The 63215-nt window shown below is 45.1% G+C and overlaps 1 protein-coding gene and 1 long non-coding RNA gene across 6 annotated transcripts in view; both read left to right on the top strand.

Annotated features, from left to right (window-relative positions):
• The first annotated feature begins 6660 nt into the window (after positions 1–6660).
• LOC142486594 (uncharacterized) lies at positions 6661–38950 on the top strand. Of its 5 annotated transcripts, XM_075585185.1 has the most exons (4): positions 6661–6761; positions 13446–14272; positions 29717–29926; positions 38130–38950. In XM_075585185.1, exons 3-4 carry the CDS (start codon positions 29920–29922, stop codon positions 38924–38926), a joined length of 804 nt encoding a protein of 267 aa, XP_075441300.1. In that variant the 5' UTR covers positions 6661–6761; positions 13446–14272; positions 29717–29919; the 3' UTR covers positions 38927–38950. The 5 variants fall into 5 exon arrangements, with proteins under 5 accessions (XP_075441300.1, XP_075441299.1, XP_075441298.1 ...); XM_075585184.1 differs by lacking the exon at positions 29717–29926; XM_075585183.1 differs by lacking the exon at positions 38130–38950 and having other exon boundaries at positions 6667–6761; positions 29717–29924.
• A 1979-nt stretch (positions 38951–40929) lies between these two features.
• Positions 40930–63215, top strand: part of LOC142486595 (uncharacterized) — a 30076-nt gene continuing 7790 nt past the window's right edge. Inside the window, exons 1-3 of the long non-coding RNA XR_012799050.1 lie at positions 40930–41105; positions 59035–59085; positions 59558–59671. This is a non-coding gene — a long non-coding RNA (uncharacterized LOC142486595). The remainder of the gene's footprint in view (positions 41106–59034; positions 59086–59557; positions 59672–63215) is intronic.

Genomic DNA, 63215 nt, shown 5'->3' with positions numbered 1-63215 from the left:
CTCCCACCCACCCAGTCACTATCTACCACCCACCCAGTCACTGTCTCCCACCCACCCAGTCACTGTCACCCACCCACCCAGTCACTGTGTCCCACCCACCCAGTCACTGTGTCCCACCCAGTCACTATGTCCCACCCAGTCACTGTCACCCACCCAAGGGGGGAGAGTGATGTGAGGTGCAAGGGGGGGAGAGTGATGTGAGGTGCAAGGGGGGGAGAGGGATGTGAGGTGCAAGGGGGGAGAGGGTGTGAGGTGCAAGGGGGGAGAGGGATGTGAGGTGCAAGGGGGGAGAGGGATGTGAGGTGCAAGGGGGGAGAGGGATGTGAGGTGCAAGGGGGAGAAGGATGTGAGGTGCAAGGGGAGAGGGATGTGAGGTGCAAGGGGGAGAGGGATGTGAGGTGCAAGGGGGGAGAGGGATGTGAGGTGCAAGGGGGGAGAGGGATGTGAGGTGCAAGGGGGAGAGGGATGTGAGGTGCAAAGGGGAGAGGGATGTGAGGTGCAAGGGGGAGAGGGATGTGAGGTGCAAGGGGGGAGAGGGATGTGAGGTGCAAGGGGGAGAGGGATGTGAGGTGCAAGGGGGGAGAGGGATGTGAGGTGCAAGGGGGGAGAGGGATGTGAGGTGCAAGGGGGGAGAGGGATGTGAGGTGCAAGGGGGGAGAGGGATGTGAGGTGCAAGGGGGAGAGGGATGTGAGGTGCAAGGGGGGGAGAGGGATGTGAGGTGCAAGGGGGAGAGGGATGTGAGGTGCAAGGGGGAGAGGGATGTGAGGTGCAAGGGGGAGAGGGATGTGAGGTGCAAGGGGGAGAGGGATGTGAGGTGCAAGGGGGAGAGGGATGTGAGGTGCAAGGGGGGAGAGGGATGTGAGGTGCAAGGGGGGAGAGGGATGTGAGGTGCAAGGGGGGAGAGGGATGTGAGGTGCAAGGGGGGAGAGGGATGTGAGGTGCAAGGGGGAGAGGGATGTGAGGTGCAAGGGGGAGAGGGATGTGAGGTGCAAGGGGGGAGAGGGATGTGAGGTGCAAGGGGGAGAGGGATGTGAGGTGCAAAGGGGAGAGGGATGTGAGGTGCAAGGGGGAGAGGGATGTGAGGCGCAAGGGGGGAGAGGGATGTGAGGTGCAAGGGGGAGAGGGATGTGAGGTGCAAGGGGGGAGAGGGATGTGAGGTGCAAGGGGGGAGAGGGATGTGAGGTGCAAGGGGGGAGAGGGATGTGAGGTGCAAGGGGGGAGAGGGATGTGAGGTGCAAGGGGGGAGAGGGATGTGAGGTGCAAGGGGGGGAGAGGGATGTGAGGTGCAAGGGGGGGAGAGGGATGTGAGGTGCAAGGGGGGAGAGGGATGTGAGGTGCAAGGGGGAGAGGGATGTGAGGTGCAAGGGGGGGAGAGGGATGTGAGGTGCAAGGGGGAGAGGGATGTGAGGTGCAAGGGGGAGAGGGATGTGAGGTGCAAGGGGGAGAGGGATGTGAGGTGCAAGGGGGAGAGGGATGTGAGGTGCAAGGGGGAGAGGGATGTGAGGTGCAAGGGGGAGAGGGATGTGAGGTGCAAGGGGGGAGAGGGATGTGAGGTGCAAGGGGGGAGAGGGATGTGAGGTGCAAGGGGGGAGAGGGATGTGAGGTGCAAGGGGGGAGAGGGATGTGAGGTGCAAGGGGGGACAGGGATGTGAGGTGCAAGGGGGGAGAGGGATGTGAGGTGCAAGGGGGGAGAGGGATGTGAGGTGCAAGGGGGAGAGGGATGTGAGGTGCAAGGGGGGAGAGGGATGTGAGGTGCAAGGGGGAGAGGGATGTGAGGTGCAAGGGGGGAGAGGGATGTGAGGTGCAAGGGGGGAGAGGGATGTGAGGTGCAAGGGGGGAGAGGGATGTGAGGTGCAAGGGGGAGAGGGATGTGAGGTGCAAGGGGGGAGAGGGATGTGAAGTGCAAGGGGGGAGAGGGATGTGAGGTGCAAGGGGGGAGAGGGATGTGAGGTGCAAGGGGGGAGAGGGATGTGAGGTGCAAGGGGGGAGAGGGATGTGAGGTGCAAGGGGGGAGAGTGATGTGAGGTGCAAGGGGGAGAGGGATGTGAGGTGCAAGGGGGAGAGGGATGTGAGGTGCAAGGGGGAGAGGGATGTGAGGTGCAAGGGGGAGAGGGATGTGATGTGCAAGGGGGGAGAGGGATGTGAGGTGCAAGGGGGAGAGGGATGTGAGGTGCAAGGGGCGAGAGGGATGTGAGGTGCAAGGGGGGAGAGGGATGTGAGGTGCAACGGGGGAGAGGGATGTGAGGTGCAAGGGGGAGAGGGATGTGAGGTGCAAGGGGGAGAGGGATGTGAGGTGCAAGGGGGAGAGGGATGTGAGGTGCAGGGGGGGAGAGGGATGTGAGGTGCAGGGGGGGAGAAAGATGCGAGCTGCAGGGAGGAGAGGGATGTGAGCTGCAGGGGGGGTGGGTTGTGAGCTGCAGGGGGATGGGATGTGGCTGCAGGGGGGGTGGGATGTGTGTGGTGTGCAGGGGGGTATTGTGTGTTTGATGTGGAGGGGGGTATTGTGTGTGGGTGAGGGGAAGAGATGGGGGTATGAGAGATAGATGGGGAGTATCGCAAAGGTTGATAGTGTTGGGTTCTGGGGGAGATATGAGGATGATGATGATAGGTGCTGGAGGAGAGATGATGATGATGATGATGATGATGATGATGATGATGATGATGATGATGATGATGATGATGATGATGATGATGATGATGATTTTACCCGTGCGGCCCAATTTTTTTTTCCTTGGAGCAGTTTGGCCCTTCGCACTTTACGAGTTGTGCAGGCCTGCTCTACGTGTGTGTGTGTGTGTGTGTGTGTGTGTGTGTGTGTGTGTGTGTGTGTGTGTGTGTGTGTGTGTGTGTGTGTGTGTGTGTGTGTGTGTGTGTGTGTGTGTGTGTGTGTGTGTGTGTGTGTGTGTGTGTGTGTGTGTGTGTGTGTGTGTGTGTGTGTGTGTGTGTGTGCAAATATAGCTGTATGCTCATCTGCATGTCTTAGGCAGGTCTGCAACCCCGCCTTTCCCCATTATCACCCAGCATACAGCACTTCCACTGCAGCAAGGGATTCTGGGAAATGACATGCAAATGAGCACACAGTGTCACTTTTTGCCTCAATAACCATTTTTAACATGGTTCCCTATAGGCTTAAGCTTGCTGCATGGTCACAGCTTTGAGCACAGCCAGGGTTAAGGTGCATACCCAGAAAACCACCCACAGACAGCTGTTTCGACCTTGATGGGTCTCATCAGTGTGGGGTTGATTTTACTGGGATGCAAGAGAGGCTTATGCCATAAGCCTCTCTTGCATCCCAGTAAAATCAACCCCACACTGATGAGACCCATCAAGGTCGAAACAGCTGTCTGTGGGTGGTTTTCTGGGTATGCACCTTAACCCTGGCTGTGCTCAAAGCTGTGACCATGCAGCAAGCTTAAGCCTATAGGGAACCATGTTAAAAATGGTTATTGAGGCAAAAAGTGACACTGTGTGCTCATTTGCATGTCATTTCCCAGAATCCCTTGCTGCAGTGGAAGTGCTGTATGCTGGGTGATAATGGGGAAAGGCGGGGTTGCAGACCTGCCTAAGACATGCAGATGAGCATACAGCTATATTTGCATATTTGCTTTCCTGTGGAGGGTTTTTGTCACTTTTTTTACTCACCATAACTTAACTCAGTATTATGGTTTGGCCTATCCCATAAGCCTCTCTTGCATCCCAGTAAAATCAACCCCACACTGATGAGACCCATCAAGGTCGAAACAGCTGTCTGTGGGTGGTTTTCTGGGTATGCACCTTAACCCTGGCTGTGCTCAAAGCTGTGACCATGCAGCAAGCTTAAGCCTATAGGGAACCATGTTAAAAATGGTTATTGAGGCAAAAAGTGACACTGTGTGCTCATTTGCATGTCATTTCCCAGAATCCCTTGCTGCAGTGGAAGTGCTGTATGCTGGGTGATAATGGGGAAAGGCGGGGTTGCAGACCTGCCTAAGACATGCAGATGAGCATACAGCTATATTTGCATATTTGCTTTCCTGTGGAGGGTTTTTGTCACTTTTTTTACTCACCATAACTTAACTCAGTATTATGGTTTATATATATATATATATATATATATATATATATATGTGTATATGTGTGTGTATATTTGTATGTGTTTTGTCGCTATATAGAGACAATTAAAATTTTATTATTTTCTGATTTTAATTTTGGATTGTCTTGAGTCCGTTACGTAGTGGTTTTGGACCCTTTTCCTTTGAGAATAGCACCTTACCTTACAGCAGTGGTGCGCAAACTGGGGGGCGCGCCCCCTTGGGGGGGCGCAAGATTATGTAGGGGGGGCGCAGGCTGCTTGCGGGGAAACCTGGGGGCGGGCAGAGCTGTGCCAGAAGCTCCGTGCAGAGGCTGCTTCCAGTTCTCTGCTGTCTTGCAGAGGGGGCGGGGCCTTGTAGAGGGGGCGGGGCCTTCCCTGCACACAGACAAGCCCTTCTCCTCCTCCTGTCTTTTACCCGCCCGTTTTCAGCAGCACATGGGGGGACCGGAGCAGGTTTAGTTACTCCCTCCACCCAGTGTGTGTGTGTGTGTGTGTGTGTGTGTGTGTGTGTGTGTGTGTGTGTGTGTGTGTGTGTGTGTGTGTGTGTGTGTGTGTGTGTGTGTGTGTGTGTGTGTGTGTGTGTGTGAATGTGTGTGTGTGGAAATGTGTGTGTATATGTATGTGTGTGTGTATATGTATATGTGTGTGTATGTGTTTTGTATGTATATGTGTTTTGTATGTATATGTGTGTGTGTATATGTATGTGTGTGTGTATATATGTGTGTGTGTGGGTATATCTATATATGTATGTGTATGTGTGTGTGTGTGTGTGTGTGTGTGTATATATAAAGTATGTGAATGTGTGTGTGTGTGTGTGTGTGTGTGTGTGTGTGTGTGTGTGCATATCTATATATATATATATATGTGTGTGTGTGTGTGTGTGTTTGTGTGTATATATATATGGATTGTTGTGTGGATGTGTGTGTGTGTGTGTATATGTGTATATGTGTGTGTGTGTGTGTGTGTGTGTGTGCGCGCTGTGCGCGCTGTGCCTGTTGGTTGTCTGTGGGTGTGGGTGTTGGGATTGAGTGTTGTGTGTGTTGGTGGTGATTATGTGAGTGTTGGTTGTGACTGTGTGTGTGTAGTGATTGAGTGTGTGCTGTGTTGGTTGTGATTTGAGTGTGTGTTGTGTGTGTGTGTGTTGTGATTGAGTGTGTGTGTTGGTTGTGGGTGTTGTGATTGAATGCAGCGTTGCACAAACTGAGGGGGGGACGCCCCAGGCGCAAGATTATTTCGGCGGGGCGCGTGCAGAAAAAAAACCTGGTTGTGCAGGCGAAAAAGATGTGCGCGCGCGGGCGGCCAAATAGAATAGTGCAGGTGGGGCCACGTGATTCGGAGGTACGCGGAGGAGCACGCCCCAGCGCTGTGATGTCAAACGCCCCTCCCTCCGGTGTCTGCCTACAATAGCGCTGTGGTCCTGCTCTCCTCCGCTGGCAACCTGCTTAGCTGCGATCCTCTTCATGTGAGAGGGTAGGCTGCCACTATATCAATCATACTATGAATGTACAGAAATAATAAAAAAAAAGTGTAAACACTTCCCCGCTCGTGCTTGCAAAATTATGCAGGACCCCCTGTGCTCATGCTTGGAGAGTTGGTGATGTCACCGCTCTCAGCGGCAGCGTGGACGCAGCCTAATTTTGCAAGAGCGAGCTGTTGAAGTATGTAAGTATTTAGGCTGCGCTTATAGTGCCGGCGACGCGACGTCGCCCGAAAACAAATGCATTGTCGCCGCCGCCTCGTGCACTTATAGTAAGCGTGCCGTGGCAACGTGATTTTTTGAAGCCGGCAATATTTGATTTTTAAGGGGCTGTCGCCTCATGTGACAGCCCCTGAACCAATCAATGGCCTGGTCGCCCACGCCGCCGCCGCAAAGCGAAATACAACTTTCGCTAGCGGCGACGGGTGACGTCGCGGGCACTATACGCGCGGCCTTAGACATATTTGTATTTACATTGTATACCGTTTAATAAAGGGTTTTTTTTCATGGGATTTTGATTACATCAGGCAGGGGGGCCCGAGAAATTTCATGGATAAAAAGGGGGGCTCGGCATAAAAAGTTTGCTCACCCCTGCCTTACAGTACCTATATCTGGGTGCTGAAACTTCTGAGTGCAATTATAGGGCTTTTAGTGACCCCTGGTGGTCATTTGTTCAATTGTCAGTTGTTATATTTTGTATACCACATGCTGCAGAGTATTTTTTTATTTGAGCGCGTTAGTTTCATTCATATATGTGTGTGAACTAAATGCCATAAGAATTGTGAATACATTTTAGTAGCATTAAGGTGTTTTATTTTAGTGTTACTCGACCATTACCTTTCTAATTGATTGTTAATTATTTTTTTAAATTTAAATATACTTGCATAAATAATCCAACAAGGAGCCCTGAAAAATTGGTAATGTGACTTACGGGCTCTTTTGTGTCATCAAAGACTGTAGCTGCAGTTTCTATCATGAAGGATGAATCACTTATTTGGTATTGCCCAATGGGATTCTGGGAATTGTGGTGCTGCTGTGTTTGAAAGAGCAGCTTTTTCTGAGTAGGATAACTACAACTCCCAGAACCCCCTGCTTCAGAGGGAGGGCAATCACGTGATGTAAGTGATTGGCTGCAGCCGCTAGCAATCAGCACACAGATGATCCTCTGCCCTTCCTGGCTCTTTGTGCTGTATTCATGTAACAAGACAAAGGTAATGTTATACTTCTCTTACACAGCTCATATGGGCAAATAACGCCCCTTATTACCGGCCCCTTGTTTTTAACACTGTTATCCTGTCACAGCTCATTTAAAAGAAGCATCTGGTGTGTTAGGCTGCGCTTATAGTGCCGGCAACGTCGCATCAAAACGGATGCATTGCCGCCGGTACGTGCGCTTATAGTAAGCGCGACGTGACGGAGGGACGACTTGGTCGCGATCGCTGGAAGTCATCTCAATTTGATTTTTCTGGCGACCGTCGCCTGACGTCGCTGTCGCTGGCACTATAAGCGCAGCCTTAGGGTACTAAAACAAGGGAGTACAGTACTTTCAATACTATAGATTACTATACAGTACTTCCTTACTAGTCCCTTGTCTATATACACGATTCCTTCATATTACTTGCAGCATCTGGGACTTGGGCTTATAAAAGCCATTTTACTAGCCCTTCCTGCAGTATGTTTGGTATTATACTGGTTTATTGGGGTAATAATGTGAGAACCGGGTTTCTGCATAATCACCGTAATATTGGGGTAATAATGTGAGTACTGTTTTTCTGCGTGAGTACTGTTTTTCTGCATAATCACCGTAATATTGGGGTAATAATGTGAGTACTGTTTTTCTGCATGATCACCGTAATATTTGGGTAATAATGTGAGTACTGTTTTTCTGCATGATCACCGTAATATTTGGGTAATAATGTGAGTACTGTTTTTCTGCATGATCACCGTAATATTGGGGTAATAATGTGAGTACTGTTTTTCTGCATGATCACCGTAATATTGGGGTAATAATGTGAGTACTGTTTTTCTGCATGATCACCGTAATATTGGGGTAATAATGTGAGAACTGTTTTTTTACATAATCACTGTAATATTGGGGTAATAATGTGAGTACTGTTTTTCTGCATAATCACCGTAATATTGGGGTAATAATGTGAGAACTGTTTTTCTGCATAATCACCGTAATATTGGGGTAATGTGAGTACTGTTTTTCTGCATAATCACCGTAATATTGGTGTAATAATGTGAGAACTGTTTTTCTGCATAATCATCGTAATATTGGGGTAATAATGTGAGAACTGTTTTTCTGCATAATCATCGTAATATTGGGGTAATAATGTGAGTACTGTTTTTCTGCATAATCACTGCAATTGCACTGCTTCAATGTACAGCACTCCCTGATCGAAAGTCGGGATGTGAGAACTTGTCTCGTTTCAATTAAAACGACGCTTTATATCTGTAGCGCGCGCGTACTAGACTGGTTGGTGTATGTTTGGTTTTGTGTGACCTGCTCTCTAATCACCTTGCTATCTCTTTGACATGTATCTGTACTTCTCCCCATTTTGTGCTAAATGTCCCTGCATTAGGTGTATTTTGTGGTCCATGTAATGTCCTGCGTACCTGCTGAGCGGCGGGAAACGCGGCCGGGGGTTTATTTTGTGATGTTTCAATTGTTTGGCTCTTATGCCCCAATAAAGTCATTTATTTTACCTACGACCAGACTCATTTTCCACCATCTGCAGTGCCCAATTTTTTCTTCATATATATTTAAAAATTAGCACTGTTTCAGCAGAGCCATGCCCCCACGTTTCACTTTTTTAACAGACAAAACCCAGAGAATGAGGTTCTTGGTCAGACTGTCGCATTAACTGGAGACAGTCAATATAGTTACATAGTACAGTAGATGAGGTTGAAAAAAGACATACGTCCATCAAGTTCAACCTATGCTAAATACTTGACAGATACTTAATCCTATATTTGTACTTGCAGTTTATTAATCCAGAGGAAGACGAACATAAAACCCCTGTGTAATTTCATCCAATGATATCTCATAAGGGGAAAAATTAATTCCTTCCTGGCTCCAAATTTGGCAATCAGATTACTCTCTGGATTAGTATCCTTCCCATGTTTACTTATTTGGTATATCCCTGTATAGCTTTCCTTTCTAAAAAGATGTCCAATTTTTTTTTTTAACACATCTATTGTATCTGCCATCACAGTTTCCATGGGTAATGAGTCCCGCACTGTAACTGCCCTTACTGTAAAGAACCCTTTCCTTTGTTGCTGGTGAAATCTCCTTTCCTCCAACCTAAAGGGATGACCCAAAGTCCTTTGTACTGCCCTTGGTATGAATATTTCATTTGAAAGCTCCTTGTATTGTCCCCGAATATATTTGTATATAGTTATTATATCCCCTCTTAGACACCTCTTTTCTAATGTAAATAAATCTAATTTAGCTAGCCTCTCCTCATAAATTATATTATCCATCCCCTTTATTAATTTTGTGTCTCTTCTCTGCACTTTCTCTAGTTGTTCCCGGACTTTAATATTTGTTATTACATCTCAACCCCGTTATAGCGCGATCCGCTTTAACGCGGTTTGAGCGTGGACCCCGAAAACAAAATTTCAATGTTTTTTTTTATTTTTTTACACTGCACACTGCACACTGCACACACCACATAGGCAGGCACACTGCACACAGGCAGGCACACTGCACACAGGCAGGCACACTGAACACAGGCAGGCACACTGAACACAGGCAGGCACACAGGCAGGCACAGCGCACACTGAACACAGGCAGACACACACCCCACTCCCCCTACCCCCCTACCTCTGGTAGTTGCTGCGGCTGGGGGGATTGTGTGCTGCTGCTGGAGGAAGTGCGGGAGGGAGTGCAGGGCCTGCTGGGTGAAGTGCGGGACTGCTGAGGGAAGTGCGGTTGGGAGTGCGGTGGTTGCTAGGGAATCGTGTAGGGCTGCCAGCACCTCACTCCACCTCCTCCCCCCTCCGATCGGGCGCGCGGCGGCCATTTAAAAAAAAAATTAGTGCAACCCCGGTTACAGCGCGGTCAGCCCGCGTTATAACGGGGTTGAGCTGTACTTCTCTATTATTTGATATTCCCAAATCAGAACTGCCCCTCTCCTGGCTGGTTCCACAATAATTTGGGTCATGTAATTGTTTTTTAGAGCCTCCAAAAGCCTGCTTCCATTCGTTGTAATGCTAATCTCACTGCCCCAGTCTATGTCTGGATAATTAAAATGATCAATTATGCAAACATGACCTAGTTTTGATGCCTTCTCCATTTGCAAAAATATTTTGGCTTCCTCAATCTCACAGATATTTGGTGGTTTATAGCATATTCCCACAAACATTTTCTTTGTACTTTTACCTTCACTGCTAATTTCTATCCACGAAGTCTCTACATTTTCATCATTCCCTTCATAATCATCTTCCCCTTTAATAGGTTTTAGATCAGGTTTAACATATAAACATTCTCCATCTCTTCTATTTGTTCGATCCTTCCGAAAAAGAGAAGAACCCTCTAAATTAACTGCCCAGTTATGAGTTTCATCCCACCATGTTTCAATAATGCCTGTTATGTCATACTGTTTCCTTTTAAATATTAATTCATGCTCCCCCATTTTGTGTCAGGCTTCTTGCATTATCAAGCATGCATTTAAGGTTTTTTTTTCAGTCTGTACTGTTATCTTTTCAGCTCCTGCCTTTCTACACCAATTATATTCAGCCTTTAAACGTTTTCTAGTATTATCTGCATTTAATATGGGTGTCTTCCTGTTTGCCAAACTCCCTCTTGCCCCAATTCTACCTCCATGACCCCTTGCTATTTGCCCAACCCCATCTATTTTATTTAGTTAGATATCTGTTTATTTTCCCTCCCCTCTCCATCCTAGTTTAAACTATCCAATCTTTTTAACATTCTCCCCCATAGCACAGAATATTCCTCTTCATTGAGATGCAATCCGTCCCTAGAATAACGATAGCATCTCTCAGAAAAGTAGTCCCAGTGCTCTAAAATGCCAAAACCCTCCTTCCTACACCAGTTTTTTAGCCATGCATTAACTACCCTAATTACATACTGTCTCCCTGGGGTAGCGCATGGCACTGGTAGTATTTCCGAAAATACTACCTTGGAGGTCCTTGCCTTAAGCTTGCGTCCTAGATCCCTGAAATCTTTTTTTTTTTATTTTTTTTTTTTTTAAAGAAACATCTATCTTTCTCTAACTTTGTTATTGGTGCCATCGTGTATCAAGACTTCTGGGTCAGTCCCAGCCCCTCCCAACAATCTGTCTTCCTGATCGTAATGTGCTGAACTCGAGCCCCCGGTATACAAAAAACTGTTCAGTTCATGGGGTAATGGCAACAGATTATTCTATCTACCTTCCTAATAATGGAGTCCCCTACCACCACAATCTTTCTTTGTATCTGAGTATCCTGAGTCCCCTCTGTGCTGGAGGAACTATTCCCCTCGCTGCTAGAGGAACCTGTCTCCCGCAGCCTTGCCATTCCTGCCTTCTCTCTATCTTCACTCATTCTGGAAAATCTATTGGGACGGGTCAGCTCAGAACTGGCCTGCCTCTTCCTCTTCCCCCTGCTTCCCCTTCTGTTACCCAGCTATCTACCTGTTCTCCAGCTCCACCATCTGCACCCCTACTACCAGCCAAGGCCTGCTCGGGAGTACTAAACTCCTTTCAAGATTGTCAATGTTCCTCAATATTGCAAGTTTCTTCTTCAGATCAGCAATCTGAGACTCCAAAAAGACCACACTTCTCACAGCTTCTCACTTCTCACAGCGGTATGCTCCATGGAACAGCTGCTCTAAGTGTATACAGGCATACCCCGCTTTAAGTACACTCACTTTAAGTACACTCGCGAGTAAGTACATATCGCCCAATAGGAAAATGGCAGCTCACGCATGCGCCTGTCATCACGTCCTGAACAGCAATACCGGCTCCCTACCTGTACCGAAGCTGTGCGCAAGTAGGGAGACTATAGAGCCTGTACAAATGCGTTATTTACATCAGTTATGCACGTGTATAACGATTGCAGTACAGTACATGCATCGATAAGTAGGAAAAGGTAGTGCTTCACTTTAAGTACATTTTCGCTTTACATACATGCTCTGGTCCCATTGCGTACGTTAATGCGGGGTATGCCTGTATACATGTGGCAGATGGGCATTGAGTGGCATCTTCAATCCTGCTCTGTGTTGCAACTATGGGGTTATTTAAGTACTATGCTTGAAAAAACATTCATGAAACAAAGTAGGGGCACATAAAATTAGTGCATACTGCTGCGGCCAAGTTTATTCGAGCATTTGCCCGTTCTTGGCCGCAGCAGTATCCAGGCGCGCGCCGCAGGGTGACGGGCGCGCGCCGAAGCAGCGGAAGAGCGCCCTCCGATCGGGGCGCTCTCCCTACCGCTGCCGGGTCCGCCGGGTCCCCCGGAACCCCCTGCCGCCGTCCCGCGATCGCGGGACACCAGGGCTCCCTCGGGGAGCCCTGGATGCGCGTGCAGGGGGCGCTGGCACCCGATGATGCGTGACCGCGCATCGGTGATGCGCGGCACGCTGAGGGAGTGCGGCTCGCAAGCCGGGACATTTCCCGGCTTGCGGAATGAGCCGCACTCGGATAAACTGTGTCGGCAGTGTATACAAATTTACACACAATCCCTGAAAGCTCTGAACCAAACACCCACCACATCATATACATTTCTGTCAAAAGGAGTGCAATTGGGTGTAACTTAATGTACTGTATATAACAAAAACAAAAAGCCGCAATGCTACATCCAAATGACAAAGTATGTGGTTTGATACTTATCTGTTTGTCTTCTCATAAGTATGGGTCCTTTATTTAAACTCTTTGGCTAAAGCGTTATAAAAAAGAAGATAAGGGGTGCAAACAAAACCAACCAAGGTGAATATAGTGTTAAGGATAATGGCTTACACAATAGGTAAATGTCTGGATAGTGGAATATGATCACTACACCGTAGCTGAAAAACTGGATATTGGAATGAAACCCTTGTATGGAGGGAAAGAAAGGAAAAAACAATATTGCAATACAGTATAGAGAATTGTGTGTTGAATAAACAGGTTTGCACTCACAAACATTAGTTGATTCAAGGTAGTATGAAGATTTAGGATATCCTGGCTCTTGGACTCTCTTGGTCCCAGGTACAGTTTTGAAATGTGTGCAGACATGAGGGAGTTGTAGTCTGTTTGGTTCTTCTGTCTCTGTATCGCTATCCTACTTCCATGTTCCTCCTCAGAGCTGGATTGCAGGAACCCGGATGTACAGTAAAACAGCCTGAGCTGACAGGCAGTGAAGACAGGAGCCGTGCAGGCTCTCTAAAGGATAGGCAGACTCTAACTCCTGGAACACTCCAAATCCTACGCATTTCGTTCTGATAGAACTTCCTCAGGGCTATCATAGAACGAAACGCGTAGGATTTGGAGTGTGCCATGAGTTTGAGAGTCTGCTTACATTTTGTTTAATAGCACAGCACGCCATTAGGATAAATAGTAAAGTGCAGCATCAGTGTGATAAGAGAACACACACAGGTCTAGGAATCTCTTCTAAACCACTAGTGCTTTATATATGCATCATATGTCTTCTTGAGAAATAATCTTGTTTCTTTGTTGTACTTATTGATTAAAAAAAGCTAGTATAACGTTGTCTTTCACGACGAAGAATGGTGGTTTCTCTCGTATCAATGTCAAAAGATCAAATTGAAGATGGAAATAATGTAAGTTCAATTTTTGTTACCTATCGCTTATCAGTAATTGATCTTAAACTATTCCAATCCTTTTATGATTTTTACTTTTATTAATTAAAATGAAATGATTTATTTTAACTATAATTTCATAATTTTGTTTTAGATGCATTCTGCTGAGCATGGACAATCTGCAAACAGCGAGGGTATGAATAATCAACAAAATCATGATAGATGTTTCTCATCAGTTGAACAAAGCCTTACACCTTTTTGCGAAAGGGAGATTAATTTCTATGACGATTCCAATGCTGATCCTACTTGTAGGCCAACCAATGATCCAACAACTTCTTATGAAGATGAGCACAATGGAACTGGAAAAAAAATAAGTACTTGGAAACAAGCAAATCCTTCACTTTGGAAGGTGAATTTGACCAAAGACAAACGTTCTAAATGTTTGCCGTATAAAACCAAGTCTGGTTTAAAGGCAGCTAAACAGCCTAAAAGCATCGATTGCCGAAAATGCCGCTTTAAATGTCAGAGAAATTTTACGGAAGACGAACGAAAGAAAATTTGTGAATTGTATTGGGGTATTAAAGATTATCAACGGCAGAAAGAGTTTATTTTAAAGTACGTAAAAGCTTCAGAACCTAAACGGAAGACTATTGCAGAAGGAATAAAGTCCCGTCACGAATCAAGAGCGTACTATTTGCAAAATGCTAAAGGAGAAATCTGGAGGGTGTGTGGGAAGTTTTTTGAAAAAACATTATGCATTTCAAATGGACCAGTGAACCTAGCCATGGCAAAAAAGAACTTGCTGGGTTGTTTTGATGGAATTGACCACCGTGGGAAAAAGCCCCCCGGCAACAAAACAAAAGATCGTGACTTGAGCTTAGTCCAGCAACATATAGAAAGTTTTCCGACGGTACCGGGCCGTTACGTGCAGCAGTCTTCGAGTAAGATGTTTCTGGATGGCAAGCTGTCGATTCGTAAAATGTATGAATTGTATTGTGATTTTTGTGCTTCAATTAACGAGACCCCAGTGACTTGTAATGTTTATAGAAAAGTGTTTGGTACTCATAATTTCTCTTTCTTTCGACCAAAAAAGGACCAATGTACAATTTGTACCCAATTTGATTTGTCTGATCCATTGAAGAAACGAGAATCAAAAGAGTATGACGTAGACATCCAACGCAAAGATGATAGTAAAAAAAGCGAAGAGTCAGGTTAAGGAAAAGTCACTCAATTACTCTGCACATCAAATGTAACAGACTGAAATGTACTGCGTCCTGCAGATACCTTCTTCTAATGCAATGTAAATGTATTCTAGTCTCTAATAAAGATCACGGGGGATATCAAATATTTCAATCAATCAATCAATCTGCTACTTTAGGGGTTAACATTGGTTAGAAATCATGTTAAAAATACAACAATTGTTTTTATTGCAGGCAAGACCCTTCCTGTGTCGGTGTTAATCTAGAAAGGGGGCTTAGCCTGGGGACTATCACCGATGGCCCACTAGAAGTGAAATATGTATAGTTTAGAAGTCTATGGATGATAGCCAGATAATGGGCTGTCAGCCTAATAGAAAACCTTAGCATTCTTTAAATATCTCCTGTGCATCACAGAGAGAGGTGACAAACAGGTCACCACTTGGTCTGAGGGCGATATTCAATATAGGATATCATGTAATGACATCTATTTTGAAGAATAACATACTGTAGATATTCAAAACCAATGCAATAAGGCCAAAACATTCACGTTTAGTCTGTGGCAAGGGACAGATATCCATTTGTCGCTCAAATTTAGGAGCAAGCCGGTCAAAACTAGTATTGTTACTTACAGCAAACTCACCTGAACCTATTGATATGACTTGCGTCTCTCTAAATATTAGAGAAATTAAGATATGAGGTCTTTTATATATTTAGTCAGACTTTTAAAATCCAAGGAAAGGAGTTTTTTTCCCCCCTTAAGTAATAAAACTGTCAGCCAGAGCTGATTAACGAGAGGGGTGGGCTTTTGTTGTTTCAATGAGGAAAGATAGTACATAAGTTTCACCAAGGTCATATGAAAATCAGACAGTCACACAGAGGTGTATTTGGGATGAAACGTGTGAATTTTCATATTTCCTACGCCAGTGACCTCTGTGTGGATAAACCTATGACATGGTAAAGTATTGGAATTTCTACCTATGTTTGCTCTTTTATTTTAAGAAACTTGGCTGCTTTAATTGTAACTGTATGTTCCTGTAATAATATTTCTGCAACCTAAGCGTTTTTGTATATTAAATTCAAAACTTTTAATAAGTAATGCTTTGGGCTCTGAATTAACTGTTTGCACGCTCTGTAGATTTTTGGACACATTTTGCTACAACAGATTTGCGTGTGTTAAGTACATAACTTTTCTTTAATAAACAGGGGCCATTAGACGCTACAAATTTCATATTTGATATTTCTTAAGTGGCAGCAGATGGATTTAGATGTTAATCGAGTAATGGGTAAATATTGACTTCTTTTGAAGTACCTTGTGGAGGCGAAATGTGAGTTGGTTAGTTTAGCCGTGTGAAACAGACAGAGGAGATACCCGCTCAACCTAAATTAAGTGTAGAACGAGCAGGTGCACTAGGGTTTTTAAATATATAGATCAAAAGACTGTTGTCAGAGAACCCACCAAGGGGTGGAGACAGCAGGAGATCCGAGTAGCATGCACTCGTTGCTCTTCGAAGTATTACATGTGGGAAATGTGATCCCGTATGGGACCGTGGCACAACCTATTATGAACTAAATACTGGTCCACAGTGAATCGGACTGAATACGTCCCAAATGGTTGAAATTATATATATATATTAAAAACAATTTATTATTAATAAAATAGTAGGGACCACATATATACAAAAGACAAACACAACTCACAGGCTTAAAATATGGCTTAGACCGGCAATGTGACCCAGAATCAATGTAAGTGGGACCATTGTGCGAATGTCCGGTGAGTGGTGAATTGGTATTCAGAAAACTGGCCCTAAATACATACCGCTACAAACAAAGGGATGAACAGAATCAGCTTAATGGGGGAAGGGAAGGTACCCCAAAATCTAGACCTCCACTGGCCCTATGTCTGATTCCCAATGCAACAGACGTAGTGGAACCTATACACAAGAGTAAGGTGACCATTGTCACCAGAGGCAGAGGGAACTCTATATACCAGATGTGCTTGTGTTACATTTAACATTAATGATCCTTAGTAGTAAGCACTAGAGTGCTGCTGTGGGTATAGCTGGTGATAGCATCAATGGAGCACTGTATGGTTATACGGCGCTATACAACTAAAAGGCCGATATACACAAAGGATAGGTAATAATGCACAGTGTGTATAGACCCTAGAAAAATAGTAGCTGGGACCAATTTGTAAACCTACAGTGGCCGCACACAGTATATGTGTGGTCCCTAATAATATATTAATGTATTATTAATAAAATATCATTACTGTGCATTTCAACCATTTAGGACGTATTCAGTCCGATTCACTGTTTACCTGTATTTAGTTCATCATTGGTTGTGCCACTGTCCCATACGGGATCACATTTCCCACGTGTATTACTTCAATGAGCAACGAGCGCATGCTACTGGGATCCTCCTGCTGTCTCCCCACCTTGGTAGGTTTTCTTTGACAATAGTCTTTTTTGTTCTAGTTTAGCTGTGTGTAATAACCCTAGTTGCATAGATGTCACATGCTCACAAGTGTGCTGTCCGTGACAAATGGTATATTTGGATGAATTGAGGGGAGATCGTGTTCATTTGAGGAACCTTTTGTGGAAGGTTAAAAGTGGTTCAGCTTGATAGCTGTATTTTAACCATTGTCCCATATGCAGGTTATAATTTAACCGTGTACGAAAGCGGTCATGATAAAAAAAAAGCTTTTGTTATGCTTGGAAATAAATTAATGGCAAATATGGCAGCACAGCAATTGTCTCAATTTATTGATGTGTATATAAGTCCCTGGCTCTAACAAAGTTATCGCTCTTCTCAGATACATGTGGAGGGCAAAACTAAAATTAAAATGAAGCTGCTATTTTGCTACATGCTGGTTCTGCTACACGTCTTCAGGTAATTGAACACAAATTTTAAAAACCGGCCACTCATACATGGAGTGCAATTCAATGCACTATGCAAACGAACACTGTAAAAAGTACCGGTCAGTGTTCATTATGAATGAATGGTTGCATATTTTCAGGGAAGCTAGGCCTAACAGAGGGAAGAATAAAGAGAAGGCTCCTTATGAGGTTAAGAGAATTTAAGCATTCAGATTATTATGATTTGTATGCAGTCAATACTGCAGCTTTTATAAAAAATAAAACTATTGATGACATTTCATGGTTTAAAGCAGGCCTGCACAACATATGGCCAGCGCGCAGCCCGCCTGGCCTCTCTGTGCGGCCCGCCTGGCCTCTCTGTGCGGCCCGCGATGACTCCGGCCGGGCGCCAGTTAATTAATTAAATTAAAAAAAATTAAAAGTTTAAAAAAATGGCAACGATTCATCTCCTTCCCCCCTCCACCCCCCCCCCCCCCCCCTCCCACCCCCGGGTTTTGCGGTGTGCGGGGGCAGCAGCAGCATGAGGAGGATGCGGTAAAAGAGGTGTGTGTGTGTGTGTGTGTGTGTGTGTGTGTGTGTGTGTGTGTGTGTGTGTGTGTGTGTGTGTGTGTGTGTGTGTGTGTAAAAAACGGGCTGGTGGGGGGTGGGTGTGAAAAACGGGCTGGTGGGGGGTGGGTGTGAAAAACAGGCTGGTGCAGAGGTGGGGGGTAGGCTGTTGACATGTGAGGGGGGGTGGGCTGATGACATGTGAGGGGGATTGGGCTGCTGACATGTGATGGGGGTTGGGCTGCTGACATGTGAGGGGGGTTGGGCTGCTGACATGTGAGGGGGGTTGGGCTGCTGACATGTGAGGGGGGGTGGGCTGCTGACATGTGAGGGGGGGTGGGCTGCTGACATGTGAGGGGGTGGGCTGCTGGCGTGTGAGGGGGGGTGGGCTGCTGACGTGTGAGGGGGGGGGGGCTGCTGGCATGAGGGGGGGTGGGCTGCTGGCATGTGAGGGGGGGCTGCTGACAGGTGAGGTGCAGGGGGGGAAGTGATGTGAGGTGCAGGGGGAGGGTATGATGATGTGTTGCAGTGGGGGGAGAGTGTCATATTGAGGGGAGGGGGAGAGTGTCATATTGAGAGGAGGGGGAGAGTGTCATATTGAGAGGAGGGGGAGAGAGTATCATATTGAGGGGAGGGGGAGAGTGTCATTTAGGGGAGGGGGAGAGAGTCATATTGAGGAGAGGGAGAAAGAGAGTGTCATATTGAGGAGAGGGAGAGAGAGAGTGTCATATTGAGGAGAGGGAGAGAGAGAGTGTCATATTGAGGAGAGGGAGAGAGAGAGTGTCATATTGAGGGGAGGGGGAGAGCGTGTCATATTGAGGGGAGGGGGAGAGTGTGTCATATTGAGGGGAGGGGGAGAGTGTGTCATATTGAGGGGAGGAGGAGAGTGTCATATTGAGGGGAGGGGGAGAGTGTGTCATATTGAAGGGAGGGGGAGAGTGTGTCATATTGAGGGGAGGGGGAGAGTGTCATATTGAGGGGAGGAGGAGCGTGTGTCATATTGAGGGGAGGAGGAGAGTGTCATATTGAGGGGAGGAGGAGAGTGTGTCATATTGAGGGGAGGGGGAGAGTGTGTCATATTGAGGGGAGGAGGAGAGTGTCATGTTGAGGGGAGGGGGAGAGTGTGTCATATTGAAGGGAGGGGGAGAGTGTGTCATATTGAGGGGAGGGGGAGAGTGTGTCATATTGAGGGGAGGAGGAGAGTGTGTCATATTGAGGGGAGGAGGAGAGTGTGTCATATTGAGGGGAGGAGGAGAGTGTGTCATATTGAGGGGAGGGGGAGAGTGTCATATTGAGGGGAGGGGGAGAGTGTGTCAATGATGGGAGGGGGACAGTGTCATATTGAGGGGAGGGGGAGAGTGTTATATTGAGGGGAGGGGGAGAGTGTGTCATATTGAGGGGAGGGGGAGAGTGTGTCATATTGAGGGGAGGGGGAGAGTGTGTCAATGATGGGAGGGGGACAGTGTCATTGAGGGGAGGGGGAGAGTGTCATATTGAGGGGAGGGGGAGAGTGTGTCCTATTGAGGGGAGGGGGAGAGTGTGTCATATTGAGGGGAGGGGGAGAGTGTGTCATATTGAGGGGAGGGGAAGAGTGTGTCATATTGAGGGGAGGGGAAGAGTGTGTCATATTGAGGGGAGGGGGAGAGTGTGTCATATTGAGGGGAGGGGGAGAGTGTGTCATATTGAGGGGAGGGGGAGAGTGTCATATTGAGGGGAGTGGGAGAGTGTGTCATATTGAGGGGAGGGGGAGAGTGTGTCATATTGAGGGGAGGGGGAGAGTGTCATAATGATGGGAGGGGGAGAGTGTCATATTGAGGGGAGGGAGAGTCATATTGAGGGGAGGGAGAGTGTCATTGAGGGGAGGGAGAGTGTGTCATATTGAGGGGAGGGGGAGAGTGTGTCATATTGAGGGGAGGGGGAGAGTGTGTCATATTGAGGGGAGGGGGAGAGTGTCATATTGAGGGGAGGGGGAGAGTGTGTCATATTGAGGGGAGGGGGAGAGTGTCATTTGGGGGGAGGGGAGAGTGTCATATTGAGGGGATTGGGAGAGAGTGTCATATTGAGGGGAGGGGGAAAGAGTGTCATATTGAGAGGAGGGGGAGAGAGTGTCATATTGAGAGGAGGGGGAGAGAGTGTCATATTGAGAGGAGGGGGAGAGAGTGTCATTGAGGGGAGGGGGAGAGAGAGTGTCATATTGAGGGGAGAGAGAGTCTCATATTGAGGGGAGGGGGAGAGTGTCATATTGAGGGGAGAGGGAGAGTGTCATATTGAGGGGAGAGGGAGAGTGTCATATTGAGGGGAGGGGGGAGAGAGTCATATTGAGAGGGGGAGAGGGTGTGATTTAGAGGAGGGGGAGAGAGTGTCATATTGAGGGGAGGGAGAGAGTGTGTCATATTGAGGGGAGGGGGAGAGTCATGTTGAGGGAAGGGGGAGAGTGTCATATTGAGGGGAGGGGGAGAGAGTCATATTGAGAGGAGGGGGAGAGGGTGTGATTTAGGGGAGGGGGAGAGTGTGTTATATTGAGGGAAGGGAGACATGGGGGATGCTGACTTGTGGGGGGGATGCTGACATGGGATGCTGACTTGGGGGGGGGCTGCTGACATGGAATGGGCTGGGGGGATGTGGAGGGGGTATTGTGTGTTTGATGTGGAGGGGGGTATTGTGTGGATGAGGGGGAGAGATGGGGGTATGAGAGATAGATGGGGAGTATCGTAAAGGTTGATAGTGAGGGGTTCTGGGGGAGATATGAGGATGATGATGATGAGAGGTGCTGGAGGAGAGATGATGATGATGATGATGATGATGATTTAACCCGTGCGGCCCAATTTTTTTTTCCTTGGAGCAGTTCGGCCCTTCTCACTTTACGAGTTGGGCAGGCCTGGTTTAAAGTAAAATGCTTAAAGTATCAAAAAGTCTAACCAGGCACCATATTTTACAGGTACGACCATACTGGGCCCTACAAAAAAAATTCACATTTGAGGTCGTGGTAGACCATCTTCTAGCAGTGTAACTCGAACAAAAGCAAACAACAAATTACTACCATTGAGTCGAGCAAAAAAAAGAACGATCTTGTTAGGCTTTGTGAAAGTGGTGTGATTCCAGATGAACTACCCCAATGGTACGGAAGCTTACTAGCTTTGAAAAATAGACAATGAAATCCTTGAAGAATCTGTGTAATCCAATAATACATATTTATTTTGTAGTTCCTCTGCTATCATACCACTTTCACATAGCGAAATCAAATTAAAAATAGTGGTGGATAATTTTATAGAGTGGTTTGCACAATTATTCTTAATTATTGTCACGAAGTGGCACTATGTTCGATTCTTATTAAAACTAAAGTTTACTATGTTAGATTTAATATAGGATGTCAAAATAAAAATATATATAATTTTTACTTTAAATGTGTATTTTGTTGATTTTGTACATTTCAAATTACTTGACTTCAAAATAAATAGTGATTTTCTGCAGGTAAGAAAATTCTTTAAGTGCTGCTTTTTTTTTTTTTAATTAGCTTTTTCCATGATAATATGCTTAGTACAGAAAATAAAGTGTTAAGGACTCATTAAAGACCCCTAATCTTCAGAACTTGTCATATCAAAATACCTTCCTTTTTTTTAAATAGAGAATATTTCCTGTCTAAAAGAACATTTAATCGCTTTTAAGCACTTTTTCCTCAGTACACAAAGAATGTAGTTAATAATTTTTACCTCTACAACGACTATATATACTAAAAAAAAAATGTATCCCTATTTCATTCTCACATCATTCTGCAGATGCATATTTCTCCACCCCTGGCTTTATCTTCTGTGATCAATTTCCCATACATTCTTTATCGTCTTGCATTAAACGGCAATGGATGGAAGGGAAGTAAACATTATTATGCCCCTTTACAAAGAAGCATTAGTAAGACCACACCTTGAATATGGAGTACAATTTTGGGCACCAATCCTAAGAAAAGACATTATGGAACTAGAGAGAGTGCAGAGAAGAGCCACCAAATTAATAAAGGGGATGGTCAATCTAACTTATGAGGAGAGGCTAGCTAAATTAGATTTATTTACATTAGAAAAGAGGCGTCTAAGAGGGGATATGATAACCATATACAAATATATTCGGGGACAATACAAGGAGCTTTCAAAAGAACTATTCATCCCAAGGGCAGTACAAAGGACTCGGGGCCATCCCTTAAGGTTGGAGGAAAGGAGATTTCACCAGAAACAAAGGAAAGGGTTCTTTACAGTAAGGGCAGTTAAAATGTGGAATTCAATGCAGCGGCCAGAAGCTCCATGTGCACAACATTAAAGGAGAACTCATAAAAGGTATTAATGAGGTGGTATCTCACTCCAGTTAGATTAGCTAAATTTGTCCCTGGGTATTCCCCACTTTGTCCCAGGCAATGGGGAGGAACAGGGGATTTGTTGCACATGCTGTGGTCTTGTCTTCAAATTGCACACCTATGGAGGGAGATTCGGGATTGGATACAGAGGATTTTGGGCCTCGAAATTCAGCTGGACCCATGGTTATTCCTATTAAACAACTCGACACAGGAGGTGTCAAGAGCAGGAAACAAATTAATAGCACACTTTGCAACAGCAATGAGGTGTGAGACTGCAGCATTGTGGAACCAGAATGCAATTCCATCCATAGACAAAATCAGGAATAGAATGTGGTTTGTTTGTCAGATGGAGAAGTTGACAAGTTTGGTTGACGACACTGGCCCAAATTTCCAAAAGGTTTGGATGCCGTGGTTGGCTCAGACAGATATTTAAGGGGTGAGCAATGCCACTATATGGCTTTGATAAAGGTAAATGAGTTCTCCTTGGATGAGTAGCGACTGGTGGGGACACAGGACTGATAGGTAACAATCTAGGCCCCCCTCACTAAAAAGAGAAGGCGGAGACCCCCCTTTTGCAATAAGTAGAGGGATAGTTCACAGGATGGTCTGCTGGAAGCCGAGCCAAGATCAACCAGGCAAGAGAGTTACATCACAACGACCTCCCACCCCTACCTTCCCCATGTCCTCCCCCTCCCGTGTTTGTTATTTGTTATGTGTCGTGGAAGTACGCATAGGCAGGGGGTCTGTATTACAAATATTCTGATAGAAATATGTGTATATATGTATGTGTGTGTATGTGTGTGTGTGTGTATATATATATATATATATATATATATATATATATATATATATATATATATATATATATATATATATATATATATATATATACACTAGCTGAGAGACCCGGCGTTGCCCGGGATGTAAATGCGTAATAGGTAGTATTATTTATAAATCGTGGAATAATAGGTGACTGTTTGTTGTAAAGGTTGGATAATAATATTGAAAAGAAAGATGGAAGAAAATGTACAGTAATATGATGTTGTTTAAAAATGGTTTATTGTAAACACACCACAGTACAATGTATATTTTGGTGGCATAAGTGATGTAAAAATCTGAGTCGTGTGTCCTGCTAGGGTGTGAGGCGGCGGGTGGCGCGTGGGTTGTGAGTGCTGTGTGCGAGTGGGGGTCCTGCTAGGGTGTGAGGCGGCGGGTGGTGCGTGGGTTGTGAGTGCTGTCTGTGAGTGGGGGAAATGCAAGGGTGTGAGGCGGCGGCTGGCGCGTGGGTTGTGAGTGCTGTCTGTGAGTGGGGGTCCTGCTAGGGTGTGAGGCGGTGGGTCAGTGATGTCGGTGCGTAGGGGCGGGAGGCAGCAGGTGTGTGTGGCGGCAGGTATGTGTCGAGTGTGGCGGGTGTCTGTTGAGTGCGTGCAGCGGCTGTGAGGCGGTGGGTGAAAGGCAGAGGCGGCCGGAGTAAGGGCAGGTGAAAGGCAGAGGCGGGGGTGGGGAGGCGGTAAGGCGGGCATGAAGGCGAAGGGCGGCGGGAAGGGGAGGAGGGGGGCAAGGGGTGGAGGAGGGGGGCAAGGGGTGGAGGAGGGGGGCAAGGGGTGGAGGAGGGGGGCAAGGGGTGGAGGAGGGGGGCAAGGGGTGGAGGAGGGGGGCAAGGGGTGGAGGAGGGGGGCAAGGGGTGGAGGAGGGGGGCAAGGGGTGGAGGAGGGGGGCAAGGGGTGGAGGAGGGGGGCAAGGGGTGGAGGAGGGGGGCAAGGGGTGGAGGAGGGGGGCAAGGGGTGGAGGAGGGGGGCAAGGGGTGGAGGAGGGGGGCAAGGGGTGGAGGAGGGGGGCAAGGGGTGGAGGAGGGGGGCAAGGGGTGGAGGAGGGGGGCAAGGGGTGGAGGAGGGGGGCAAGGGTTGGAGGAGGGGGGAAGGGTTGGAGGAGGGGGGTAAGGGTTAGAGGAGGGGGGTAAGGGTTAGAGGAGGGGGGGGAAGGGTTAGAGGAGAGAGGGGAAGGGTTAGAGGAGGGGGGGGAAGGGTTAGAGGAGGGGGGGGAAGGGTTAGAGGAGGGGGTGGAAGTGTGGGAGGGGGTGGGAGGGGAAAGGGGAAAAAGAGGTGGAGGGGGGGAAGAGGAGCGGAGGGGGGGGGGGGTGGAAAGGGGAGCGGAGGGGGGGTGAAGGGGAGCGGAGGGGGGGGAAGGGGAGCGGAGGGGGGGGAAGGGGAGCGGGGGGGGGGAGGGGAGAAGTGGTGGGAAGGGGGAGGAGGGGGGAGGTGGTGGAAAGGGGGAGAAGGGGGGAGGAGGGGGGAGGTGGTGGAAAGGGGGAGAAGGGGGGAGGTGGTGGAAAGGGGGAGAAGGGGGGAGGTGGTGGGAAGGGGGAGAAGGGGGGAGGTGGTGGGAAGGGGGGAGGTGGTGGAAAGGGGGAGAAGGGGGGAGGTGGTGGGAAGGGGGAGAAGGGGGGAGGTGGTGGGAAGGGGGGAGGTGGTGGGAAGGAGGAGGAGGGGGAAGGTGGTGGAAAGGGAGAGAAGGGGGGATGTGGTGGGAAGGGGGAGGAGGGGGAAGGTGGTGGGAAGGGGGAGGAGGGGGAAGGTGGTGGGAAGGGGGAGGAGGGGGAAGGTGGTGGGAAGGGGGAGGAGGGGGGGAGGTGGTGGGAAGGGGGGGAGGGGGGAGGTGGTGGGAAGGGGGGGAGGGTGGAGGTGGTGGGAAGGGGGGGAGGTGGTGGGAAGGGGGGGGAGGTGGTGGGAAGGGGGGAGGGGTGAGGCGGAGGGAAGGCGGGGGGTGGGAGGCAGTGGGAAGGGGGGGGGAGGCAGTGGGAAGGGGGGGAGGCGGTGGGAAGGGGGGGTGGAGGGGAGGTGAAGGGGGGTGGAGGGGAGGTGAAGGTGGAGGGGAGGTGAAGGGGGGGAGTGGAAGGGAGGTGAAGGGGGGGGTGGAGGGGGGGGTGGAGGGGAGGTGTTGAAGGGGGGGGGGGTTGAGGGGAGGTGAAGGGGGGGTGGAGGGGGGGAGGTAAATGGGGAGGTGAAGGGGGGGAGGTAAATGGGGAGGTGAAGGGGGGTGGAAGGGTGAAGTGGAGTGAGGGGAGGTGAAAGGGGGTGAGGGGAGGTGATGGGGGTGAGGGGACTGACTGTAGCGCTGACTGTAGCGGCGCCGGGGGAGGGGGGGTATCGGGGAGACACTGGAGGGGAGGTGAAGGCCGCTCACTCACCCATCCGGCAGGTCCCACGTGGATCTGAGGCGGGAGGCAGCGTGTTGTGGCCGCTCCCCCGCTGTGTCCCGGGCGCCGCCATCTTGGGCACTCGGCGCCGCGAGGCAGCCTGCCTGGCCACTGGCTTTTCCCCCGCCGGGGAGGGGTGAGTTGTAGCGCCGGGGAGGGGGGGGCATGTATATGTGTGTGGGGGGGAGAGGTGGGAGATATAGAGGGGGGGTCTCGCACGGCCGCTGACACTGGGTGGGGGGGGGGCGCTGAAGGGGTAATAATAGTGTGTGTGTCCCGCTGAATGTAGCTGTGCCGGGGGAGGGGGGGGGTCGGGGTGAAAGCGCGGGAGACACGGGGAGAGGAGGAGGTGCGCGCGGGTGCTGCTAACACTGTGAGCCCCGCTAATGTATGTAACAGTGTGTGTGTGTGTGTGTGTGTGTGTGTGTGTCACTGTGTGTGTGTGTCACTGTGTGTGTCTGTCACTGTGTGTGTGTCCGTGTGTGTGTGTGTGTGTGTGTGTGTGTGTGTGTGTGTGTGTGTGTGTGTGTGTGTGTCTGTCTGTCACTGTGTGTGTGTGTGTGTGTGTGTGTGTGTCTGTCACTGTGTGTGTGTGTGTGTGTCCCTGTGTGTGTGTGTGTGAGTGTGTGTGTCCCTGTGTGTGTGTGTGTGTGTGTGTCCCCCTGTGTGTGTGTGTGTGTGTGTGTCCGTGTGTGTCCCCGTGTGTGTGTGTGTGTGTGTCTGTGTGTGTGTGTCCCCCCCCTGTGTGTGTGTGTCCCTGTGTTACCTGTGTGTGTGTCCCTGTGTGTGTGTGTGTCCCTGTGTGTCCTTTGGCCCGTCACTCCGCCTCAGGCCAATGAGAGGTATGCGGGGGCGGGCGGGCCAAGGGACCAATGAGATTTCCCCTAGGGACACCGGACATCCAGGCAGGCAGGCAGGCAAACATACAGTGCTTTCACTAATATAGTATAAGATAGTAGATGAGGTTGAAAAAAGACTTCCGTCCATCAAGTTCAACCTATGCTAAATTTAGACAACAGATACTTTATCCTATATATGATATATATATATATATATATAAGAAAAAGAAAAGAAGAAGCGTCAGCTCCATAGCATAATACTGTGTGATTAAAACACAAATTTATTTAAAGACAAGAGAGGCCGCCAGGACATGCACTCACTTCAAAAATATAAAAACCATTCATGGGAGACAATCTGAAAACCTCCAGGAACTGTGAGGGGGAGGATGCAGCCAAGGAGCAATATTCGTGGTAAAACTTTTGGCGTAGGTTGAAGAATGCAGATACTTATCCGTGATGAATGTCGTCAGACCAGGAGAGGGAGGGGAGGTGGAGACATATTATCCCTTGAAGAAGTCACTCACGTGACGAAACACGTCGGACGTCATGACGCATGACGCATGACGCACTGACGTCATCAGCCTACCAGGAAGTGTTTGTAAGGAGCTATAGCAGTTACATGTGGGCTGGATTTGGCGACTTATTGCGGACTGACTGAGAGGAGAGAGGCAGTTTGTGCTGCATGGTTGGGTTGGTGTTTTCGTATTGGACTTACATAGACCTCTGGATCCATATATATCATCATTGAAGTGGATAATATCTCTCCACCTCCCCTCCCTCTCCTGGTCTGACAACATTCATCACGGATAAGTATCTGCATTCTTCAACCTACGCCAGCAGTTTTACCACTAATATTGCTCCTTGGCTGCATCCTCCCCCTCACAGTTCCTGGAGGTTTACAGATTGTCTCCCATGAATGGTTTTTATATTTTTGAAGTGAGTGCATGTCCTGGCGGCCTCTCTTGTCTTTAAATAAATTTGTGTTTTAATCAAACAGTATTATATTTTCTGTGTTTTATGTTCTGTCTCTGGTTTTAAATATATATTGCCATGCTCAGTAGCACTCCTCTGTGACACTCATATGCTTATATATATGTTGTGGTTATTTTGGAGGTTCAATAGGAGCTTGTTAGGTGTCCAGTATGTTTTACAATTCTTGTTCAGCTAGTCTTAGCTGATTGGAGGGTGGCAACCTCCTACCTAATTGAAGCTTACCCCCTCCCACATTTAAATGGTTACAAGCTCACTCCATAGCATCTCCCACTCTCAGGGGAACTTGCTTGCTTGCAGTATGGTTGTGACAAATCTAATACAGAGTGCTTTTCCTGGTAATGGACAGGTTAATAAAAGCTTCAATCAGACTTAGAACTTTGCAACTAATATTGACAGATTTATTATAAATCATTCTTCCTGGTATTGCACAGGTTATTAAGAATTTATATTAGTGTTAGGGACCCCTGGAAATGTGGTCTGCCGTGCAGTGGCTCAGGGGCTTACAACAATTTTGGCCAAAAATGTTAAACTAAAAGACCATTTTATTTAATAGATATTTATACATATATATTTAGGCACTGTACCGTGTATGGTGATGGAAAAATAAGTGTGACTAGCGCTAGTGTAAACAATATACAATATACAATATTAATTGAACCTGTGATACAGAGTTGTTAAGGTAGTCCTTGAGCAGCCTGAGAGGTTGATCTGGTATCTCCCAACCAGATATAAAGTCTGTGTGGATGAAACCTCCTATGGCGCTGAGGGAAGAATGGACGTTGATTCTCTTGCAACAGATCTTTTGTTTGAGCTGAAAAAACCTCAGAAAAGGAAGACAAAAAAAGGCAAAAAACACTGCGATAGTGTATTACCCAGGGATATACTAGTGTGTACAAATCAAGAGCATTTATTAAAACATGACAATTAGGACATATATGACATTTAAACAATTAATAGATTAATCGGATAAGATATAAAACTTCCAAGCGCTTGTGCTAAGGAAGATGTGCTGCTCCGCCATGGTAAAATTGAAATCCTACTCACCGGACATGAGTAGGACATGTGCAAGGGTTTAGGGTCTTTTCCTCCAGAAGACACCGCTCGCTGTGGAGTGCGTCCGTCTATTAATGCGGGGGGACCGGCTTCAATGCTCGTGGGCTCGTTGATCACTTGCTGCCCGAGTTCGCCCGATCGTCTCCTCCGATGACGTCACCGCCTGGATTCCAAAGCTACGGTGTCCCTGAGTTGCCAAAACCTCTCCTACGCGTTTCGAAAATCCTATTAATGGGTCTCTTCGTCAGGGATGGTTGCTACATGGGATTATGCTTCTATTTATTCCTCAGAATGTTCAAATAGGATAGTTGATGTGATTGTCTTTTGGGTACACCCTAATTAGAAGTCCTTCGTTATAGGAATACAATTATATCAATTGTGTTTGCATTCAACATTTGTTATACATAAAACAGTTTATGCACAGATAACATGAAACGTGACCTTGATACAAATCACATTAATATTAATATTAATATTAGTGGATGAAGCGCAATGAAGTATTATAATGACTTGCAATTGGTCTTGTACATGCTGAGACCCAGGGACATATATTTATGGTATAATTTCAATCCATTAATTATGAGTTAATAGGCTCATTTTGAACTAATGTTCAAATGGAAGTTAAATGATAATTCCCTGATGTCCGCATGGAGAACAGCAATATCAATACAATACAGACAAAACATATGCAGATAGACACACAAATATGCATATATAATTATAGTTAACACCAGAAACTTGATGGTCAGCAAGCACTTGTGTACATATAGTAAGCTAATAATTAAGAAGCTGATTACTCAGAGAGACATATCTTGAGAGACTAAAGAACAAAGAATTTTTTATAATATTATGTGAATATATATAGTGTCAATGTGAATAAATATTTATTTATTTAATTATTTGTGTTATTAATCATATATATACACATAATATAATTTTAATTATATATGTATTAGATTACCGTGATATCAAATATAATACAATGAATATATTTTTAAATTTTTTTTATATATTAAATCAAAACTTTTTTGTGATAATACTATGTGAATATATATAGTGTCTAATTAATTATGTTATTAAACATAATATGTTGAAATTAATTGTATATGTGTTAAATTAATGTGATATCAAATACTATAATAAATCAATTATAGTATATAAATTCAGTGATATTAAATGTACTGGATCAATTTTTTGGATTGGTGATTACTCAAAGACTGACATTGCCGGCAGACAAGGACAGGGGCATATTGCTCCTTATTTGAGGAAGGCTGACAGATCAAATTCAACATTTAAACCTAGGGGACTGAGTGTTTTTAATTCAAATATGCAGTAGGATTCCCTTCTAGAAATAATGTTTATTTTATCGCCCCCTCTTTTACAGAATGTGGGACATTCTATGGCATGACACTTCAGTCCTGCTGGACTTTGTGCATGTTTTAATTTGAAGTGGAGAGACACATTATGAGCTTCAAAGCCTTCAACGAGCATTGAAGCCGGTCCCCCCGCATTAATAGACGGACGCACCCCACAGCGAGCGGTGTCTTCTGGAGGAAAAGACCCTAAACCCTTGCACATGTCCTACTCATGTCCGGTGAGTAGGATTTCAATTTTACCTGGCGGAGCAGCACATCTTCCTTAGCACAAGCGCTTGGAAGTTTTATATCTTATCTGATTAATCTATTAATCGTTTAAATGTCATATATGTCCTAGTTGTCATGTTTTAATAAATGCTCTTGATTTGTACACACTAGTATATCCCTGGGTAATACACTATTGCAGTGTTTTTTGCCTTTTTTTGTCTTCCTTTTCTGAGGTTTTTTCAGCTCAAAGAAAAGATCTGTTGCAAGAGAATCAACGTCCATTCTTCCCTCAGCGCCATAGGAGGTTTCATCCACACAGACTGTACCGTGTATGAGTTTCACTGGATGTGCCCTGAGCTCTGTCTGTGTTTTATGTTCTGTCTCTGGTTTTAAACAAAATAAACCTAGCAGCTTTATCCAATAGTGGAGCACCCCCTGAACCCCTATACCAGGTTCCGGGTGACTTGGGCATGAACTGGGCACCCCCTTTATACTAGGTGTCACGGGAGATCTACAAGTTTCCCCCACTATGTTACAGAATCCCACCGGGGACTATACCATAGGCTCAATCAGCATCCCACCTCTGCCACCAGTAAATATAAAGCTGTCACGGTAGACCAGGTCTCAAACACATTAATACCGGGATTCTGGATTGAGCACAACAAGGAGGGTAAAATAAATTGTAATTTAATTCCTTTTTTTTCTTTTTTTTCCAACTGTGATTTTATTGGGTTTTCAGCATACATACATTGTTTCACAACCCATTGGCAATCCTTTGTACTCCCCATAAATCTACACACAACAAATAGACAAGACAAACGTAAGACCGACATGACAGGCCCTCAATAACATCACAAGGGGCCAACAGGGGAAGGGGGGCGGGCCATTGTAGTCGAATGCAGGATGATCACTCTTTCTCCAAGGTATTTAACCTCACTCTCTCTTCCTCCCATTCTCCATCTTGGTGCTCTAATCCAGGTCCTGTCTTGTTTTGCTTAAACTGTCCCCATCCGTTCTGTTCGCAGGGCACGTATATATTGGCTAATGTAATGTCCTGTCCCTTGTCTATTAGTATGAGGTACCTCCCTTCTCTGTCCCTCATGGTCTGTTCTATCGTCAGGGGGAGCCTATTTTGTATCAGTGTGGCTACACCCCTCTTTTTAACCTTGGCTGAGGCCAGATAGTAGTTTTTGAAATCTTTATCAATATATTTAGGGAAGGTGTCTTGGGTAAAATGGGTTTCTTGGACCATCAGGATGTCCGGATTCTTTCTCTTGTAGTCTCTTAGAGCCATACTGTACGTCGTTTATTTGGGCTGTTAAAGCCTTTCACATTATGTGAAAGTATGACTATGTCTCTACTCATTTTGAATATTTTCTATCGTCCTCCTGCAACTTACCCCGCCCGGCATGGCCCCATTCTCTGTCCCACCAATCGGATGTGACCTTGCTCCTTTGTCTCTTTTAGATTCCTGGTCCTGGGAGGGGGTAGGAAAAAACATGAGGGAAACCCTAGTGAAACAAAACACATACATAAGTACAGAAGTCCATAGTGCCCGGACTCGACCGTCCCGCACTACTTCCATTGCCCTTGGGATTTGGCTGCTCCTCCATGGGATCTGGGCCCCTCTGTCCTACCCATCTTCCTGGCTCCTCTCACCTTCCCAAGGGACTTGCCTGGGCTTCCGAGGAGGAGACTCCTCATGACCCAGTCTTTGGCGCATCCTTGGGCTGAAGCTAGGCTTTGCCGCCAAGCCCCCCACCACCCGCCTTGTAGCTCTTCTACTTCAACCTACCTACCCTAACTATGTCTATCTAACTTCATTAATGTTTCTTTTAGTTGTTTGAACACCTAACCGAACTTCTTCTAAAACTCTACTATATTATATTCTAACTGCCCTAAACTACCCAGCTTTCTTATGGCTCTTATCTCGCTTTGTTCAGCTATGTCCAGCTATCCCCCTCCCTTGTCTCTTCTCCTCTTGCCTTGCATGTCCCTATTCACTTGGGGTGTAATCTGGCTCTTGCCTATGTCCAGCCTGACCAGGACCTTTCTAGGACTGGATCTATCTATCCCTACTTTAGCTACTCTCTCTCTCTTCTTCCTCTTCTCCCGTCTTCGCTATTCTGTCCCTTCTTGGTTGGACCTTTCCCCGCTCTCTAACCCGACCTGCATAGCCCCTGTCTCTCTAGCCCCTCTCTTTCCGTGTATCCGAAGCCCCCGCCTCTCCGTCTGCCTTCCTTTCCGCTGCCGACGCCTCATCCCCATTCCAGGGGGAATTCAATTCCTTTTAAGACAAACACACAATTTTTCACAATTACACTTAATATACACTTACTGGGATATGGAAACGAAATATAATGTCCACGGAACGAATAACAAAAACAAAGTCTCTGGGTACCACTGCACGGGAGCGGGGTGGTGCGCGAATAGAGCCATGCGACAGTCCTTGGCTAGGGGCGCAGAATGCAGCCCCTGTAACTTCACCGAAGAAAAACTTTTCGTTAAGTCCTTATAGGATTAGTTCGGGAATCCTTAGCTCTAACAAATTCTGGAAGTGGGGTGCAATCCTTTGTTACGATGTTTTAACCCCTCACACTTCGGATTTCCGCTGACGCTGGAATGGACCTCGGTTGAAGCTTAAGATGTTTCTTAGCTGAATCTTAGGTGAATCTGACTAAGACCGGGCTGCAGGCATTCTTATAGGCTTAAGACTCCTATCCTTAACCTGTACAGCCAATCACCCTGTGGGAATAACTTTTCTCGCCTATCCCAGACTTGCCAGTAGCTCACTAAACTGGCAGAGGCAGCTTCCCAGTCTGCTAAGAGCATGCGCTAACTTAGCACCTATGCTGCTTAGCATACGGGACCCAACCCCTTACCTGACGACAGTAAGTCTGTGTCGGCTACCATTTGTTAATACCCCGTTCTTCACACCGGTACAGGGTACTTTACTGTATCCCGCATGCCCTAACACTTCAGGGTATCTGAGGTTTTCAACTCCGGACTTCTCTAGACATTGGGGCACCAGCGCAGCGGGGTGCCCTTTGAAGTACGGAGTTGGAAATCCCTCAGCTCATGTTAAATGGATTCACTGCCGGGCTGACAGGAAAAGGTTCCTGTCTTCATATTTTAAAATACCTAAAACAAGGTTTATTTTCATACTGTATGTAACTTCTGTATTAGTTGGTGGTATAACAACAACATGTATGTGTATGACTAATCCTTAGCTATCTGCATTTCAAAAATTAGAGTGCAAGCTCCCTCCTAACGCAATTAAGCCCCTTAATTGAATGGGCTCTGTGATGTGGTCTGCGGTTTGACTTATAATTGTTCTGCGGTTAGAAGCCAGCGTACAATGTTGCATTACTTGCCAGAGTCAATAACCGCAGAAGCACTTCACCAATTGATCTTAATTGGTTAACGAGACCGCAGGATACATTGTTGCACTCTGCCACTTCAACTTGACCGCAAGCCATTATCCACTTGAATTTGTGGTTAAGGCTTTCCCTGAGCAGTCTGCGGTTTAGGAAGTGATTCAGGGCTTCAATGTAGCCGCTCACCGCAGGCGCGCTTATTCAATTAACTCTTTGTACAGTGCTAGGAGCCCCCCTTGCTTAGCGGGCACATTCTACACATACAGTATATATTAACGGGACTGTAGCTAGGTTCTGAGCTGCAGAAATGACACTTTATCTCTTTGGTATGACCCAGGGGACATCACTGTTGATATACAGGGAAAACATGGCATTATGGTGACCATACAGTTAATACCTCCACCCCCAACAGGGTTTAGGGGCAACTAGCTGGGCATAATACCTTTTATTATTGGTCTGGTTACCCCTTGACCGTCACACTAGGGACCCCTGTACCGTTCGTGGGATACCTTGATCCCCTATGCCCCTTTTACCTTTCTGGTCTGTGCTGAAGCAGGGACTCCTGGCAGTGAGCTGCAAGAACGTTTTCAGGGTAGGATTTTGACTGGGGCATTGTGCTTCAATGCATCCGAGAATCTTACCTGATTCCCAGATACACTTTTGGGGTTTCCAGTAACTCTGGAATCCCGCTACATAGCCACAATCTATAAAGATTTTCTCCTCAAAACCCAACCTGAAACTCCTAGCCTAGCAATCTCTGCTTGCTGGCATCCCTGGAAAGGCAAAAACGTAAAAATTCTTTGTCTCATATTTTACATACAGGCACAGTAGTGCATATACAACAGTCAGGTCCAAGAGCTGACACTCTAGGACCCCAAACCATGGATCAGGGGCAACTAAGTGGGCTTGACCTTTATTAGTGAGCCTGGTTACCCCTTCACTGTCACATTAACACCTTCATTACCTTTGCGGTTGATACCAAGCAGTCTGGGTGAGTGAATTACATCCAGAGATATCTCCTCCTTGTGACCATCCTTGGTAGAAAGGGTAAGTTTGGGTGTTTCCAAGGAGATCAAGGCTGGCTGGAGAGGATATCCATCGATGGCCTCCAACCCGATGGGCACAGATTTCTTTACAAAAGGAATTTTGTTTTTAAGGGCGAAATCTTGATCCACAAAATTCCCTCCAGACCCGCAATCAATGAAGGCAGAGGTGGAGGTTAGCAAGCCAGGGCCCTCAAGGAAGACTGGAATCATGATCCGAGTCGGCAGGTTTTCTTTAATAGGAGAGGCAGAAATTGTACCCAATGAGATCCCCTCATACCTTATTGGGTGCTGGCGTTTCCCGGCTTTGTGGGACATCGAAGCACCAGGCAAACCGCAGTAGAGAAAGAGGCCTTCATTCCTCCAGCATTGTTTTTCAGAGGAAGAGAGTTGGTGAATCCCTAACTGCATCGTTTCTGGAACATCAAGGACTGGGGAAAGGGTAGGAGAAAGACTGCGAATGGGAACATTGATCACGAGGGATCATGGATGACGACGTTCGGACTTCGTCTCCTGAAGGCACTGATCGACTCTAATACATACGGCAATGAGGTCTTTCAAGTCAGAAGGTCGCTCCAGGGCAGCCAATTCATTCTTAAGTTTTTCAGATAGGTCTTTCCAGAAGGCTGCTGATAAGGCCTAATCATTCCAGCCTGTTTCTGCGGCAATGGTCCGGAACTCGAGGGCATATCTTGCGACAGATCTATCATCCTGTGAAATATGAAACAGGGAAGATGCTGGATTAACCTTACGGCCTTGGGTGTCAAAGACCTGCCTAAATTCTCTCTTGAAGTGTGCGAAATCGTGAGTGAGCTCTGGACTTTGCTCCCAGATGGGAGATGCCCACGTCACCGGTCAGCAGGGCGATTATGTATGCCACCTTGGATCTATCAGAAGAGAAACGTGAAGGGGTCAACTCGAATTATATGTCACATTGATTGAGGAACCCTCTACAGCCATGGGGGTCACCCGCATAACGATTGGGAGTGGGAAGCCGAGGTTCAGGAGGGCGAGATACCTCCGAGGTAGGGGAAAACAAGGTTGAAGGTCTGATAATTCTGGACGGGGGTTGGCGTAAAGACAAGGTTGCTACACTTTGAGTCAAAGAAGTAAGCTGATTCTCCAGATATAGGAAGCTTTCATTAATAGAGGCCTGGGCTTGGCCCACCACAGGCAGGTCCATATTCATTTGGCTGAGCGTACTGTAACGCTTGTGCTCACCACGAACAAGTCGTGGCCCCCGGTACTGAGGTGGGAAAGTACGGAACTGCGCACCTGGAGGGTGGATAGTCAACGTAGCCGGGTCTGGGTTGGAGAGATTGGGTAAGTCCAGATACTTGCTGGAGTCCAGGGGCGGAGCCAGTAGAATGGTCGATGTCCGTTGTGCCGTGGTCAGGGGTTGGAGCCGGGAGAATAGTAGTTTGTCCAAAGCCGTGGTCAGGGATGGAGAGGTGCGGGTGGTCCGAGGCAAGCCGGGTTCGTTATCCAGAGAGTGTCCAAAATCAAGCCGGGTCGGTACATGTGAAAGCAACTAGAGAGAGATAGCAAGGCAAAACAGAATGCAGGAACACAAGGCTACACAGGTTATGCTCAGCAAAGCAGGATAGAATGAGCAAGGCATTTAAAGCAGACAGGAACCAATGAGGCAGGGGTCGGAGTGGAGGCACGGCCTCCGCGGAGGCAAGGATAGGCTGTAGGAGACAAGTGGGCAGAGAGATACTTGCCACGCAGCTGGGGAGTGGTGCACGACTTCACGTGTGCGAGAGAGGCATGACGCAACCGGGGGGCAGAGCGGAGCCAAGCTCCGTGGCACAGTTAGAAGAGCTGCGAGTGCACAAGCGCGCTCTGTAAACAGAGCGAGGGACTGAGATGCAGCAGGTAAGGAGGGAACACGCCGCGGAGGACGTGTTCCCCGATTCCTTACACCCGCTTACACGGCTTTCTGAACCGGCTTTGCTCCGATTGGCTACTAGGAAAGTTCCCACACATTGGCTGTAGTATTCTGTGAATGAAGACCAAAATACTATAAGAAACCCCTAAGCCAATGATATTTAAGATTCTCAGTGCTAGAAGTGCGGACAGGCTTTTCAAAAGTGCTCTTGCGCGAATAGCAAGGCACCAGCTTGAGAAAAATCTGCCCGAAAAGTCCCACTTTTTGTGGCCAAGTTCTAATAATCGAGCGTAGCGGTCGCGGCTGGGATTGCAAGACGATTTTAGTTCCAGAACGTTTGGGACTAACACCTGGTGAAGAAAAGTCCAAGTTCTCCGGAAAGAGAAAGGAGCGGTGGCGTGTGCAACTTCACGCCGATTTGGGAACCAGGAGATTCTGGGCTAAATCCCGGTCAGGGTAAAACTCTTTCTGAGAGTTCCCTGCACCTAGAACAGTCTAGTTTTCAACCCCCAGTAAGTGTGCTTTTCGTCTGTATTTTGTGTTTCACTGTGTGTATGCCTATTTCAGAGAATAAACTTCAATTTATTTCATTATCTTGTTTTGCTCAATGAATGATCCTGGTAAAGGTGTACAATAAACCTGGTCTCCCATGACAACTATGTCCATCTTTTCTCTCTTTTATGAAGTTGCTAGTTCCAGCCACACATCTTTGCTATTAGCACATTTGCACTATGTCTATTTTTTATTTTTCATGAATCACAGAGTCTTTGCGAGGTGAGGCCCTGTGCTATCTACCTTATGAGAATCATTGGATTTATTTGTCTACAAAACATCTCCTGAATCAGCTGCATCTCCCCTGTAGGGTGATTTAAAAAATATATATATTTTTTTCTTTATTTCATGTAAATTCTGGCCGATTCTATCACAGTGTGTTTTATTTTTTGGTGACACTAAGTTAACGCTTATTTTTTGTTGTTCACTGACATGGTTGCAACCTGAGCCACAATGGAAAGATGTGTTGCTTTTTACAAATGTATATCTCTGTTCACAATTGGTATGTTATGAGAATGTGTTTTGATTTTGCATTGCAATCTTTGAGCTGATTTGATTGGCACACAGTCCTTCCGTTATTTACCCTTCACATGCTAGCCTGTAGTTCAGACTGCTCCTCTCCGCGATTTTAATTTCAATATATAGTATACAACTAAGTATCTAAGAGACCCTTAGTTAGTTTTGCACTTTATTTTATTATGCTTTCATTTATTCACATATCTATTTTATATACACTTTTACACTGTATATTTGATTTTTAGTCCATACTCTTGTCACTATTTCTCCAGCTTTCACTGAATTGATTGGTTCTGTTGTCTATGAACTACAGACAGCCTGGTTTGAGTTGCAAAATATTTTCACTACCCACAATCAGCTGGTTAACATGTGTGTATATAAACTGGAACTTTTTGTATCCACTTTATATTGACAAAGGTCCAGGGAAGGACCAAAACATTGATCCTGCGTTAAATTTGCAGCTTTAAAAGAAGACCTCTGGAGAACTGACTATCTATCAGAACACTGCTTAGGAAATAAGGACCGTAATCACTTGTATAGTAAAAAAAAAATGCTTTATGCCCTATGAAAAAGAAATGTATTTGTTTTTTTTAAAGAAGCTGTAGTTCTCTATTCACCGTTTAAGTCACTTATTGTCCTGTAATCCTAACTTGGGAGCGGTCACTTAGCACAAGTAGATTCCACATATCTGAATTGTTTAAAACGTTATAAATCACTTCTTTTAGATAATGTTTGTCCAAGGTGGGCCTCCCCTTTTACAATAGTTCAAACAGAAGTGTTCAATTTATCTTAAAACTTTAAGAACCTTATTTGCTTACTTTTTATTCTTCTGCAGGTGATGAGTCTGTAAGGGAGAACACAGAAGAAGAATCAGATGTGTCTCTTCATTCACTGGATGGTATAGCAGAGGAGGATTGTCTCAAAGATGACCACATGGAGGAAACGTGCTGCAAAACAATTCTACCAACTACACAGAGAGTTGAAAGAAAATCACTCGAGGAATCCACTCCAATCATTCTTGTATATAATTCACAGAGTTGTATAGCGGCACAATATTCTTCGAATGAGAATTCTAATGAAGCAAACGCAACAACTGCAGAAATACCCAAAGACTCCAAGGCAAAGAAGTACAGAGAACTCTGTATACGCTCTGATAGATCAGAGTGTCAAATTCAACACACTACACACACTGTTGAGAAAATGTATGCATGCTCTGAATGTGAGAAAAGTTTTTCTTACCCATCAGATCTTACCGTACACGAGAGGATCCATACAGGAGAAAAGCCATATGCATGTGATAAATGTGGGAGGAATTTTTCTCACTCGTCCAGTCTCTTTCGTCACCAGAAAACACACACAGGAGAAAAGCCTCATAAATGCACTGAATGTGGGAAAAGCTTTATTAACTCATCAAATCTTGCTGTCCACTATAGAATCCACACAGGAGAGAAGCCATTCAAATGCTCTTCATGTGGAAAGAAATTTACTCGCAAATTATCTCTTGATAAACATCAGAGAATCCATGTAGAAGAGAAGTTGTATATATGCAGTAATTGTGGTAACAATTTTTGTGACTATTTATCTCTTGTTAAACACCAGAAATGTGAGAATGGCCCCTCTCCCGAACCATAATATAAAATAAATTATATTTTGCAAGATTGTTTTTTAATGTTTTGTTTTATATTAGGCATGCATGGGGAATTCATTAACCACAGAGACTGTGATCGTAGCTACAATCGATATCTCAAAAAAAAAAAGTTGGAAAGCTATACAAGGATATACCAATAAGTAACCATGTTGATGTCGAGCCAGGGAGAACATATTTGGACAGGTACACAGAAGGTGAGGTAGTGATTGCAGTTTGTTTTGTCCTGTTTCATTTTATTTCACCACTAGGTGGTGCTGTTGGACTGTTTGGGTGAGTGCCAATTAGCCTATCTTTTGTACTTACAATAGAAAATATTTGGAGTCAGGAAATAATTACATTTTCCCCTTAATTAACATCATTAGATCATGTTTCACTGGTTTTTTTTTTTTTTTAGTTTCTCTGAATCAATATACTGTAAATATAAATATAGGATAAGTATCTGTCTTCCAAATTTAGCATAGGTTAAACTTGGTGGACATTATGGGGCCTATTCACAAAGTGGTGATTAGTGGTTTAACGGGCGATAAATGGGCCTTACAGCGATACTGCCTGATCTGCTTTTTACAAAGCAGTGATAAAAGTGCAGTATCGCACTATAATGGCTTTTTAATGTCCATTAACCGCCAGAGACAAAAAAAGATTTCCGATAGGCCAAAAAAAGGTAATAGTGCTTTTTTTGCCAGTAACAGCTGTTCACAAAGCTGTGATAAGTTTATCGGCCTTAAAATCTCTCAATATTTTTGTCCCAGCTAAAGGCTTGTGCTAAAACGATTAAGAGATACATAAAATGATAAAAATTAACGGAAAAATGATTAACCCTATATCTCAGCGCAAAAAAAAAAAAAAAAAAAATATATATATATATATATGTGTGTGTAAATACAATAAGTGAATAATAAGCTTACTGCTAAGTGAAAGCTGCCAAAGGGTCTCTGCCTAACAAATTCCTCACAAACTCTTTTCAGACAATAATACAAAAATGCAATGACCCGGCGCTCCAGGCTACAACAATACCCCAGTCCAATGATTAGTCCAAATGGATATGGAAAGTTATTTTCAATATTCCAGCTGATGGAGAGATGATGATCCAATTCCTGGCTGTTAGTTCCGGACTCCTCCTAGTGAATAATAGACAAAAAAGGAAAAGACCATTGCGCAGCCACAAGAACCAATAAATGACTCCACGACAGATTAACGTAATGAATTTACAGAGTTTCTGTGTTGTTGTTCCTTTGAGACAATCTGTGCTTTAAACCTCTTCTCTTTCAGATATCACGAATCCCACGTGTTGTATGTCATTCATCCAGGTTTTCCATCTGTTCACAGCATTACCACTCAGACATGGTTCCCATGTGTTCCCAGAATGGAGATAACATAGAAGATGATGGTGCAGATTGATAAAAATTTATTACAATGAAAAATAAAAACAGCCAAAGGCTTACTCACATAAACCAGGCTGTGTTAAAACAGCTGACAACGTGCCGTCCGCAGCTTGATACAATCAGGTACAGCAGGCTTCTGGGATGATGGCACTTTTGTTATTTGCAAACCCTGAAGTGGCGTCTATCTCTATGCAGTTGCTCTGCGAGATCCGCCCCCTCTATTTGCTATTGCTATCTCTATCTCAGCTTGAGGTGGCCAGCACTACACACTGTGCTCTGCTCTCCTCTCTGAGTAACTGCCGTCAGCCCGCGCGCAGCTCAGTGACGTCACACTATGGCGTCTCTCCTAATCTCTCTGCTCCTGATTATTACATTGTTACATAGCATTCTTAGCCTAATACAGTTTTTCCTTTTTTGTGATAGGGGAGAAAAGTCTTAGCACGCCCCCGACCTGTCCTCATAGGCCGAAGGGGCTAGTGAGAAGGGGGAGAAGCAGAAAAAGAAGAGATAGGAGGGGAGGGAGGGAGGAGTCCCGTTCTCCTCAGTTTCTCATTAAGGTTTTAGCCTATATTTCTTCTATGGCGGGTTAGGGGTGGGGTATTTTTAATCTGCTGTTTGGGTCAGCCACGGCTCCCATACCTTATAGAAGGACACCGTTGTCCTTTTTAGGAATGCTGATAGCTTTTCCATCAGCATTACTTCCTGAATTCTCTTCTTAACTGTTTGCTTGGAGGGGGGAGACACCTTCTTCCATGAGGCGGCCACCGCACACCTTGCTGCCGTGAGTATGAAGGAGATTAATTTTCTTGTTGATCGGTCAATGTTCTCTATTGGCCTGGCCAACAAGTAGGGGAGCGGATCAATGGGCACTGTGAGATCTGTGATCTCTTTAATTATGGACTGTATGGTTTCCCAATATTTCTGGATTTCCGGACACGACCACCATATGTGGGCCATGTCTCTCTTTTGTCCGCAGCCCCTCCAGCATAAGTCGGAGGCCAGAGGGTAGATTTGATTTATTCTGACTGGAGTAAGATACCAGCGATACAGTATTTTATAAATATTTTCCTTGATTGTGGTACATATGGAAGTTCCCGAGGCTGATTCCCAAATACTTTCCAAGTCCTCTCGGTCTATAACTATGTTCAATTCTGCTTCCCAATTCAGCATATAATCGTGGGTGGGGGGGTCTGTCGCCCTCTCCAACTCCACGTAAATTTGTGTTATAAGACCTTTTTTGGTTGGCTGTCTCTCTGCACAGCCTTTCGAAGCTGGTGAGAGGGGGAAATTCCAATGTTGGGGATAGCGTTTGAATAAAGTGTCGAATTTGGAGGTACTTGAATACGTTCAGTCCTGCCATTTCATATTTGTTTTGCTATCTTTGATAGCTCAGGAACTGCCCAAAGCTCAGGAGGTCGGCAACTACCCTAATTTTCTTAACTGGGAATTGGTCAAATTGTCTTGGCTCACAACCAGGCGGGAATTTAGTGTTTTTGAGGATTGGGATGAGTTGAGATTTAGAGGTCGTGAGCTTGAATTTGAATTTGCATTTTGTCCAGATCTCCCAGGTATGTCTCATTGGGCCTAATTTGAGTTTACAAGTCTGCATGTCTTCCCTACTCAGGGACCAAAGGTATGCTGGCAGTGAAGGCGTGCGATTCTATATCCAGCCAGCAATATTGGCCTGGGTCTGCATTCCACACTACTACTTGTTGCAGCTGGGTGGTTTGAAAGTATCTAATAATATCCGGGACTCCGAGGCCCCCTCTCCCCCTTGAGGCAAGCAGAACCACTCTGGTGATTCTAGGTTTTTTACCCTGCCAGATAAAGTGAAAGATTTGTTTTTGGACGTTCTTCAATTCTGAGCCTGGGATGTGGATCGGGAGTGTCTGGAAGTAGTATAACAATCTGGGGAGTATATTCATTTTAACCGAGATCATTCTCCCGGTCCATGATATTTGGTATCCTTCCCATTTATCTAGGTCTTGTTTGATTTTCCGAAATAGGGCCGGGTAGTTATGTTGATACAAGGATTGGTAGTTCCTCGATATCTGTACTCCCAGGTATATGATACAAGAGGAACTCCACCTGTAGTTAAAATTTAGCTTAAGGAGTTTCACCTCTGGCAGGTTTAAATTCAGTGCTTCGGATTTATAGCTATTAATTTTGTATCCTGATATTTGTCCAAAGTCTCGGAGATCTTTTTGGAAGTTGGGGATGGAAATTTGGGGGTTGGATAATGTTAAGATGATATCATCCGCAAATAGTGATATCTTATAGTGCTTATGTCCAATTGCGACTCCTTGGATGTCTACATTGTTCCGAATAGTGGCCGCCAGGGGTTCGATAGTGAGTGCAAAGAGGAGAGGGGATAGCGGGCATCCCTGTCTCGTGCCGTTTTTAATGTTAAATCTCTGGAGGCTGCCCCCTGGTAGTTTTACCATTGCTGACGGGTCTTGGTAGAGTCTGCGGACCCCTTCTAGGTATGCGTCTTTGAAGCCAAATTTGCGCATGGTGTGGTTTAGGAAGAGCCAGTCTATTCTATCGAACGCCTTCTCTGCGTCTAAGCTTAAAAGTATTGCTTTGGTGCCTGTGAGGTGGACATGGTATATGATATTGATTATCTGACGAGTGTTGTCTGAGGCTTGTCTGCCCGCGACAAATCCTACTTGATCTATATTTATAATTCTCGGTAAGATGGGGTATAATCTATTTGCTAGTATTTTGCTATATAGTTTGTTAAAAGCTTTTTTTTTTTGCACATGATTGAAACCAGAGGCCGGCAGGGGCCTCCAGGTGGTCCCTGTGAGTAACCGGGGGCCCCACGGGTGTCCTTGGGTGGTCCACACGAGTGTCCAGAGGCCTCCGGGTTGTCCCTGCGGGTGTCCGTGGTCGTCGGTGGTCCCCGTGGGTGTATGGGGGTCCTCGTGTGGTCTCCGCTGGCCTAGGTTATCAATCCTCTGCAGAAAAAAAAGGTGCAATACATTCAAATAAATACTTCCCCCCCCCTCACACACCCCCAATACATACAGCACAGTAATGGTCAAAATTACTAGTGCATTTGTCCATTTAAAAATAAAACATCAGCCAGCATAAAGTAAATAAAACTTGCACTTACCCTGCAATGGTGAAGGCTGTCCTCATCCTCATTACCGTCCTTGTCCTCCGTGGGCAGCAATAGTACAATAAAAAAAATACAAACTAATGGCCCCTAACCCCTTAATCACCTTAGCGGTTAGTAACCGCTATAGTAATTGAGGTTGTATTTCATTGTGTGTATGCGGGTTTACCCGAATAAACCTAATTTTATTCCACTACCTTGTTTTGCCTATTGAATGATCCTGGTTAAAAGGTGTTATAAATCCTGGTCTCCCGTGACAGCCTCTTTAGGGCTATACATACAGTGATGTGTCGTTGTTTGCAAATGCACATAGATAAGAGCAAACACGGGTCGTAGATAATGAGTCGTTTATTGTATTATACTGAATGATCATACAGGAGTGTCAACAAGAGACTCTGCAAGGGGAGGGCCCATGCAGCCTTTTTATACACATATGCTTTTCTTTGTCTAAAATAAGTTGCTAGGTAGAATACAATATCTCCTCCCTATTCTAAACCAATCATAATAAAGGTCATTAAAGAAGTAAAAACTGGGTTAAAATATTCTTAATACAATGAACAAGGTCTGTTAGGATACATTTTATCTCTAAGTCTGTATAACTGCAGAATACGTTCTTCTCCCTCATTTCTGGGCATTGAGCCATAAGCCGCTTTGGCCTTGAGTCCTGGTAGCAAAACCGATACATACACATACTTTCTCACATGAAATGATTGCAGGAACACAGCATGAGGCATAAGACAGAGACTTGTTAAGACAAAGAGAGACAAAATGGAGACGAAATGTATTCTGCATTCCACCAACAGCCCCATCTCCAGAGACCCCCCCAGTCCATGTCATCAATATGTCATCCATTTGTACAGTATGTCCATTTTAACAATATTAGATTAACAGAGGTAATACAGTAACATAAAAAAGATAAAAACTGCTGCGCTAACCGGAATGATGCATTGCAAAGAGGGTGAATGCACATAATGGTGAATGACCACACAGGTGCTGCATGTCCACATCTCTATATCTCAATCAACCACAGAAAGGTTCCTATCGTGAGGTATTCTTCTGTACCAGATAAGATTACAAAGATAACTTTCTGGAACGTGGGTGGTATTAACTCCCCGATGAAACGAAGACAGATACTTAATCGTCTAAAGAGGTTAGGTATAGACATATAGCATTTGACAGGAAACACACCTGACACAGATGGAACATAACAAACTGAAACAGGGCTCGGTCCAATCGTGTTTTCCTCACACTATAATAGTAAAAAGAGAGGGGTCGCTATCCTCATTGGGACGGGTGTCCCATTCCAACTGGAAAATCCGCTGTGTGACCTTAAGGGTAGATTCATAATTATTTCAGGAAATTTAAGAAGGATTAAGACTTCTCTGACAAACATATATGTGCCAACAGTTCATGACAGAACCTTTTTGAATTCCCTCTTGGATAACCTAGCACCCCTAGCCATGGATCACCAAATATTACTAGGGGGAGATTTTAATATAGTAGAAGACCCAATATTGGATAGGTTAACATCTTCCACAACCAAATCTGAAAGGACACAGTATAAGATCAAAAGCCAGTCAGACATTACATTTCTTAAAAAACAAATGAATCTTGTAGACCCCTGGAGACTGCTCTACCCATTAGAGAGGGATTATACCTGTGTTTCGCGTGCACATAATTCAATGTCATGCATTGATTACCTGTTGGTCTCGTCCCCTCTTTTCCAGAAAATATCCAAAGCTAAGATATATAATGCAAAACATACAGGACCCCTATAAATTCATATTGAACCCCCAAAATAACCACAACATATATATATATATGCGTATAAGCAGTGTTCGACAATCCTATACATTTGCACGCCCGGGGCGAGTGGATTTAACATCTGGGTGAGCTCCTATTGGCCCAAGCAGCACACGTGTTTGTTTTTTTAAATTTCCCCTGCTTGCGCTGAAAAAAAAAACCTCCCCCTACCTGACAGCTGATTGGCGCGCGCTCCCAGGCTTTGTGGGCGCGCGGCCAGGCTCTATATGAGCCTGCCCCCAACGAGCGGCCATTCTTTCTGGCCGGAGATATGTTGGAGAATAAGTACTCTCTAATCCTCCATCCTGCGGCCCCTCTGCTCCTTCCCTGCAAGCCAAGGTGTTCCCCCTTACTCCCTGCTTCCCCCTGATACCTGCGTGGGGCGGGAGAGGGTAGTGGGTGTGTTCCCCCCTTCTCTCCCCAGTCCCCGCTTACCCCGGCTTCCCGTGCCACTTCCCACTTCCCCCCAATACCCGCGCGGGGCGGGAGATGGTAGCGGGGTTGTTCCCCCCTTACTCCATTGGTCTCCGCTTACCCCGGCTTCCCACACCACTTCCCGCTTCCCCCCGATTGGCGTGGGAGAGTGTAGTGGGTGTGTTCCCCCCTTACCCCCTTGGTCTCTGCTTACCCTGGCTTCCTGCGCCCTTCCCGCTTCCCCCCGATCGCCGCGCGGGGCAGGAGATGGTAGCGGGGGTGTTCCACCCTTACCCCTTGGTCTCCGCTTCCCCACCGTCCCGTGGCTGCCCACGCAGTGTGGGAGATGGTCGCGAGGCGGTGAGCGGGGCAGTGGTGTTGGTGCTCGGTCGCGCGGCCTTTCCTCTTCTTCCCCCTGTCCCATGTGTGTGTATGGGAGAGTGTGTGTGTGTGCATGGGAGAGTGTGCGTGTGTGTGCATGGGAGAGTGTGTGTGTATGTGTGTGTGTGTTCATGGGAGAGTGTGTGTGTGTGCATAGGAGAGTCTGTGTGTGTGTGCATGGGAGAATGTGTGTGTGTGCATGGGAGTGTGTGTATATGTGTGTGTGTGTGTGTGTGTGCATGGGAGAGTGTGTGTGTGCATGGGAGAGTGTGTGTGTGTGTGTGTGTGTGTGTGTGTGCATGGGAGAGTGTGTGTGTGTGTGTGTGTGTGTGTGTGTGTGTGTGTGTGTGCATGGGAGAGTGTGTGTGTGTGTGTGCATGGGAGAGTGTATGTGTGCATGGGAGAATGTGTGTGTGTGTGATACCAGAAGTGTCACCACCCCCTCCCAATCACCCCACCCCCCCACCCAATCACCCTGTCACCCAATCACCCCGTCACCCCCTCACCCAATCACCCCATCACCCAATCACCCCATCACCCCACCCACCCAATCGCCCTCTCAGCCTCTCTGCCTCTCACCCTCTCTGCCTCTTGCCCTCTCTCTGCCTCTCGCCCTCTCTCTGCCTCTCGCCCTCTCTCTGCCTCTCGCCCTCTTTCTGCCTCTCGCCCTCTCTCTGCCTCTCACCTCTCTCTCTGCCTCTCGCCCCCTCTCTGCCTCTCGCCCCCTCTCTGCCTCTCGCCCCCTCGCCCCCTCTCTGCCTCTCGCCCCCTCTCTGCCTCTCGCCCCCTCTCTGCCTCTCGCCCCCTCTCTCTGCCTCTCGCCCCCTCTCTCTGCCTCTCGACCCCTCTCTCTGCCTCTCGCCCCCTCTCTCTGCCTCTCGCCCCCTCTCTCTGCCTCTCGCCCCCTCTCTCTGTGCCTGTCTCACACTCTGTTTCTGGATCTCTTATTTACTCTATATATCTTAACTGCCCTATACTAAACCGAAATAACCTATACTGCTTTCTTCCAGATCTGACTCAAGCTTCACACGGAAGACATCGGAACCCCCCTAACCTAGAAGACAGGTAGGGAACACATCCCCTCCAATGTATAACATCGCGGGAATGAGGGTACCTGGATATTGAGGGACTGCGGATCAGGTAAGATCCCAGGTGGGATTGCTGCTTTAGATATTGTGAAGCGGGGCGTCCAGACACTTGTTAAGGGGTTCAGGAAACTGTCATTCACATCTCGGTTTTTTTTCTAGATCCGACATTTACACACACATACACACACACACGTAACAAGGACTAAATGTAGTATAATGTAATACAATAAATACATTTATGTCAAAAACAAATGTTGTTCTGACTAGGAATTTATTAAATGTATTTTATTTATATATTTTATTTTAAAGCGGGGTTGGGGGCGGGACAGGGGGCGGGACTAGGGGCGGGGTTGGGGGCAGGACTAGGTGGCGAGTAGATTTTTTGGTTCGGCGAGTAGATTTTTGGGTGATTTGTCGAACACTGCGTATAAGTGTCAAAGAGGAATGCTACTGAGCATGGCAATATATATTGGCTATATATCAGACCACTCCCCCCATAGGGCTCCAAATACAGTTGGACCCTGATACGATGGTCCAGAGAACAGGGTTGTTCCCCTCCAAATTGTTAGCTCAGGACAGCTTTGGAGCTGCAGTCCATAATAAATGGGCACAATTCAAAGAAAATAACGCAGAACATATAGGAGACCTCTTTTTGTCTTGGGAAATAGCTAAAGATTCAAAGAGGAGACTTAGACGTATCGTACGTCTCTTACCAGAGGAGAAAACACAATGAAAAATATCTTTATTGTAACCAAAAATGAACTGAAACATACTCTAAATTCAAAGAATCACCAACTCCTCAAAATAAAGAGGCGTATCTGGTGAAAAAAGGTTGCTGGAGGTATTACTACATGAAAGAGAACTGCTGAATCAAAACTATAGAAATGCAAGATTCATCCGTTACGGAAATAAAGCTGGGAAAATGCTAGCTAACTTAGTAGCAAATAATAGCTCCACATTTCATATAGTGGCCTTGAGAGACCAGACTGGGACTAGGCACACTTTTACCAAAAAAATATCAGATATCTTGCATAAATTCTATGCAGACATATATAATCATCCAGATATTAACTTAGATCAGCAGGATAGATTCTGGAGATATTTGAGGATCCCTCGGCTGTCAGAGAGCTCAAAAAATATTCTAAACAGCCCCATCACCACAGAAGAAGTCTCTAGAGCCATTAAACAGCTTAAAACACTTAAAACACCGGGACCTGATGGTTACTCGGCCGAATATGTTAAACATATGACCGTAGAAATAACACCACACCTGGTAGAGGTATATAATCAAATAATGTCACTAAGAGAAAGCCCCCTGGGTTTTGGTTCAGCGGTAATCAAACTAATCCCCCAAAAAGATAAAGACCTGGAAGAGCCGACTTCCTACCGACCAATTTCCCTCCTTAATCTTGACTACAAAATATTCACCAAAATTCTGGCAGGACCCAAGAAACATAAACATTGGATATGTAGACTGAGCAATTTAATAATCCAAAATGGAAAGATAAAAGTGTGTACAACTGTACATCAATTAGTAAAACATCTGAGTGCTGGAGCACTATTAATAAAACTTTGCTCCGCCGATAGGAAAAATTGGAATCCTACTCACCAAAGGTGACTAAGACATACGCCATAAAATAATTGGTCTTTAGCTGATCAACACCGCTCGCAATGAGGTGCAACATGCCAGTGCCTCGAGGAGATCCGCCTTCCGTGCTCGAAGTCCAATACTTCTGGAGTCTCACAGATCGGCTCCTCTGCTGACGTCACCGCTAGTGTCCACTGCTACGGTGTCCTTGCTACGTCAAAATTGTCCAACGTGTTTCGAAACTCCTAATTGTGGGTTTCTTCATCAGGGATGGGTACTAGGTGGGTATGTGCTCCTATATATACCCCAAAACTTTCAAATAAAGCAATTAGTTTAAATAGATTGTTGGTTAACGGCCATTAATACCGTTACAGTCTTAGAAATCATGAAATTCATGGAGTTTTGAATACTTAAATGGTACATGCATTCATATTTACAACAAAAGATTTCATACTGTACATGAAGTACTTAAATATCTAGTCGTCCTTTTAACAGAACCCGAGCGTTACAAATACACTAGACTTTAATCATTGATGGCTCATTGGTTAACCAGTCTATAGAGAGGCAGAGTAATTTAACCCACCTCAATATATTATAAATTACATGGCAAACAGTATCCAATAAATATATTGCTTGGATTTGCCAACCACAGACGGCTAGATACATCTGAGTCAGACAAATATCAATTGATTTTACACAGAATTATACATTAATAATTAGCAAACAGATACAAATATAACGGTAATACAATATGATTTTGTATAATACATTAGAATTCATCATAGGATATTGGAGAGGCACTTTGATATGACGGAAACTTGGAGATAATTTACTCGAATAACTATTAGGCTCACTCACACCTTGTTTTATGGCATTCTCAAAAGAATAATAATAACCAAAACCAATTTATAATGTATTAAAAAATATAAATTATATATATAACTTATATAGAAAATTATATATCTAAAAATGAATAGTAATAAACAATAAAACAGCTAAAATTAAATAAATCAATAAGTGACTTATGTAGAACCTCATATATGGTCACCATATAAACCTTCATAAAGGAAGGCAATCTTAAAGGAAACAGGCTGATCATCTGGGCAATAGCAATCAGATGTATAATACCTATTGACCAACAATTCTATTGTCCCGACATATACCTTGTTGATCATTTTAAAAATGCTGATAGATCAAATTCTATATTCAACCCATGGGGGCTCAAAGTTTTCAATTCGAAAATCCAAAAGGATTCTCTTTTGGATATCAGATTAATTTTGTCTCCTCCTCTCTTGCAGAAAGTGAGACATTCTATGGCATGACATTTGAGCCCTGCTGGGCTCTGTGAATGTTCCAATTTGAAATGAAGTGACACATTGTGGGACATAAATCCCCTTTTAATATTATATATGTGTTCTCCTAATCTCCTTTGCAATGTTCTGCTTGTGCGGCCTACATACTGTAGGCCGCATGGGCATTCTAATAAGTATATCATAAACTGGCTATGGCAATTTATAAGTGTTCTGATAGGATACTCTTTCTGTGTGACATTGGATATAAATCTATTTGTCTTAATACTTGTGCAGGAGCAGGGGGTCCCCTGAGCTTTGATTTGTGGCTCAGGGAACCCCCTGCTCACTGTACAATATTATTAAAAATACATTCATGCCTATAGTATCATTGATGTGCATATACAGTATGTGTATTATGTTAGGGGTTACAGGGGTTGTTGTTATATATATATATATATATATATATATATATATATATATATATATATATTTATATTCATGTATTTATTTATTTATTTATTTATTTTGGGGCTGCTGTGTGTGATTTTTTTTATTGTGGGTAGCGGGGGTGGGTGAAGGGGGTATTAGCCCCAACAGTGGTTGTTTAGGGCTTGCGGGGGGGTAGCGGGAGGGGTTAACCCCTTCATGACCGTAGCGGTATTAACTGCTACGGTCGTGAAGGGGTTAAGTGCACCAGCAACCCCCCCGCAATTCCTAAACTCACACCAAGGGCCAAATACCCCCTTCACCCACCCCCGCTACCCACAATAAAGCGGGCACGGTGGGTTAACCCCTTCATTGCCTTAGCGGCAATCAGCTATGGTAATGAAGCAGCATTTCTGTATTTTAATAATATTGTGCAGGAGCAGGGGGTCCCCTGAGCGTTGATTTGTGGCTCAGGGAACCCCCTGCTCACTGTACAATATTATTAAAAATACATTCATGCCTATAGTATCATTGATGTGCATATACAGTATGTGTATTATGTTAAGGGTTACAGGGGTTGTTGTTATATACAGTATATGTATATATATATATATATATATATATATATATATATATATATATATATATATATATATATATATATATATATATATATATATATAGGTTATGGTGGGTAAAAAAAGTGACAAAAACCCTCCACAGTAAAGCATAAAGGGGCCTGTATCTCGGGAAGCAGGGGGTCTCCGGACCTGAAACCAATGCGGTTCAGCTCCGGAGACCCCCTGCACATCTACACTATGAATAAAAATTTATTTTAAATAATTTTTAATGTGCCGATGTTTGCGCAGAGAGAACAGCGGATCTCTCTCTGCTGCAAACACATCTCGCCCCCGCCGGCCTATAGTATCATTGATGTGCATATACAGTACTGTATGTGTATGTTAGGGGTTATAGGGGTTGTTGTTATACAGTATATATATATATATATATAGATATATATATATATACTGCATTACAATTCATGAATTTATGCCATCTGGCGGACACGCGAAGCATTGCAGCCTATTAAATCCTGAACCATTATCAATTAACACAACAACCGCGCGTCAGCCGGGCATGACCCGTGGCTGGGAAAGCAAAAGGAACGCGGCATGCTCCAGGTGAACAGCGTTGCATTCCAGGAACAAGCCAGGGAAAAAACGGTGATTTGTTAGAATAAAGTCTGCCGCAGCAGTACTATAAGGCAGGGTGCGAAAACTATTTGAGCTGCGCCCCGCCTGCTAGTTCCCCCCACTGCTCGCACCCCCCCTTATCTCATTTTCCAGCGTCAAATGACGCCGCTGAGTCATGTGACGTCACGTCGTGACCCGGAGCGTTATTTGACGCAGCGTTGCCATGGCGATGAGTCATGTGATGTTACGTTGCCATGGCGACGCATCACACAACACATCTGAATCCCGGTAAGAGAGTTACCGAGGCCTCAGGCCTCACGCGATCCCTGGCGTTTCATTTAAATTCCTTGGGGGAGAGCGCGGGGCCTCTGCAACCGCCCGCGCCCCCCAGGAAAATGTAGCGCCCCACAGTTTGCACACCCCTGCTATAAGTTAGCTGAAAGCCATAAGATATACAGAAATACAGTGCACATCCACCACCTAAATGCCAGAACATGAAGAGAAAGGTGCAAAGAAAAGAAGTATTATACAGCAAATCACCAATAAATGGTACAGAAACATAATGAGGAGTACAGGACTAACACAGGGAGAAAACACTATACAACTATGGACACACAAACAGCCATCAGGGATTATAATAGGGGTCAACGCTTCTGAGTAATAGACTCCTTCAAGGCCCGTTCCCATGTGACCTCCAGGAGGTGTGCTGTTACTGACTATAGGAGATTATGAGGGCTATGCTAGTAGCCTTCATAACCCACTTATCAAGGCTTATTAGCTGTTATTGGCCCAAAATGCCTACAGTGATTTAGTAAATGTCGATAAGTGGGTTGAATCGCCAATTTTTTCAGCCGTCAAAAACAAATCGGCAAGTGAGCGGCGATAAGCCACTTATCGCCAGTTTTCTAACTGGTGCAATTCTAGTAGTCCGAGGCTCGTCGAGTCTCTAGAATGGCGATTTACTCACAAAATCTTCTCGCCTTAAAAAGTTGGCATGGAACTGCCAAGAAGTTTCTGAGGCGACGGCGAGAGAGGGAGAATTTTTCCTCATCAGATTGATGCTGGGGGTCTCCGGAGCTGATACACATTAATATCAGCACTGGAGGAGGCCCCCGGCATGAATCAGATTCATGAAAAATGCACTTTCAGGCAACTTCATACCTTAGCGGCTAACCGCTAAGGCAATGAAGGGGTTAACTACCAGTGCCAGGTTTATTGTGGGTAGCGGGTGTGGGTGAAGGTGGTGTTTGGCCCTTGGTGGGTGTTTTGGCATTGCGTGGGGTTGCGGGTGGAGTTAACCCCTTCATTACCTTAGCGGTTAATATTGCTAAGGTAATGAAGGGGTTAACCCCTCCCGATACCACCCGGTAGACCTAAACATCCATCCTTGGGGATACTACCCCCTTCACCCAATCCCTCTACCCACAATAAAGAAAAATAAACACAACAACCCTACTACCCACCTCCTCTTCCCCAACAACCCCCACCCCCCAACACATACAGTACAGTAATGGGCAAAATAACTATTATCCAGATATGGATACTAGCCAGGATTGCCACCTTTCCTGGTTTGACCTGGAGACTCCGGGTTTTGGGCACTTACCTCGGGCTACGGGTTGCCTTTGTAAAACTCCGGGTGGTGGTGTTGTGCGGTGGAGGTGACTCCGACATTCTCCGTTATTCTTCTGCAATTCCCCCTCCACATGCAGTGAACATGGCTGCGTGGCGACATGACACCGGGTTGCCATTGCAACCGGATGCTACGTGACGTCATGACGCTAATTTTTGGTTTTAGAATTTGTAAATGCACTATTATCCATATTTTGATAATAGTAATTTTGCCCATTACTGTACTGTATGTGTTGGAGGGGGGTGGGATTGTTGGGGGTAGAAGAGGTGGCTAGTAGGGTTGTTGTGTGTTTTTATTTATTGTGGGTAGAGGGATTGGGTGAAGGGGGTAGTTGCCCCAAGGATGGATGTTTAGGCCTACAGGGTGCTTCCCCAACCTTCAGGGCTTCCTGGTGCCCCCACCCCCATTATTATGGACTGAGTATACTAATATATAATACCTTAATACCCAGTGACTCCCTCCCTTCAGAAGCACACACACAGCACTTTGAGCACCATTGTTCTATTCTGACTTTGTGTATCTATTGAATGGTAGCTCGTGCTTAATGGATGTGTTTAACCTATGAAGTACTACTGAGAAGGAGGAATTTACTGAACTGTATACTAAGAGCAGGTCTGTGCAGTTTTTTCGTTTTTATGATCGTTTTACACAATTAGACTGTGCAGGGCGTAATGGATGAAATTGATGATCTGATTGAGAGACCCTTACCATCAGTTTACACATTCAGCTGTGGAGATGACTCTTTTAGAAAAAAGAAGGCCCTTCGTGTGTTTGACACCGTAGTAGATACTGATTCAAATGACATCTCTGATCTAAGAATATACTTCCAGAAATTAGAAAAACTGCTTATCTATAAAACACGAATCTGGTGGGACATTGTTGCAACCGAGAACTACCTCAAAATGAGGAGAATCCCCAGGGGTTTAAGGGTTAAAAAGGCCCCAACCTTTGGTTTCCCAGATAAGGCATTTGAGGAAACATGGATTGAAACACTGAACACTTGTTCATTCAGTCTAATGGATCAAATACTGCAACACAAAATAAAGGAGAAAGCAACATTAGATAACCAGATTAAGGAATTACAGGATAAACTGCGTAAATTCAAGGACATTGAGGGGTTTTCTAATTTTGACAGAATTTTAGCCAAAACTACAGAGGAGGCTGAGAGAGAAATTATGATACGGAAACAGAATAAATACGACCGTGATCGTATTGATTACGAAAAAAATCAAATATATAATTGGCAAAGAATTGTGCCTGTTTTTGATCGTTTTTCACAGGAGTCAACAAAGAATATGTCGCGGAGATCAACCCCGAGTAAATCAATCCTGAAACCAAGCAATTTTGACTACCAGAGTGGTGATTCTGAATTATCAGATGTAGAATCAGTCCCACAATCTGTCTCATTTATGGACATGGAAAGTAGAACCAGTGGATCACAACGTACTAATACCAATCAACTCAGGGAAGAGAGACGTCCATCCGGACCTCCCGGGAGGATCCGACTCCATCCACATCAATGGAAACTTACCACACTGACCAACAGTCAAAAAACTACTTGATGTTCAGGAGAGACCAAAAAGGACAAGGAGGGGGGGGAAGAGAAACAGGGGGAAAAAGGGCAAACAAAAGGAAAAATAATTATTAAATGATGCTAACAATGTAATTAATATTTCAGGGTTGGAGCTGTCGCCTGCAGAGATCTCCTTACTAAATAAAGGGCTAAAATACGCGCCGACAATGGACATTGACCTCTTTGGTGTGGCGGTGGATGTCCACAAGTTTGTGCGCAAGATGACTTTGAAAAAATTCTTTCATCAACCAAACGGTGAGGGATCTCTGACGGCGACAGACACAGGTGAGATATTACAAGATGATGGTTGTCAAATATTGCCCACTCCCGCACCCCTCCCTTCCCTAGCCCTCAACTCCCTGGATTCCTTTAAGGATCAATGTGCGATTAGAGACATGGAAGACCTTTTAGCACAGGGAGATTATGTGGAGGACTCACAATCATACATACTTGGGGATTGGAGATCCAGACTTAAGGAGAAATCAGTTTTTTACCCCACCTTCATTAAAGGTCCATACCTTACTATGTTTGAGAATCTAGTTATCAGGGACCTTAGAACTTTAGCCCAAGGGTTCTCGTTCCCCCATCGGGGATATGACAACCTAAACAAAGAGGAGCGTGCAGCCATTAAATCTCTACAGGAGAACGAAATGTTAGTAATTAAAAATGCAGACAAAGGGGGAGCAGTGGTGGTGCAGAGTAGGACAGACTATTTCAGGGAAGCCTTTCGCCAACTTGGGGATGTGTCATCCTACTCTGTACTACCACGGGATCCTACAGATCTTTTTTTAAGGGAACTACTTGAGCTAGTAGATTTAGGAACAGCAACACATGTATTGAATAAAGATGAATCCAATTTTATAATAAATCCACAACCAGTCATACCGATATATCACCATCTCCCAAAGATCCACAAGACTTTGGTCGACCCTCCTGGTCGGCCGATTGTCTCTAGTATTGGATCTTTGGGAGATGGTCTGTCTCGATATGTCAATTCCTATCTGCAGCCTTTTGTTAGGACCTTGCCGTCCCACATTCTGGACTCAGGTGACTTACTTACGAAAATACAAAATATTTCTTGGAATAAGGAATACTTGTGGGTGACTATGGATGTGGTCTCCCTCTACTCGATAATACAACACGACCTGGGCCTGACAGCTGTCCGACACTTCATAGAATGTCCAGGTAGCTCTCTACCTATGACAACATTTATCATGGAATCTATACTTTTTCTTCTCACACACAATTATTTTCTTTTTGAGCACAAGTTTTATTTACAACTTCGGGGGACGGCAATGGGGACAAGCTTTGCCCCCTCCTATGCCAATTTATTTATGGGGTGGTGGGAGAACACTTTCATTTATAACAGCACTAATCTGTTTAGACACAATATTATTTTTTATAAACGTTTTATAGACGACTTAATTTTTATTTGGCACGGGAGCACAGAAACACTATTAGAATTTTTTAACCATATTAATAATAACACTTTGGATATTCACTTTACGATAAATTATCACTCACAACACATCAGCTACCTTGACATTCTATTCTATATTGATATGGATCAAAAAATACAATCAGATGTGTATACAAAAACAAATTCGAGGAATTCATTTCTGAGAGCGGACAGTGGTTAAGGGAATACCCAAAGGGCAGTACATCAGACTACGGAGGAATTGCTCTACAATGAGTGATTTCAAGGCCCAGTCTGATGTGCTGACCAACAAATTTATAGAAAGAGGGTATGACCGGGAGACCCTCCAATCCACTGTCCAAGAGGTAATAAAGATTGATAGAGAAACTACTCTCCCCTCGGGGTCCAGGGTGAGGAATGAGCAAAAGGGGAAGAACACAACTCACCACAATGACAAGGTGTGCCCCCTATTTATATCTCAATACAATAGATCAAGTGGTCAGGTTCGAGAGATCATAAATAAACATTGGGAACTACTACGAATGGATCCCATTCTAAGTGAGTATACAAAGTCCGGCCCGAAGTGTGTATACAGGCGAGCTAAGACATTGGCCGCGTTCATTTCACCTAGTGTCATCTCCACCAAAGTGGGTGAGCCAGACCGGTTCTTGACGAAAGGCTCTTATAGATGTAATAGTTGCAACATGTGTCAATTCATGAGGCCCTCGCAGCATTTCTTTTCCCACAGTCCACATAAAAAGTACAACATTGGTAGCTATATTAATTGTAACACAAATTTTGTAGTTTATCTAATCAGTTGTGGCTGTGGGAAGAGATATGTTGGTAGAACTACGAGGGCTCTAAAAATAAGAATGCAAGAACATTGTAGATTAATTCGCAAAGGGGATCTGGAACACCCTGTATCGAAACATTTTACGCAATGCAGTAAGGGCAGCATAAAGAACTTCTCGTTCATAGGTTTAGAAAAAATTAAAAGACAAGAAAGAGGGGGTGATGTTCTTAATACTCTGAATTGTAGAGAGTCCTTTTGGATCTTTACGCTCAGAACCAGGTTCCCAGAAGGAATCAATGTGGAGTGGACTATAAACCCCTTCATAAAATAATCATGAACTTTATGATAGAAATGTGTTGATTCATGTTATTTGAAAAGAATTGTTATAATACTTCAAAAATAATAAATGTGTATCACATAATGATAGTATTCCTCGGGAACGGACCTGATTTCTTAATATACTGTGTGGGCATCATATGACTAAACGTGTCTATATGACAAAACTTGTTTATGTGAATTGTCTGTAGATAGATAATGAATTATTGTCTTGATGATTCATCATATGGCTGGTTTGGGATAAGAACTGCATTAATGTATAATTGCTTTGATGTATAATAACATTATGTGCCAAGCTAAACGTAAATCTGTGTGGATATAGGCCGCCTTTTCATATATGTATTTGTATTAACCTGTTATTGCCCTGCTGGGGCAGAGATGCAAGTGAGTCTGCTTCTTTTACACTTGACAGCTCATATGCACCGATCAGTCAGTGGATAAGGCATATTCAGAATGTCCGTATGCGCATGCGCGCGGCGAGGGGTCTAGTGTTCCTAATTGCCGCACCCAGGGCTGGTCTCCTGAGCAGCGTTGTGTTTACCAGCTGGTGCACAACGCAGGGACAGTGAGAGGTGTGGTGTGCGGTGATTTTGTTATCGCGGGGCTCGATCGCGGCGCGCATGTGCGGGGAATGTCCTTTTGATTGGATAGTATCGGCTTGATGACGTCACGAGATATCGCGAGATTTGATAGGTTTTGTGTATTTAAGTGGCTGTATGTCGTGTAGAGGCACTTCTTGACAAAGTGCTTTGCACGAAACGCGTTGAAGGGTTGCGCCCCTCTTTTTTATGCCTTGCAAATAAAGAAAGTTTTTGCCAGACCTGTTCTCTTTTGAATGCTGTGCGCTACACACCTACATCTCTGCTAGCGGCACTGGTTAACCCCTTCATTACCATAGCGGTTCCACAGGTTAACTCCTCCCGCAACCTTCCAGGCAGGCCTAATTACCCTCCCTGGGGTTACTACCCCCTTCATCCACCCCCTCTGCCTTCAATAAACAGGCTATTGAGGTTGAATCCCTTCATTGCCTTAGCGGCTAGCCACTAAGGAAATGAAGCTGTTTTAATAAAAAATGTAATACTAGTGCGTGTGAGCAGGAGGTCTCCGGAGCAGAACCGCGTTGATTTGAGGTCCGGGAACCCATGCTTCCTGAGATACAGGCCGCGTTATGGGGTGCCAGTATCTCCTATGTATTTAAATCCCACGGTCATGTGACACAAGACATTTAAATGCATAGGAGATACATGCACCCTATAACAGGCCGGTATCTCAGGAAGCAGGGGGTTCCGGACCTCAAATGAACAAGGTTCTGCTCTGGCATAATAGAACCAGCGTTATAGAACCTTTATGAAGGCTACTAGCATATGACCCTATATGTGACTGCAAGGGAGAGTCAAATGGACCATTCAGGTTCCTTAGATAGGATTAATTAAAGGGAAGTACCACTATCCCTTAGTGTGACGTGGAAACGGGCCTTGAAGGGGTCTATTACTCTGAAAAGTTGCTAAAATTGCGAAGCAACGTTACGTTACGAACATTGTTACTGTTTGAGTGCTGTGGACAATTGGTTTAACTGTCAAACCTCCCATACAGCACCAGGACATGCTTATGAGTGAGGAATACATGTGCTCACATTATTATCCTCTGTATCACAGGCATGGGCAGAGAATACCCTTCAACATGAAGGTGGAAGTAGCCCTTTTCAGGTAAATGGGAATCACTGAGCTGTGAATCAGCCGCACATACAGTACTTTTAGCTGTTGTACAGGACACTATTTATAGAATAGCACGTTATGGTATAACAGGGTACTTGGCCTGGGGAGGGGGTATTACGGGTTACTGGGCCTGGGGAAGGGGGGTATAACGGGGTACTGGGCCTCATTTATAATAGGGTGCTTGGCCTGGGAAGGGTGGTAGCATGGGGTACTGGACCTGGGGAGGGGGTATAACGGGGTTCAGGGCCTGGGTATAACGGGGTACCGAACCAGGGGAGGGGTGTATCATTCAAGCTGAGTAACATGTAGAAAAGACACATGTATGTTCAGAATGAGTTACCATGGTATGCTGAGAGGCATGATAGCAGGTAATACTGTGCGCTGCAAGGTCAGGGAGAGGAAGGGTCCGATGGAGGAGTTGGAAGGGCCCAGAATATCTCTAAAAGCATTGTCCTTCATACAGATCGGAGGCAGAGAGGGGATAAGACTGCAGCCACAATTCAGCCAGGAGGAGCAAACAATGGCTGAAAAGGAGGAGCCGGCGGTATTCAGCCAGGAGCCGGCTCAGGTGAAGATGGTGAGTGTACAAATTGCTGTCACTGTGCAACTCTTCCAATAACCTGCAAAATAATGCAGAGAAATAGTGACATTTGTTTCTAACACGTTAAGCGCCAAAGGGGAACTCAACAGCTGTTGGAGAAGTTAAGGGAGTTACTAACACAAACTCAGTATAAATTCTAGTTATTTATTTATTCCTTTTTTTATTTGAAACATGTACAACCAACATATTTAACAGTATTCACATTAAAGGGCAGGGTGGGCGAGAATCTCTTGGCCGGGTGCAGACTAACCCCATGCCCCTGCCTCTGCCTCTGTCTATTTCTAACCTCCTGGCCCTTCCCCCTGCCACGTCAGCCCTGCTGCCAGAGTGTTTGCTCCATCTCTCACTGCTACAGTCCTAAAAATTTAGGTGTGTATGTGTATCTGTGTATGTCTGTATATATTTCTGTACAGTATGTGTGTGTATGTGTATCTGTGTGCATGACTGTACAGTATGTCTGTGATTGTGCACATCTGTGTGCATCCGCGTGCTTCTGTATAATAATAATAGCATGTTCTTGTATAGCGCTGCTAGTTATACGCAGCGCTTTACAGAGACATTTTGCAGGCACAGGTCCCTGCCCCGTGGAGCTTACAATCTATGTTTTTGATGCCTGAGGCACATGGAGATAAAGTGACTTGCCCAAGGCCACAAAGAGCCGACACCGGGAATTGAACCAGGCTACCCTACAACAATCTCAGTGTCAATCAGTGTCTTTACTCACTGAGATATATATATATATATATATATATATATATATATATATATATATACATATATATACATATACATATACATATATACATATATATATATACACATACATATACATATATATATACACATACATATATATATACACATACATATACATATATATATATACACATACATATATATATATATACATATACATATACATATATATATACACATACACATACATATACATATATATATACACATACATATACATATATATATACACATACATATATATACACATACATATACATATATATATACACATACACATACATATATATATACACATACATATACATATATATATACATATACATGTCTGTCCACTTACATTGTTTATGCCATTACATGCCCCTGTGGGCTTCAGTATATTGGTAGAACCAAAAGGGCCCTATGTATACGATTCCTGGAACATCGACGTAATATAATCCATGGGTTAAAAACACATAGTCTATCCAGACACTATGAATTAAAGCACAATAAAGATCCGTCTTCATTAGTAGTCATGGGGGTTGAGGCTATCAATTCTACACTTTTGAGTGGAGACAGGCATAAATTGCTTAATCTTAGAGAAACATACTGGATCTACGAATTGAATACACTGAGTCCAGAAGGCCTGAATGATTGTATCGATGTCAGCACAGTCATTTAAATCCATATCCATCTATAATTTGGGATGGACTTTTCTCCTGTTCTTTTCCTTCCATTGTCACCATTTGATGGGTGTTCATTAAAGGTCTGGTGATCATGGAGGTCTGGGTTGAACATGTTTGACATGTTCCCTTCATGATCGCCAGACATAGGTCATTATCCTTTTACACATTCATGGTGTTTAATATTTATAATAACACCTAACAATTCAGGTGTTGGTTTAGATAAATAGTAGTACACACAAAAATTATTTAATTACACACACAACAGCACAGTGCTGTATTAAGACACATTTAAAAGAGGATGTTATTACAGTATCATTTGGATTATGATATTCACATTTATATTCACATATAACCACTTATCATTTATATACCTATTTTTTCTTTTTCTTTTTCTCCCCTTATCTGCCCCAGGTCTCCCCCTCACCATTCACATCCCCCCCCCCCCCTTCCCCTCCCCCCCCCCCTTCCCCTCCCCCCCCCCCTTCCCCTCCCCCCCCCCCTTCCCCTCCCCCCCCCCCCCTTCCCCTCCCCCCCCCCCTTCCCCTCCCCCCCCCCCCCCCTTCCCTTCCCCTCCCCCCCCCCCCTTCCCCTCCCCCCCCCCCCCTTCCCCTCCCCCCCCCCCTTCCCCTCCCCCCCCCCCCTTCCCCTCCCTTCTCTACTATATCGAGGAGTGTTGGGAGATAAGCTGAACCATGCAATTCTGCAGGGCTGTTTATACAAGTGACCTAGGATACATGTCCGGTCTAAACTTCCAATAACATTTCTTAACTCCATGCTATATTTTGTTTGGACTTTCATGTTACTCTCTTCCACGCTGTTTCTACTATATAGCCCCATTCGGAATAATCTACACAAACTAGCAGATGCATTAATCTCCAGTTTGTGAGATACCAGATAATAATCATAGTCATATTTATGATATCTAAATTTGTTATTCTAAACCATCAAGAGTAAAAATATTCATAATGGTATATTTGTTTTATCCATGTTGGAAAATTTCTTTTTTCCATAATAGTACTAAACAAGACACAAACAATATATTAACCCACCATATGTATTCGTTAATCAATTGTTAAGATATTGTTTGGCTCTTCTTTATTCATCAATTGATCTACCCTCCTCAAGCCACACTTATATAGTGTCAAATAGTACAAATATCAACTGTGTATATATAGATTCATTGGGGTATTTAAGATATCTTTTAGATATACCCTTGTAGTCCGTCTAACTAAACAAGAAAAGGACATCAACTGCAAGTTTGTTTTAATAATTGATATGTATAACTGTTACTAACTTCATTCATGTCAATGTATATTGGCAAGTATATCTTTTTGATATCTTTAGATATACCCTTGTAGTCCGCTTAACTAAAAAATAGAAAAGGACATCAACTGCAAGTTTGTTTTAATTAATTTTTTAATTATTTAATTGTATAACTGTTATTCATTTCATTAACATCATTGTGTGTTGGCAAGTATCTACTAATGGAGATTCAACATTGGGTGTTCATATGTGCACATAATTTGTTCTGCTAGTCATGCAGATTGCCCACACACTGTTTGCCTACTAATTAATCAAGCTAATTGGACTCGGGGGGGTATATATTATGCTACACCACATACCCAGAGCCCATCCCCTGAAGAAGTCAGTTAATCTGACGAAACGCGTAGGGAAGGTGTGCAGTGGACTTTCACACACACTTGCCACTGAACTGCTACGAATTTCTACCGATCCGGTGTCCAGTACAACTCCCGTGACGTCATCCGCTGGTCCGTGGCATCTACCGTCCCCGGTGGGAACCAAGGAGCATCTGGTGGTGTGTACCCGGTGAGAGACCATCGCGGAGTGCCTGATACGTCAGTTCCTGCAGGCGGTGAACAACGGAGGCAGCATTCTGATCCAGTGGAGTCACGGAGTGATTACAGCAGCAGAGCAGTAGCAGAGCAGCGTTTCCTGGTCCTAGGAGCATGAGTATATCTCATACAATGCTTTTAATTGTTTTATGTTTGTGAGTTCATTTTTATTGAGATTTTTGGGAATTAAATATATCGATTTTTGCACAGTAATGCACTAGGATTTGGCGCTTTTTTTCTTCTTTT

This window comes from Ascaphus truei, unplaced genomic scaffold, assembly GCF_040206685.1.
Source record: "Ascaphus truei isolate aAscTru1 unplaced genomic scaffold, aAscTru1.hap1 HAP1_SCAFFOLD_97, whole genome shotgun sequence".
In the NCBI taxonomy this organism is placed as follows: domain Eukaryota; kingdom Metazoa; phylum Chordata; class Amphibia; order Anura; family Ascaphidae; genus Ascaphus; species Ascaphus truei.
The sequence above is the reverse complement of the archived record's forward strand: the minus strand, read 5'-3'. Positions and strand labels throughout refer to the sequence as shown.

Coding starts and splice junctions, on each gene's coding strand:
- LOC142486594 (XM_075585182.1), top strand. CDS start 6,708: ATGATCCTCTGCCCTTCCTGGCTCTTTGTGCTGTATTCATGTAACAAG. Junction 6,762..13,445: donor ATTCATGTAACAAGACAAAG/GTAATGTTATAC, acceptor ATTTTGTTTTAG/ATGCATTCTGCTGAGCATGG.